At 33.3% G+C, this 68,869-nt stretch overlaps 12 protein-coding genes across 31 annotated transcripts in view; 8 read left to right on the top strand and 4 right to left on the bottom strand.

Moving 5' to 3' along the window:
- Positions 1 to 1,048, bottom strand: part of LOC140961316 (pathogenesis-related protein 5-like) — a 1,234-nt gene extending 186 nt beyond the window's left edge. Inside the window, exons 1-2 of the mRNA XM_073419761.1 lie at positions 800 to 1,048; positions 1 to 695 (exon numbers count right to left, since the gene is read on the bottom strand). The exon at positions 1 to 695 is cut by the window's left edge and continues 186 nt beyond it. Coding sequence (XP_073275862.1) covers positions 1 to 695; positions 800 to 863 — 759 coding nt within the window. The 5' untranslated portion in view covers positions 864 to 1,048. The remainder of the gene's footprint in view (positions 696 to 799) is intronic.
- Positions 1,049 to 2,082: 1,034 nt separating this feature from the next.
- Positions 2,083 to 3,751, top strand: LOC140961956 (uncharacterized). Its single transcript, XM_073420758.1, has 2 exons — positions 2,083 to 2,258; positions 2,787 to 3,751. Exon 2 carries the CDS (start codon positions 2,805 to 2,807, stop codon positions 3,510 to 3,512), a length of 708 nt encoding a protein of 235 aa, XP_073276859.1. The 5' UTR covers positions 2,083 to 2,258; positions 2,787 to 2,804; the 3' UTR covers positions 3,513 to 3,751.
- Positions 3,752 to 8,545: 4,794 nt separating this feature from the next.
- On the top strand, positions 8,546 to 10,036 carry LOC140961233 (probable galacturonosyltransferase-like 1). The gene has a single exon (XM_073419617.1). The coding sequence runs from the start codon at positions 8,740 to 8,742 to the stop codon at positions 9,811 to 9,813; it is 1,074 nt and encodes a 357-aa protein (XP_073275718.1). The 5' UTR covers positions 8,546 to 8,739; the 3' UTR covers positions 9,814 to 10,036.
- A 6,064-nt stretch (positions 10,037 to 16,100) lies between these two features.
- Positions 16,101 to 19,883, bottom strand: LOC140961232 (uncharacterized). Of its 6 annotated transcripts, none has more exons than XR_012172315.1 (4): positions 16,878 to 19,883; positions 16,531 to 16,741; positions 16,342 to 16,412; positions 16,101 to 16,269 (listed from the first exon to the last, which is right to left on the bottom strand). XR_012172315.1 is itself a non-coding variant. In XM_073419616.1 (2 exons), exons 1-2 carry the CDS (start codon positions 19,468 to 19,470, stop codon positions 16,722 to 16,724), a joined length of 2,613 nt encoding a protein of 870 aa, XP_073275717.1. In that variant the 5' UTR covers positions 19,471 to 19,883; the 3' UTR covers positions 16,101 to 16,721. The 6 variants fall into 6 exon arrangements, 1 of the variants encoding a protein (XP_073275717.1); XR_012172318.1 differs by having other exon boundaries at positions 16,101 to 16,150; XR_012172314.1 differs by having other exon boundaries at positions 16,342 to 16,741.
- Positions 19,884 to 26,184: 6,301 nt separating this feature from the next.
- On the top strand, positions 26,185 to 32,402 carry LOC140961176 (BEL1-like homeodomain protein 4). Of its 8 annotated transcripts, none has more exons than XM_073419510.1 (7): positions 26,185 to 26,411; positions 26,661 to 26,808; positions 26,874 to 27,095; positions 27,194 to 27,829; positions 28,894 to 29,279; positions 30,098 to 30,158; positions 31,831 to 32,402. In XM_073419510.1, the coding sequence occupies exons 3-7, from the start codon at positions 26,934 to 26,936 to the stop codon at positions 32,215 to 32,217; spliced, it is 1,632 nt and encodes a 543-aa protein (XP_073275611.1). In that variant the 5' UTR covers positions 26,185 to 26,411; positions 26,661 to 26,808; positions 26,874 to 26,933; the 3' UTR covers positions 32,218 to 32,402. The 8 variants fall into 8 exon arrangements, with proteins under 8 accessions (XP_073275611.1, XP_073275605.1, XP_073275609.1 ...); XM_073419504.1 differs by having other exon boundaries at positions 26,185 to 26,498; positions 26,654 to 26,808; XM_073419508.1 differs by having other exon boundaries at positions 26,185 to 26,498; positions 26,654 to 26,808; positions 26,871 to 27,095.
- Positions 32,403 to 34,064: 1,662 nt separating this feature from the next.
- On the top strand, positions 34,065 to 37,783 carry LOC140961177 (F-box/FBD/LRR-repeat protein At1g13570-like). 6 transcript variants are annotated; one of them, XM_073419513.1, is made up of 5 exons: positions 34,065 to 34,208; positions 35,035 to 35,189; positions 35,899 to 36,744; positions 37,011 to 37,166; positions 37,312 to 37,783. In XM_073419513.1, exons 2-5 carry the CDS (start codon positions 35,178 to 35,180, stop codon positions 37,591 to 37,593), a joined length of 1,296 nt encoding a protein of 431 aa, XP_073275614.1. In that variant the 5' UTR covers positions 34,065 to 34,208; positions 35,035 to 35,177; the 3' UTR covers positions 37,594 to 37,783. The 6 variants fall into 6 exon arrangements, with proteins under 6 accessions (XP_073275614.1, XP_073275613.1, XP_073275617.1 ...); XM_073419512.1 differs by having other exon boundaries at positions 34,117 to 34,261; XM_073419516.1 differs by having other exon boundaries at positions 34,122 to 34,249.
- A 3,099-nt stretch (positions 37,784 to 40,882) lies between these two features.
- LOC140961934 (protein DETOXIFICATION 33-like) lies at positions 40,883 to 44,825 on the top strand. Its single transcript, XM_073420727.1, has 9 exons — positions 40,883 to 41,317; positions 41,844 to 42,039; positions 42,128 to 42,473; positions 42,577 to 42,663; positions 42,787 to 42,843; positions 42,946 to 43,184; positions 44,035 to 44,153; positions 44,367 to 44,453; positions 44,589 to 44,825. Exons 1-9 carry the CDS (start codon positions 41,063 to 41,065, stop codon positions 44,643 to 44,645), a joined length of 1,443 nt encoding a protein of 480 aa, XP_073276828.1. The 5' UTR covers positions 40,883 to 41,062; the 3' UTR covers positions 44,646 to 44,825.
- A 1,832-nt stretch (positions 44,826 to 46,657) lies between these two features.
- On the bottom strand, positions 46,658 to 48,968 carry LOC140961899 (chaperone protein dnaJ C76, chloroplastic-like). Its single transcript, XM_073420678.1, has 4 exons — positions 48,501 to 48,968; positions 47,749 to 48,005; positions 47,437 to 47,605; positions 46,658 to 47,348 (listed from the first exon to the last, which is right to left on the bottom strand). The coding sequence occupies exons 1-4, from the start codon at positions 48,870 to 48,872 to the stop codon at positions 46,749 to 46,751; spliced, it is 1,398 nt and encodes a 465-aa protein (XP_073276779.1). The 5' UTR covers positions 48,873 to 48,968; the 3' UTR covers positions 46,658 to 46,748.
- Positions 48,969 to 50,460: 1,492 nt separating this feature from the next.
- On the top strand, positions 50,461 to 53,616 carry LOC140962093 (probable hexosyltransferase MUCI70). 2 transcript variants are annotated; one of them, XM_073420958.1, is made up of 6 exons: positions 50,461 to 50,910; positions 51,315 to 51,532; positions 51,681 to 51,857; positions 51,939 to 52,094; positions 52,605 to 52,881; positions 53,041 to 53,616. In XM_073420958.1, the coding sequence occupies exons 1-6, from the start codon at positions 50,562 to 50,564 to the stop codon at positions 53,274 to 53,276; spliced, it is 1,413 nt and encodes a 470-aa protein (XP_073277059.1). In that variant the 5' UTR covers positions 50,461 to 50,561; the 3' UTR covers positions 53,277 to 53,616. The 2 variants fall into 2 exon arrangements, with proteins under 2 accessions (XP_073277059.1, XP_073277060.1); XM_073420959.1 differs by having other exon boundaries at positions 50,464 to 50,910; positions 53,044 to 53,612.
- Positions 53,617 to 53,955: 339 nt separating this feature from the next.
- LOC140960773 (pterocarpan synthase 1) lies at positions 53,956 to 54,819 on the top strand. The gene has a single exon (XM_073419043.1). The coding sequence runs from the start codon at positions 54,064 to 54,066 to the stop codon at positions 54,571 to 54,573; it is 510 nt and encodes a 169-aa protein (XP_073275144.1). The 5' UTR covers positions 53,956 to 54,063; the 3' UTR covers positions 54,574 to 54,819.
- Positions 54,820 to 55,607: 788 nt separating this feature from the next.
- Positions 55,608 to 58,251, bottom strand: LOC140960771 (uncharacterized). 2 transcript variants are annotated; one of them, XM_073419042.1, is made up of 6 exons: positions 58,120 to 58,242; positions 58,027 to 58,074; positions 57,879 to 57,948; positions 57,479 to 57,790; positions 55,963 to 56,303; positions 55,608 to 55,882 (listed from the first exon to the last, which is right to left on the bottom strand). In XM_073419042.1, exons 1-6 carry the CDS (start codon positions 58,147 to 58,149, stop codon positions 55,664 to 55,666), a joined length of 1,020 nt encoding a protein of 339 aa, XP_073275143.1. In that variant the 5' UTR covers positions 58,150 to 58,242; the 3' UTR covers positions 55,608 to 55,663. The 2 variants fall into 2 exon arrangements, with proteins under 2 accessions (XP_073275143.1, XP_073275142.1); XM_073419041.1 differs by having other exon boundaries at positions 58,027 to 58,251.
- A 3,902-nt stretch (positions 58,252 to 62,153) lies between these two features.
- Positions 62,154 to 63,950, top strand: LOC140961781 (allene oxide synthase 1, chloroplastic). The gene has a single exon (XM_073420475.1). It carries the CDS (start codon positions 62,217 to 62,219, stop codon positions 63,825 to 63,827), a length of 1,611 nt encoding a protein of 536 aa, XP_073276576.1. The 5' UTR covers positions 62,154 to 62,216; the 3' UTR covers positions 63,828 to 63,950.
- The last annotated feature ends 4,919 nt before the right edge of the window (positions 63,951 to 68,869 follow it).

Genomic DNA, 68,869 nt, shown 5'->3' with positions numbered 1-68,869 from the left:
TGAAGTGGGACAAAATGTGATGAAGTAATCTGAACCAGTGCAAGTAAACGTACTCGTAGCATCATCATACGCATAACTGTATGCCGCTGGACATGCATTCTTGAATATCTGCGAGTATTGCGTCGGCGAGCATGTACTCGCCGTCGAGTACTGGCCGGTGCAGCAAAATTCCGGCCTATTGAACGCCGCACACGCACTCTTGCATGCCACCACAGCGCCTCCGCCTTCTCCGACAACCTGCAGCTCCTTCGGGCAGTTCTCATTTACGTCCGAAACGCACCCGGCGTACTTGCAGTCTCCCGAACCACCTGAGGGCCGCACCCCAAGGCCGACATTGTAGCCATCCACAAGGCTCACGTCGTAGAAATCTTCGGCCATGTTGCCGCTGCTTCCTAAAGTGAATTCCGCGAGGGTGACGGGCGGAACTCCTCCGCCGGTGCATTTTAACATGCCACCACAGTCTCCGGTCGCACACTTCCCATTTCCAGAGTCATCAAAGTTGCATCCCGTACGAGCCCAGAAACGCCCGGACCAACCTGCAGGCGCGGGAAGCTGGATGGTAGCTCCCGGAGCCAACGCGAAGCCCCCATCTCCAAGAATGGCGACGCCGTTTCCAGAGAGTGTGCCTGGCCAAATCATGTAACTGCAGCTGTTTTGGAGCGTGAATATAGCCCCGGAAGCAATATTTATACCTCCTGCAAATTCAAATGAACCCACCCAAGACGCAAATTTAATCAGCAAAAAAATCAGTTCCATAACAATACATACACTTAAAACAATTCATCTGAATTTTAATCACCCGTGAAGAACATGATCAGGATCAGAACATGGACAACATTTTGCTTACTCGCCATGGGATTCATAGTGTAAAATCCAGACAAGATCTACCTGCAGAGTGTATGTTTTCGTAGAAGTTGCTTATATTTATAGACGGATTGGTGGAAAAAATTGCAGTAGTTGGGTTGTATTGCAAATAATTCCTCACGTCAAAAAAGAAGTTGAATAAAATTGGTTGGGATAACCCACAACTAATGCACGTCAAAGGGTAGTTCCAAGACGTGTGAGACTGCAGATAAATTTGCTTGTCAGTAGGTTGGATTTAATTGTTAACCAAAAGCAGTTGAAAGACTCATTCTTTCGGATCTTTATTTTGTAATTTTTTCCCTTCTAACACGATATGTATGAACAAATCTAACTTTCCATTTGTCTTGGGCAGAAAATTTACAAATCTAATTAAATCTTTCCCACTTATCTAATTTTTCCATCTAAATTAAACTTTCAAACCTCTTTTCAATTTCACACACGAACAAAAATATATTTCATGCGATTTTTGGATCATTTTCAATTTCAACTTCTCGATCATATTAGACTCAGATTTTATGACCAAGATCGTGCAGGGATTTTTATTATTATTTTTTTTAAAATTAAGTGTCACGCAAAGATTTTTTCCCGAGTAACTGAGAAATTTACTTTGTTCTTTGAACCTTAGATTTAAACTAACGGCTTGGACCCGTTGAGAATGTTCCGTGAACTCATCTTGTCATAATAATTTTCATGGGTTTGACCCTTTTGATATGTTCTTGAGCTCGGCTTTTTTGGAAGAGATTATGAGTTCAGAATTTTCAGACCTGGTTAATAATGAGACCCGACCCTTAACAAACTAGGCCAATCTCGGAGATGGATTTGTACATGCCCAGATGTGGTAATTTTAGGGCATCAATATCTATACTAAATATATAAAGGTTGAGATTTTTAGTAGATCGATTTTGTGACATCAATTAATTTTTACGAAAATATCCAATACATTTAGATAAATAATATTTTTATATACATTATTAATAACTATAATATTTAATCCATTTTAGAAATTAAGAAACTTATATATTATTTTTGTATATTACATATTTAATATATTTATATAATCGTTATCGAAATAGTAATTTAAAACTATAACAAAATTTTATGACTAGATTTTATCTATTTAATAATCATAATTCATATACATAATTCTATTTTTTTTACGACCACATATGCATCATTAGGTAGTATATATACTTTGTCATCTGCCTATAGCGTAATGTTCATTAAGAAGCTGCCACGTGGAACACTACAGCGTATCGAATCGTTCGAGCCGCGAAGCCTCTAGGAAAGTCAGATAAACAAACGACGTCGTCTTCTGTCCATCAATCTTTGTTCTCCAAGCGTAATTCCATCATTTCTTGTTTGGTTCTACTGCGCGATTCTTCTCTGATCTGAAGGTAAAATTTCTGATTCTCTTTTCTGTTCGTTGTATTTTTTTTCCATTTCTTGTCATATTGCCATTTAATTTTGCCATAGATCCGCATATATTCGATTTATTCGGGCCATATGTGACTCGATTTTTTGGCGCGCTTGATGGTTTCCTATTTGAAAATACTTTCATGAGTATTTGTCTTAAATTAATGAAATTCGATTTAGGGACGGTCAGAAATTTTGGGTGGTTTAGAATCAGATTGTTTAAGGTTGAGCAAGTATTCGTTTAACCTAATTAATTTGTTTTGTATGGCTTAAAAATTCCATTTTCAGAAAAGTTTGGTATTTTTGTTCATTATTTTGGGTTTTTAAGGGAATTAAATCCTACTGTGATCTTGTTTTTGCATGTTATGGATCGAGACTTTAAACCTTTGGATTTATAAAGGAATCTGGTTGGGAAAAACCTGAATTTTATCTCCTTTGAGCGCTGATATTTGACAAATTTCACGTTTGATCGAGGTTTATTGATAGGTTTGGTTTTTTGGGAAAATTAGGGCATTTACAGTTGAAAGATGGCAACTGGGTTTGGGGAATCCATGAGCAGGCATCCCCCAAGCCCTTCTTGCTCCGGTAGTAATAACAACAGTGATGCTGGAAATTTTGAGTGTAATATCTGCTTTGATTTGGCGCAAGATCCAATTGTTACACTTTGTGGTCATCTCTTCTGCTGGCCATGTCTTTATAAGTGGCTTCATATTCATTCTCGTTCTCAAGAATGCCCTGTCTGCAAGGCCCTTATCCAGGAGGAAAAGTTAGTCCCTCTATATGGCCGTGGAAACAACTCGACTGATCCTCGATCTAGATCGATTCCAGGATTGGAGATTCCGCATCGTCCCACTGGGCAAAGACCTGAGACAGCTCCTACTCCAGATCCTAATGCTAATACTTTTGCACAACATGGATTTGGATTTATGGGAGGATTTGGTCCATTTGGAGGTTTTGCACCAATGGCTACTGCCAATTTTGGAAACTTTACATTCTCGGCTGCTCTAGGTGGCTTGCTTCCATCTTTCTTTAACATGCAAGTGCACGGATTTCCTAATGCCAACATGTATGGAGCGGGACATGGTTTCCACCATGGGTATTCAAATGCATTCCATGGTGGACATGCTCAGGGTCTCCCCCAACGTGGAAATCAGGAACAGCAGGCAGATTCTATATTGAAGGTTCTCTTGTTAATAATTGGTTTGAGTGTGTTCCTGACATTGATTTGGAGTTGAGGAGAATCTGCCCTTGGAGCTCAATTGGTTGACAATGCTCAATATTTTATTGGTTCCTCCATCTGTTAGTTCTCGAGCTGTGTGCCAGTTATCTTTTCTTGTGTTTGTTGCTGTTTTGGTGGTGAAATTATTATTTGATGTGGACCGAAGTTTATTACATCACTAACATGATCTGCTAATGTCTTCGCAGTTTGTATTTTTATTCCTCTTTGAATTCAGTGCTGAAGATAAAACATCAATAGTATTGCGGTGGTGAAGTTCAGTTTTTGGTTTGCGTATGTCCTCCTGTTATTTACCGGTTTCAGAGCGGGAGTTTGGCTGGGACTATGATGTCGTCATTTCTTCAAAATAATTCAAACAACGTTGATTTGTGTTTAAGCAAATGCGCCCTCTTTGTCATTTATGTTTAGATTTTTTTGATTTGATGTGCCATATAAATTCTACATGACATTGTCTAAAGTATCGTGCGGGTTGTGATTAGATGGTTTCAGCCTCCATGTTGATCAGGGGTGTCAAAATCAGACACGATTCACCAACCCGACACGATTCAACCCGAAAAAATCAGGCTTGTGTTTGGTGTTTTCGGGTTCGGGTCAGAACAGGTCGGAGCCGATAGCTTACCCGAAAAAAATGATCTGGTTGGGTTGGGTTCGGTTGACCCAAAAATTTTAATTTTTTTAAAAAATATATAATTAATAAATATTATTTACATTTTTATATATTGTATGTCTGAATAAATATTTATTATATATTTATATCATAAATTTTCATAATTTAATATTTATTTTGAATATTTTTTATTTTCTAAACAAATGTTTATTTGATTTAGTAAATATATTTTATTTTTCTGCAATTAGACTTTCAAATTTAAATCATATATATGATGGATATTTTGTTATTATGTGTTTAAATTAAAATATTAATTTTTTTTAATTTTATTTAATTTTCTTTAAAAAAAATTTTTAAAAAAATCGAAATCGGGTTGATTCGGGTTTGAAATTGGGTTGAGTGTTTTATGGTTGGCTTGGGTTGGGTTCAAGTTGAGCAATTTTTGAATACTCAACTCGATCTAACCCATCCAATCCACCCGAATTGACACCCTTATTGTTGATTGATGACGAACATTTGCATGGTCATGTTTAATTATGGTTGCTTTCCTTTTCGTTTATTTTTTTTCCTGTTGTTCCATATCCAGGTCCGGGGTTCTATAAGCACTAGCGATTGATGGCTTACCCCCTGAGGTCTTTTTTTTTTTTTTTTACTTTCTACTTGTTTTTTTGACTACGACAATGCATTCAGCTTTAAGATTCTAGTTCAGAAACTCTAAGGTTTATCTTGTTCGATACCTTGTCGACTCTTCGTAGCTTATCCATCTGTGAAATTTGAGTAGTTTCATGGATCGTCATTCAAATTTCTTCTGGTCTTGTGTTTCAATGATTTTGGTTGATAAATGGAGTCTGCATATGTGTTGTACGCCTGTTGATGATTCTTCTGTGTCCGTATTACCCTGTCACCTCTCATGCAGTACGGACACAGAATCACAGATTGAATAGTTCATGAGAGGTTATTAGTTATCTTTCTGAGAAGTGGTTGTACGCCTCTAGTGCTTCCGAATTCCCTCAATATGCGTTGGCTGTGTGGTAGGATTTAACATAATTTTATATCAATTAGGATTGGGTCTTTACAATGACTTGTGGGCTTAGCTGTATTTGATTTTGAGCCACATGCATCAAGTTGGCCTCACAAATTAAGTTGGAATCTTTTTGAATAAAACACAGATTGGATTTGATTTGTGTGAAATCGGTAACAAGGTATAATTATTTATAATAGAAACCAAATATAATAATGGATTGAATAACATTAAAGAATAATGTACGAATGCATGCATTGTGATACCCTGTCTCACATCAAAAAAATCATAGATTTAAAATGAGTTTATAATGGTTTACAATAGACTTCTATAGCAACTTGGGTTAATTATTTTCGTAAAACGAGGACGAATACGAAGTAGTTGCTATAGGGGCCCATTGTGCAGTCACGCAGGCGCGGGCCCGGGCTCGGGTTCGGGACGTGACAGAATGATATCAGAGCCGGTCACCGGCATATAACACCGGAAAATAAGTGCTATGCAGGGGAAAGTGTTACGTGAAAGGAAGCCACCTCTTGAACCTGCGAGGCAAAGTGCTACATAACGAGAGCCACCTCTTGAACCTGTAGGAGCCACCTCTAGATTCTCGGTGCTGGTGGATCGAAGGGTCAGGCCGCGACGAGGATGTCGCGTTCTGAAGGAGGGGTGATTGTGATACCCTGTCCCACATCAAAAAAATCATAGATTTAAAATGAGTTTATAATGACTTACAATAGACTTCTATAGCAACTTGGGTTAATCATTTTCGTAAAGCGAGGACGAATACGAAGTAGTTGTTATAGGGGTCCATTGTGCAGTCACGCAGGCGCGGGCCTGGACTCGGGTTCGGGACGTGACATGCATGACTCGATATAGAATAGGTTGGCTGATAAAAGATTTTGAAATAACTAAAAAACGATTGTGGTGTTTTGAGTTCGAAGTTAAAGTTTTAGTAGATCCCTATAGGGGGCTTGTTGGTGATTAAAAAATCTCGAGGACTTATTGATACGTGGTAATTGTAGAGGCTCCCTGTATTAAAAATAAATAAATAAAATATTACATATGTACTATCTATCTATAGAATATGAGGGGACATATGAATAAGCCTTGGGTTCTCGTTTCCACGGCATGGCTGCCAAGTCTTAAAGTCCATGCCCGACAGATGTAGTAAAAAGTCAAGTCTGGATCCTCAGTCCTTAGCATGCAATACATTGGATTCCATCCCTCAAGTTTCTAATTTGTACAAAGGCACTGAAAATCTTATAAATGTGTGTGTACTTGTATCTCATGGTTGGTTGGCCACTAGAATCGGTACGAATTTTAAATAAAATCCCATATGATGTCTACGGCATAATTGACTCGATAGTTTTACAAGAATTCGACTTCCCAACTCCAAGTGTTAATTAAATGGCGTAAACAGGACAACTTCATTTTCAAGTTGTCTATTTTTACGGTCTCACGTGAAAAATCATATGTAGATCCTTCTCACCATCTTGATAGATTAAATGTCTCGTACCATTCTTTAACTAATCATGATAATTTACTTATCCTTTTAATTTAAAAAGTAACCATTTCTTTTCTTTGTTTTTACTTTTTTTTATATATAAAAAAAATCACATTATTTATTCCAACAAAATGACAGAAAGAGTTGGAGCATTTTTGGGCTTATTGTTGTATTTGGGAAAATAAAATGGATATTCATCTTTATTATGAGGAAATATACTTGTCATTTTAGAAGTGTCTATAATTAATGAATTAATTAATTTTTTAATATAGGTTTTTCTTAGAAATGATCAAAAGGCTAAAAAATAATAATCATGATGAAAATATGAAACTGTATTTAGAGAAAAAGAACAAAAATGAACAATAAATCTTGTTTTTATTACATGGGGATGGAACCAAAATTGAGAAGAAATTTTCTATACTCCAGACGAACCCTTGGTCCAATTATTCTGCCGTGTATGTCGTACGTACAGGTCAACTTCGGGCTACAAAATTTGAAAACTTACCTATATAATTTACATTCAAAACTAAATACACGTGATAATTAATGTTTCATTCCATCTATTTATTATGATGAAAAGTACACACGACCCACATTCTGTCACATTCAGCTTCATAATTTTAAGTATATGTCCTAGACTTCGATTACAAGTTAATTGTATTGAATACTTCAATCGTCTTCAATCGTCATAAATAAATAAATAAATAAATAAATAAATATATATATATGTATATATATATAGATTATATTTCTTTTTTCGATGGTCACAGATATTACCATATTACATTTTTATTTATGATATTCTTGCTTAATGTATTAGTAATTAAATGATTAAAAACAATTACTAACAATTTTTATTTTTATTTTTATTTTTGGAAATGGGAACACAATGTGAATGTATTATGAATTATAGTAGCAAGAAGTTGGTGTTATTTTCGAAAAATACCAACTTTACACCCTTGCATTTGCTTAAAAAAGAAGGATGACTTGTGAGCTAATATATATTATTGGTGTGATGTGAATATTTTTCACTAATTTTATTGGTTATTCACTTATTTTTCAGATGAAAGGTATTATCAGTGTTGGGAGAAAAATGAAAGATCAACTCACTCTTTAATAACTAGGAATAAATATCTATTTCTAAGTACCTACATTCGTATACAAGATAATATTATCATGATATATACGTAAGTTTTATTCTAAATATTTTAAAATCGTGAGACAAAGTAAATTGTCGAGAACTATAGAATAAGTCTGTTGTTAGGTGGTTTCACATATCTGATCGATATCTAGTGTAAAAATAATAATTGTTTTTGAATCAAATAGAAAATAAGGATTAAAAAAATTAACTTATAATTTTATAAGAGTTTTTATATTTTAGAAAATATGTGGATACTTGTAACGCGTACAATTGTTCACTCGTTTTGTTCAGATTTCATTATTGTTGTGTTTGACTGATGAGTAGATTCAAAGTTTACAAGATTAAATCCTTTTCACAGTTTTATGATGTACTGAGATATATCTGTGATGAATATATATAGTTGTCGTATATATATACATTAAGAGTATTACTTTCTTGGGTTGACTCATCTCACAGATAAATATATATAGTTATCTTATTTGGGTCATACATGAAAAATTATTACTTTTTATACTAAGAGTATTACTTTTTATTGTGAATATCGTTAAGATTGACCAGCCTCACAGATAAAGATTCGTAAGACCGTTTCACAATAGACCTATTCTTTTTTAAAAAATGAAACACATTTTGCACAACACATGCAAAAAGTGAAAACCTTTAACCTTAAATTTCATAATTTGTACCGTTTAGCCATACAGTTTTGTTCTCTACTCCCATCACTTATCCTAAATGCAACCGACTCATAACATGCATAATGTCTTCAAATTTCACAAATCCTCCATTTGTAAGATTTTGTAAAGAAAATACAAAACCCAATGTTGAAAAATCTAAGTCATGGCATGACACCAAGAAAATCAATATAAAAATCTTTGACCGAGCTGCCCATCCAGCTATGCACTTGCAGCCCTCCAATCATATAAAAGACCTCTCGTCCCCCAACATCCACAAGATCTAGATGAAGAACCCTGCACACCTAATCTTCTTTCAATTTTTTACAATCACCGCTTGCTTCTTTCTTGCCACTTCTCTTGCAAAACAAAATGAAATAACCAAAATCCCACAAATATTTAGAGAAGCCCCCAAATTCTACAATGCCCCCTATTGCCCTTCTATTGTTGATTCCGACGATAACAACAACATGGAGCTGGTGTGCTCGATGGGAGCTACCCATGTGGCGATGACATTGGATTCGGCCTACATTCGAGGCTCCATGGCTGCCATCCTCTCCATCCTCCAACACACTTCTTGCCCTCAGAACATCTTCTTGCACTTCGTCGTCTCGGCCTCGACTTCATCCTCGTATTTACTTACGACGATTAGAGCGTCTTTCCCATACCTAAACTTCAGAGTCTACCGGTTCCACGATACGGCAGTGGCGGGTCTGATCTCCACATCTATCCGTTCGGCCCTCGACTGTCCTCTTAACTACGCCCGCAGCTACTTGGCTGACCTCCTGCCGCCCTGCGTCCGCCGTGTCGTGTATTTAGACTCTGACTTAGTCCTTGTCGATGATATTGCGAAGCTCGCCGCCACCTCCCTCGGGGGAGACAAGGTCCTGGCGGCTCCGGAGTACTGCAATGCCAATTTCACATCCTATTTCACCCCAACATTCTGGTCAAGCCCTTCGCTTTCCCTAACATTCGCCGATCGAAAAGCGTGCTATTTCAACACCGGAGTGATGGTGATCGACCTGCACCGGTGGCGGGACGGGGATTACACGAGAAAGATTGAAGAATGGATGGAGTTACAGAAGAGAATGAGGATATATGAACTGGGTTCTTTGCCGCCATTCTTGCTTGTTTTCGCCGGAAAAATAGCGCCGGTTGATCACAGCTGGAATCAACACGGCCTCGGCGGAGATAATTTCCGTGGGCTCTGCCGGGATTTGCATCCGGGCCCAGTTAGTTTGCTGCATTGGAGTGGGAAAGGGAAGCCATGGGTGAGGCTTGATGCTAACAGGCCCTGCCCATTGGATGCACTTTGGGCACCTTACGATCTGTTGAAACCTCCGTTTTCATTTGATTCTTGAAATTCTTGACAGATCACAAAATATCAAAAAAAAAAAATTTATTAATATAATTTCTTTTTGTAGAATTTGAGAAAGACATGTATATACATTCGGGGACACTGTGTAGAAATGGTGGATTTGAATTTTGCGCTGTAAATTTGATGTACGTAGGAAGCTATAAGATCCATGAATCTAGACTGTACGAAGAAAGTACAGAGTCCAAGATTAATATTTTCTTGAATGATGTATGTTTACGAACTTCACTGGTTGCTGCACAGAAGAAACTAATCTTAGTGGGTTCAAAAATCCTCTCTTCTTTTTCACTAATATTATCGAACAATTTTTAGTATCTTATTATTGTTTAATATTGAATATTTTGTAAATTTAGTTTCATAAGCACAATTTTATTATTCTTCAATACACATCGAATAACTTTTTAGATTAACGTAACAATATGCAAATCATGCTAATAAAATATATTACAATTTCATTGATGATTAACAACACGATTACGATGGATATCAACAACTTCAAGCAGGATACAACTGCTAGAATTTCTTGAAATTTTATATGAAATATGTATATTTAGGAATTATATGTTACTTGACAAAAATTTGTGTAAGACGGTCTCACGGGTCGTATTTTGTGAGACAGATCTCTTATTTGTGTCATCCATGAAAAAATATTACTTTTTATGCTAAGAGTATTGATTTTTATTATGAATATCGGTAGGATTGACCCGTCTCACAGATGAAGATTCGTAAGACCGTCTCACAAAGACTTAATCATGTTACTTGTAGCATATCAAACGAGCATAAAATTGATTACTTGTAATATATCAAAATATACCCTTTTGAAAATTGTTATAAATAACCTTGTCGCGGAACCCAATTTTCGCGAGATTAAATATATTTTTATGGAGCTACCAAACTAAAATAAATGATCTCACTTTCTTGATATATTTCCTTTTCATAAAGTATTATATTCGCTTTCAAAGTACATGAAAATGACTTCGGGCCGAAGGATGCTACGATTATAACCTATGTTTTGATTAAAGTTGATTTTTTAAAAGAAACATCGATTCCGATTAATGATATTTATTTTTATAGAAATTGCTTGATTTATCCTTACACATGACTTCTTTTTGTTAAACAAGTCGTTAGAGCCAGTTGATTATAACAATCTTAGACTCATTAAAATTAAAAAAAATAAACATTAAAAATTATAAAGGAGAATCGAAAATTCTGAAAATCGAACAAATTAAGAAGTTTTTCGACGAGGAAAAAAACTTAAATATAAAGGTTATTCACGATATAAAGATTTTTAATTTAAGACATGATTTTTCATTTAAATGTATTAATTATTAAATAATCACCACCATTTTTGCATAATGAGATCATGCAATGCCGACAACTCAGTTTGGTTGTTTTTCCTCTCGTGAAAATTAATTAAATTATAATGCCTTTTTAAGGAAATATAATTCTTTTTTATTATAAATATTTTATTCATTCCAATATTATTATTTTAGAAAATGCCAACGATTTCTAAGCGTCATTTGACTTTTATTCATATTTTATATTACATAATGTTGGCTCTAACCTTTGACGTGGCTGAGCTCCATTTCTTTCCAAATTATGAACAAGAAAGTGAGAGGATCTGATGCAATTAATTAATTATTATTTAAAAAAATTATATTAAATTTAAAATTCCGATTATGCATTTTGATATCGATTTAGGAAACCAAAGACAATACTACGAATAACGTCTTCCCATAAATGATAAGAGCAAATATATTTGATTAAAAAAAAAACTCAACCTGGTGTAAACGAGAAAATATTATTTTTATATTGATTTTTTTAAAATATGAAGCGAGTCATGCTCATATCATATATATAAATCCGTGACAGAGTCCGTATGAGATTTAATCTATAAATTTTACCTTCCCCTTCGATTTAGGAAACCAAAGGCCATTGCAAACTTGACCGAGTCTAGCTAGTATCATCGACCCAATTTTGTAACTTGAAAGTATATTTTCGAATAACCGAGCAAGAAAACAATTCGATTCAGACCCAGAAAATCTAACAAAATGCAATAATGGTATTAATTAAAAGAAAATTCGTGTTTATTTAGTTAATTTTGAATATCAATTAAAATATTTTATTGAGATGCATATGTCGTCGGTGGGAAATATACAAAGATGCGACGCAACCCCATTAAGTCTACATCTTCATAAATAGTGATGGTATATTTCAAAGTTTCACATGGGAAGTGAAGACTTTTTAGGCATCCTCTTTAAATATGTATCATCGTTTTTTGTAGTGGCCCAGTTCTATTCAGTAGGGCCAGTTAGCTCTACCGCATGTTATATCTCTTATATTTTCGGGGATTTTATTCAATGGATGTAGGATAGCTAAAACATTTTATTTGGTTTAAGAATGAAAATTTGGACCGTGAAGTTTACAAATGAATCAACTATGAGCAATACAATACATAACCATATGCCTGAACTTTGATACCACGTTGAAATTGAGATTCGGATATAACTCAATCTTTTGAATTTTCAAATTTGTCTAATCTCTAACCGACACAAGTTATAACCACGTTCTCTCTTTCTTAATTATATGTTTACTTCATTTTTTTTTGCATGTCCCGAATGTATAGTTCAAATTTTGCATTCAATAACATTTTTTCTTGTTTTTTTTATTAATATGTGTATCGACTAATACTGGAAAATAAAACCATTTTTTGAATGAATTGAATAAGGATAAAATAAGAAGTTTTCTGTAAACTTTTTTTTCAACGATTTTTTTTAATCTGTGTGAAAAATAAACAAACAAATATATTTGAGAAGGAATGAGTATATAGACAAATATTAAGAATTTGTTTTGCATTTCTTAGTCTGAAAATTATCCCACATAATATTCTATATATATATATATATATAGAATGGGGCACTTGTCGTTGCTATTTATGTATTCTTACGTATGAGGGAATTAACAAATCATATCATTTAACGCGTTTTTACTTTATATAATTGAACTTTATATTTATTAATTCATTTAATATTGAAGAAATATAAATGTAAGCACCGTTCCATGTAAATATATTAAAATAATTTAGTATCAAATATTTTTTGTTTAAAAAATTCTAGAGATTATATTGAAGTTATTTGAATATTATTTTTTTATTATAAAATTTACTAATAATTAAGTTGAATAATTTAAACGATAATTCACCTTCCCACAGACTTTGAATGGGAAAAATTTCAAAGAATGTTCTAATATTCTTGAAAATGATCGTAAAAATAGCACATCGATGTAGATGGAGGAAACTTTTCTTACGTGCAATGAAACAAAATCGTGTAATAAAAAAATATTGATCAGAAAATATTTAAAATAATATATTTGATGCACCAGAAATAAGGTGCAACGACATGCACGTGACTCACGTAGAAGATGCCATGCATGCAACACATTCTTAGACATGAATAAAAAAGATATAGGGCACTTGGATTTTTAACTTTGACAATTTTCCCAAGTCGTCCGGTCGGCACGTACTCGTTCCGCCACCTAAAATAGTCGAGTTAGATTTATAATTTCTCAATCCAATAAAAAGACAGGTGACCGATCATGCTTAGCTCGTTTTGACATCTCAACCTGTTTACCTCGACGCTCATTTACTGAACTATGGGAACTATATAAGATGTGTAAGGATGCACCAAGTTATACCATGAACTTGATTGATTTTGAATCCGGTGAGTTGATGTCATTATATTCCATGTATGTTTCAATACAAGGCTCAAGAAATCAGAAGCTCAGGTTGTTTCAAGTCCACTAGTAAAGTAACACGTTCGAGTTATTGAAAATATTTAGTTTTTTCATTGTTAAGGATGTGAATATTTATTGAACGGCAGAATGACTAATACATGATTGAGTAAATTATTATTTTGAATAACTCATGTAAAATGTGAATCAATATGATTGAGAAATTCCAGAAAAATGAGAGCTTTGACAATATGAGTTGTCTCAAAACACTTCTTGGTCTTTAGATTGAAACAAATTAATGTGTAATAAAAGTGGAATAATCCCTTTAAATAAGAATTTTTTTAACAAAATCCTGAAACCTTAAATGGTAAATTGGTAATGCAGTGATGAAATCTAAATTAAATATTATTAAGTTATCAGTAATGATGAGAAATTTAAAGTTCTATTTTAATATAAATTTGTACCAACTATGAATTTTTTTTAAAAAAAAAAACATAGCACACACCAACTATGTGTGTATTCCGTAGAAAAATTAGAAAATGAAATTAGTCTTTTTATTTTAAAATGAAAGTTGTTAATTTTAAAATTGAAATAGATGGAGAGAAAATAAAATGTAAAAAAATGAGGTATATATAATTAGATGGTTAGATAATGTTTTGAAAATTATAAAAAAAATTAATCGCGACATATCAATAAATAAGGTTTAACTTTAATAAATAATGTAGATATTTGTGTAAAGATTTCCAAAACATTATCCTCCACTAATTTTTATACTGCTCCACATGGCGAACTGAATTATTGGGACCATCAATGATTACATTTCCTCTTTTTTTTATTTATTTATTACATTTCCTAATTTTAAGATAGAACAACACTTGAACGTACATTATTACCAATGCATTTGATGGGTCGATTTTTAACAATTAAAGCATTAAATGTATAATTTAAGAATGTGACATCAATACTTGCAATCGACTTAGTCCCTACGCTCGTAGTCCGAACTCCACTTTCCATTTTTATTTTAAGGGAATACATATATGAATCTCCAAAACATATCAATATTCTTTCTAAAATATCAGACAAATTTAGGCAAAAAAATCAGGGAAACAATAATTGTGGTTCGGTATATTTATTTTTTGCGATTTCGATAAGTCTTAGTTTGTTATTCGTTTGCTTTTTTTTTTCTTCCATTTTTAGTCTTTTCTCAAACGAAACATTGAAATGATTTAAGCATATATGTGGTACGAAAAGAACATCAACATGTCGTGCCACATCAATAATATAACAGAAAAAGAATAAAACTATCAAAAATTGAAAGACAACTATGAAAATGAAATTTACTAACATAAAAAACCAAAATTACGACAACATATTCAAACACTAATATAACCTAGAATTAAACTATTTCCTATTCAGAACAAGAAAATAAAATTGAAATATTTCAAAATATAAGATTATCAGCATACTAAGAAAGAACCATTATAAAAATTNTATATACACACACACACACATACACATTTAAAGTACCTAGTGCAAAAACATAGAAATAATAATTCAAAACGTGCAGAATAGCATGTGAACAAATTTGGGAAAAGTTAGATTTATTTAAGAAAAAATCGTAACTCATTATTATCAGAATAGACGATGATTATCATATATTAATTTGTTTTATATCGAAGACAAATAATGTACCCAATGTAAATTTACTAGTTAGTTCCCCAATAATTTAAGAAAATTAGGCATCAACGTATTGGCAATAAAATTATGAGTGGATCTCTTGTGAGACGGTCTCACGAATCTTTATCTGTGGGTCAACCCTACCGATATTCACAATAAAAAGTAATACTCTTAGCATAAAAAGTAATATTTTTTTATAAATGACCAAAATAAGATATCCATCTCACAAAATACGACACGTAAGACCGTCTCACACAAATTTTTGACTAAAATTATATAAATAATTGATCAGCACATGAACATGTTACAAAGACCAAAATTTGTACGATGTTATTGTTTTTAGTGGGTTATAAATTTTGTCAGTACAATGATATATTTCTAATCAGTTGTGTCAATTTATTTAATAATGTAATATCATTTCTTTCTCACCACACACAAAGAACCAAAGTCCATCATCTAAATCTTTAGTAATAGAAGTATGTTGAAGTAAAAATGGCAAGTCAAGTTTTTGAAAGTAAATGTGAATCCACCATACCTTTCAACATTTATGAACAAAATTGTCCCATCATCTCTAATATTTTTACGCAATGTATCTATCAGAAACATTTTTGTACAATGAATCTGAAAAAAAAAAACGAGTCGGGACATTTTTTTGGTGGTGTGCATCCTTCTCTTGGAACACCTGCAAAATGAAGCCAAAAGTGAAAATCCATTGGGCATTTCGCATATTGATTGAAACATACGGACAATGTGGTGATACACTTACGCTTGTATGAAACTTAATCCAGCGGTATCAACCCTTTGCAAAGGGTAGTCTGGAGCATGAGGATGAACGGGTTGGATGGATTCGGTTCGATCATATGCTACGAGGGAAATTTTGAATGACGAAAGCCAAATCATGATCCTAGATAGCATTTCTATAAATGCTTACAATCAATCAGTATCGACCATATCAAGCACCACGAGCTCGAATCAGCCTTTCTTCGCATTATAGCAATTTCTGATGTCCAATTTCTTGCATGACCGTCAGAGACATCTATAAAATAAATGGAAGAAATTTAATTGGGAGTAGTTGAAGATTAAAATTGAAAGGTGTTTTGAAATAGACCTGCTGATGTCTTGCTTTTTCTCACATTTTGGGTTTACAAGAATCAGCAATGATATGATAAGTAGCTCCTCCTAAAATTATATGTTCCAAATATTCATGGTTTTCAGCAAAAAAAAAATTCTCAACATGAGAAGAAAGAAAAAACGGATTTTTTTGCATTATCTGCTACGGGTAAGAAAGACGTCGTACCTTTTGAAATCTGCCGTTTAACTCTTTGGGACGACAACGTCTACCATCAAGATTAATAGTGCAAAATACCATGCTCGGATTTTATATCCAAAATCTATCGAGCAATCCAGATATTCTATTTTCCAACCCAAAATCTCTCTTTCGTGAACCAGCCACTTGCCATTAATGAACATGTGCAATTTGAGTGTATTTCATGCACCTACTGCTTCAGCTGCACATGTAATATAATATATAACAATTAAATATCTCATTATGCATGCTAGTTAAAAGGAATGCGAAGGATTCAACAACCATTATTATTTGTAATATTAAAGCAGAGGTTTGCTAGGATATTATAAAGATTTTACCTTCGCATGGTGTCCCATATCCTGTAGACTTGTTTTCAATTCCCATCTTGTCCATTTGATCAAAAAGTGCAACAACTTCTTCCATGTTACTAATATTTGAAATATTTCTGTTCAACATTGAATATTTGGTGTTTGAGGGAGAAACTCCTTCCTCAGTCATTCTCTTCAACAGGTTATTAGCATCATCGGTTCTACCGTTCTTGAAGCATCCGTCGATCAAAGTATTATAAGTGATTGAGTTAGGAACTAAACCTTTCGAGTATAGTTTATGGAATAGCCTCAATGCACGATCAATTTTTCCCAATTTACACAGGCCACTTAGAAGAGAATTGTATGTAACAATATTTGGTGAAAGACCCTTTCTCAGCATCTCGTCACGTAAAAGAAAAGCGTCATCAACATTTCCGGAGATTGAAGCACTGTGTATAAGGGCTGAGTATGTGAATTCGTCAGGTACGAAGCCCCTTCGGGAAATATCTCCAATAATTTTTCTTGCATCATCAGTCTTCCCACATTTGCATAGCCCGGCTATAGCTACATTATACAGCACATGCTTGGAAAATTTTTGTCCTTGAGCAATTTCATCAAGAGAATTTGAGATTTTTTGTGTTTCAATCCCGGCCATGTTGGATTTAAAGCATTTGTAAAACTGTTTGAGGTCAGGGACGACATCCAGATCAATCATTTTCTTCAATAACACATTTGCATCATCAGTCCTACCAACTTTGCTAAGTCCACTGATAAGGGTGCTACATATGATAGCATTTGGAGCAATTCCTTGTCTTCTCATCTCAAGGTATACGTCCAAAGCTTTCTTTATTTCTCCTTCTTTGAACCAACCGGTGATAAGGCATCCATAGGTGATAATATTAGGGCTCAGTCCTTTCACACGTATCTCAGAAAGTACATCTGCTATATCTTTTGATTTCTTTACCCTAAACAGTCCACCTATCAGCGAGTTATACATTTCAAGGCAAGCTGAAACTCCTTTCTTGTCCAAAATTCCTTTAATTTCAAATGCTTTTTCAATATTTCCGGCTCGACAATACCCATCAATCATTGTTCTGTTAGTCATCTCATCCGGTGTAAAACCTAGCTCATTCATCTTCTCAAGAATCTGCTCCGCTTCAATCATATTTCCCATCTTACACAATCCATTGAGCATGGTGTTCAACACAACTGTAGATGCTGCATATCCTTTAGCTAGAACATGTCTCCACAGCATCAAAGCCTTCTCAGAGTTCCTCTCTTTGAAAAGGACATGGATAAGAGTGCTAAAGCCAATCTCATCAGGAACAAAACCTCTTTGGAGCATCAAATACCAAAGTTGCAAAGCATCATCAATATTACCATTTCGACATAATCCTTTTATTAGGGTATTATAGGTTACTTTCGTTGGATATACACCATTACCAGACATTTGATGACAAAGCTTGAAAGCATCATCTACCAAGCCTTCTCTGCAGTACCCATCCAGCAATGTGTTATAGCTATAATCATCTGGTTTAAAATTCCCTTCAACTATACTTGTAAAAACTAGCTTCGCTTCACTAATTCGGCCAGTTTTACAATAGCCGTTTATCAAAGAATTGAAAATGAACAAATTCATATCCAATCCTGAAGACAACATCTCATCCTTAATCCTAATTGCATCATCCATTCTCCCAACTCGACAATACCCATCGAGTAATACGCCATACAACTTTGCATCCAAAGAAAATATGTCCCTTTTTTCTTCCTTCAGCCTTCTAAAGACCTTCTCTGCTTCCTCCATTTTCCCAAGCTTACAGTATCCCTTAATCAACAATGTGTACGTAACAACATTTTTACTAACTCCACGTTCAGTCATCAAGCCCACCATCTTTTTCACCCCTTCCAACTCCCCACTCTTTACATACCCATTGATCAAACTGTTATAACCCACTACATGCAATTCAAAACCCAATTTCTCTAGACCTTCCAAAAATTCCAGCGCTTTAGCAATCTTACCATCCTTACAATATGAATCCAACACTATCACGTAAGTATACTTATCAGGTACAACCCCGACTCTGAGCATTTGATCATATACACAAACAACCTCGCAAAACTCATTCCTTCTGACCAAAGAACTCAACAGACTATTACATGATCGCAAACTTGGCAAGCGACCACATTTAGGCATATTGTCAAACACGTACAACGCATTCTTCAACAACCCACTTTCCACATAAACCTTAAAGATCATATCAAAAACAGTCGCAGAAAACTTAAATAACCTATAAACACTAACCAACTCATCGTAAACCAAATGAACTGGATGACGGTTGCTCTCCGATAGATCCACAAGAGCATGCAAATACGACCGTGTCTGTGGAAACATTCGGGCATTGGATAAAATGTGGATGATCTTGATATGGGATCTGAAGTTGGGTCTGAAATATTGTTGTTTAGAGGCTAGTTCGAAAAATTGCAATGCCGCAGTTGGGTGGAGCTTGAGGTTTATGAGGACGCCGTCTAATAGGTCGTCGGAGAAAGAAAAGCGAAGCTTTTCGAGGGCGTCGAAGCGGCTGAGGATCAATACGCGGCTGATTTGGACAGGGAGATTTACCATATCTTTGTGGTAACTCCGAAACGATAAAACGAGGATCACGGGTCAAATCCTTTCTCAAAGACAACAACTTTGACTTCTTCACCAGTTGCATAATTCGGAGTCAGATTCTGATAGACGAACTCATCAATTACAATGACATATAATACGTCCCATCAACAAAGAAGGAGCTACGAGAGAGATAAATTTAAGGAGCCGGCTGGGATGAACATCGCAGATGCAAAAGTACACGGGCCACAGGAGCTTGAAGAACACGCGAAATCGAATACTATACTACTGACCAGAATGTGCAGCGTTCATGTTTTGTGAAGCAATAATTAATACGCTATCAAGAATGTGAAATGCCATTGAGGCAAACAGAAGCAAAATTGAAGCAAACAGAGAGCAAAGCTCTCAGTATGGACATATGATCCCTATTCCATAGGGTGGGGGAGGCAAAATTTTAAAAAAATAAAAAATTGAAAACAATATTCCAATTTGTATTATCAAAATTTCGTGAGTTAAATTTCTTATTTAATTTATAATAAATATTAATTTTTATGTTAAAAATATTATTTTTCATTGAATCAAGTCGACCTATTGTATAAAAGACATACTCTTTTACATTTGGTTTATTATTATCAGACTTACTAATAATATTTATATCGTTTTCGAGGAAGCTTATTCCACGTTTAAGATAGGAACCGGAAAAATGCAAGTAAAAAAATGGTTGGAGGACGATCAAATCACAGCTTAGATTATTATTTTATTCTAAATATTTAATTTTTTTTAATTTTCGTATTTTTTCAATAATTCATTTGTATCATATTCAAACACAAAATCTATAAAATAATCATAATCATCCGATACAAATTGATAGGCAAATATACCAGATAATCTTCAAAAAAATAATTTAAAATTTAAATAAAAAATTATATATTAATCTAGGCAACCGATTAATAAAACAATGCCGGAGACATCGTCTTTCTAAAAATTGAGACGCCCGATCCATCCACCGCTTAGACGGTCCTAAACACCAAACAAGGAAAAATAAACAAATAGTCATAAGCAAACATATACTACATGAGGAATGGAAAAACAAGGATATGAAAAATTTTAAGCTACTAGGGAGGGATATCATACATCTTGTTCTATTACTGATTTAATGTGTTAAATCTAATTTCCTACACTTACATACTCACATGTTTATACAAAATCATCTACGTGCACTCAATTACCGGTACAAACTCTTTAACTTGTGATGGCCTTAGGATTCAAAAGAACATATATAGTTGATTAAAACTATAATTATCATTAGATTTTCAGATCATTAGCAACTAATCTCAGTTTCGTATACAATAATGACATAAACATATACCAAATTTATTTAACGTATTTGGCTTGAGTGGGAAAAAAATCATATGCACCAATTGATGTAGCATTCACTGTTACATTTTTTTTTTTACGATAAAACTTGCAGTCTTTATTCAGTAATCAAAATTCATCGATTAAAAGTTTGTCAAGCCAGAACGGAAAATCACCCGACACCCAAAAGAGAGGTGTAGGAGATGAAATAGAAAATTTTTTCAGAGCATGTGCCATCGCGTTAGCCGATCGTTTGATATGGTATAAATGCGATACCATAAGGCAATTCATCAACTCTCCAATCTCTGCCGGAATGGTTCTCATATATCCAAAATCTTCATGTGGCTTGGTGACTGCTTGCACCGTCAGTAGATAATCTGAACATAGACTCTTTAGCCTTTTTTCCATGTACCCGATAAGGGTTGCTTGATTTTCTGTCCAAAAGCGCATATCATCTTTCCCTGGTGGTCTCTCATAGCTCCTCCAATTGCATATACATTCATATTTGTGTTGTAAGAAGCTTCCATATCTAGACGAAGATAAACCAAAGGAGGAGGTAGTCGTGTCGTCGGTGATTCTGCAATGGTTGAGTCTTGGAGTCGACCTTTCCATGCATTTGGTACTTTGATATTCGCCTAGAAAATCCATGCACCACCCAATTGATTTACTATGTGTGCTCCCTCTCGGTGTGCAACAAATTAGTTCTTTCTTTCCATATCGTCCACGTATACATAGCCATTTCTTCAAACTTCTGCCTCCCTAATTTGTTCATCAACCGAAAACATATATCGTGTGAATAATGACACTTGATACTATCAATGAAGTTGTATTACATGAATTGTTATAAAAGAATTTTTCTCGACTTGAGACGGGCAATTATTTTGGCATTAATGGTAGCCAAGCATTTGAAATGAACACAAACTACCTCTAGTATAAGATTTTTTTTTTATTTTTTTATTTAAAATTCTTGATGGTAGACACACTCTGATGTGAAGTCAATTTCAAAAGGGCCCAACCGAATTAATGCTATTAAAAAAATTGAAATGCTTTAGTCCATATAAGAGTAATCTTGGTTTGAATTTATATTCTCGTCGTTTCAAAAAGATTTAGTTCTAGTTCTATTTTACCAATTCTTCTAGTTCTTTATGGCTTTTTAAAGGAAAACTTCAACACTAAGCCGCTAAATAATCATATCGTCATATAAAATCGAACTCGAAGAATAAATTAACTGCGTTCGCAATTTTTTTTTGGTCCAATAAATCTTGAAATTAATTCCTTTTTCAAGTGTATAACTAGTTGATTTGGTGATTAGCAAACAAAAGAAAATGCGCCTCCCTTTGAACAAGAGCGACATCACATTATCGATCGAGAATGTGAGAGGTCGTCTTCTAATCTAATCCCAACACTCGTTTGATAAAATACACTTCGAATACGTGCATCCAAATAATTGCAATGAAATTTCATTAAAAATTAGTTGTTGTTATTATTATTATTATTTCAAATTATATTTTTATTTATTTTAAATACATATAAACTACATAAATGCTTGTTGTCATTGAGTCACCAAACTTAAATTCTTATTTTCTAAATAAAATGAGTGTAATTGAGAGTAGAATCGAATTCATAGGGAACGAGTGGTGATTTGAATAACAGGAGGTTGTGTTGGATATGAACAAAATAAAATATTAAAACTAAAATTAAAAAACAATAAAAATAATAAATTTAAACGAGAATTAAATAACATCCAGAAATGATTAACGAATGAGAAAATTCAATTTTAGGAATTCTGATTTAAGGGAGTTCTAATATTCAATTGTAGCATTGATTATTGCTTGATAAATTATTTATTATATAGTTTAAAAAAATTAACCTTAGAATTATAAGGATAACAACTAAAATCATTGTATTTTTCTAATTTAATTGACCAAACAGAACATTCAGTCAAAACTTATCAGTAATCAAATGTGCACGATTGAATTCCATATTAATTAAATATATCATTTTCACTTTGAGAAAATAATTAATCCTGAAATCTAACAACCGAGGTAGCCACAATTGATAAATCTAGTTTCGTCGATTTATTTATATTAAATATGTTATGATAGAACAACACACTTAATCTAGCGCAACTCATACACCAATCGTTCATTAAAATTAAGGATCACTGAGTACATGAATATGAGTAGAAAATTATAAATCAAATTAAATTGTCATATTAATTGATATATAACTTTCATATAATTAAATACAAATCAAAAATATTTGAATTAAACAAATAAATTAAAGAACAAAAAGTTTCACAATGATAAAATTGAAATAGTAGAAATATATATTGAATCAGAAATAAAACTTAACTTAGAATTGTTTGTAAAAAGAATGAAAAACTTTATGCAACCTCCTTGTATTTCACATTGAAGAGATAAGACGAAAAAGATCGAAGTCATAAAAACAAAAAAAATAGAATAAAAACTAATAATACTAAGAAGAGATAAAGTCTATCAATATAGTTTTTATTTAATAAAATTATATCAAATCTTTACTTATTTTAATAATAATTCTCTATTGTCAAAAGCTTTCAATGAATTATATATCATAATTAGGAGTAATAAAATATGATATTATCAGTGACAAGACATCAGCAAAGTTGTCACCTTGTGGCAGGACTTTTTATGTTTTGGTTATTTTTTCAAAACTCCATTTTAACAAATTCAAATATGCTAAAAATCATTTTTTTAGTTCAAATGTATTTGAAAACCATAAAACTTCATCTTTCAACAAAATAACATAAAAATATATCAACATGTTAAAAGTGAAAATAATAAAAAATTAAATAACAAAAATACAAATTATGACAATCTTATCAATCAACTTTGTTGGTCATGGTCGACATTCTATTTTCATAAGCTTGAATATATAATATATCATTGATTGATTTGTAATTTTCGATTTTAAAATAAATATTTAGTTCGTATATATCAATACAGTGGTTGTCACAATCAATCTACCTCATCACAGCTACTGTTTTCTTTTTGGTAGTCCCCTACCGGTAAACCATTTTGCGCGAGTCTTTTAAATACGAAAATTAAATTAAAATTTATCAAAGAACATAAATTATAGTTTTCCTAATCATTATGGGAAAATAAAATATGGAAATTATTCCATACATTATTCGATAAGTTCAAGTAGTCAAAACTTAGGTTTTATTAATGCAATTAAATTTTTTTATGCATTTACCACTGAATATGCTGACGTAAAAAACCAAATTTATTCATTAATATCAAATTTTAACTAATTAGGAAACCAAAATTTTATGCAAATCAATTTCAAGATTTGTCCTCCTATGTTAGGAACACATATATACCTCGATAAATTTCAATGGCCGACAACAAAAACTTGGTCCCTTAAATTCACTTCATTGGGGAAAAAAATTAAATATATATGGAGCACTTAAATGCACATTGCCCTTACTTTAATCGAATGGATTTGATTTGGAAACAGAGACTCAAATTATGTGTTTCATTTCCAAAACTATGAATTCGAAATCTGTCTATACTATTTTTTATATAGATTTCAAATTCTTACTCAATATTGGGTAAATTTCTTATGAAAATTTATAAGATCCTCTGGGCTCGATCGGATTTTACTTTCACCGCAGCATTAAGATTTCTCAGGGAAAAAAACAGACAGGAAGAAAGCATTATGATCTGTATTAATTCCTTGAGACAAAGTCGTTGTCATCATGAAACTGTGTCAGTGTGTACTGTGTAGTGAATCTATGTATTCTGTCTTAAAAGGACAAAAAGATAATCTGTGAGCAATTCTACACTTGGGTATTATATTATAGGGGCTGATCATATTTCGTTTGGTAATTAAGCATCGAATTCTCAGACCCAATATGCATTTGTTTCATTTTATTAAAAAAAATTATATAATTTAATGAGCTAGTAAAAGTGAAAAGAATTTTTTTAAAAAAAAAATTGAAAAGAATTGCTTATTTATTACAAACCCTATATTTTTAAGAGAAATTGGCCTTCAGTCCCCAGCCGTCGATTTTTTTTGTGTTCAGTCCCTGGGTGTTTTTTTAATACCAAATTTCCACATGAAGTGTACCACATTTTGTATGACATAGTACCACAATTTTGTGGGTAGGGAGTGAACCCAAAGAAATATTTTGATTGGAGATTTTTCACCAACTTCTCCATATTTTTACGTCTCATAAAATAAATGTATATATGTTCGTATGCGTTGCATATTAAATATATGAGTACATTCGATAATTTATAGTATTTATACCCTTAAATTCTTCATAAGCTTGAGTACTGACGGTATTGTATTCTTTTGTTTTGTCTTCAGAATTCTCGAGATAGAAATGAGTGAATCAAAAGGTCAGGAGAAAATAGTCAAAGGAAGAGTTTGACTCTTTTTACTTAAAACGATATTCACATGCTTCGATACTCACGGTTGTTGGCAATTCGTTTCCCAAGATACAACGGCTACGGCTACGACTACGACTTTAAAATAGTAGCACTACAAATTTTAAAGTTACACGAACTTGAAATGTTCAGAACGCTTTCAAGATGATATGCAAACTTTCTAATTTCGAATTCTAAGCGTTAAAATTAAAAATTCAATTCCAAGAGTTTAAATTTTGCAAAACTTGGATTTAAGCGCAAATGCTAAAAAACTCAAAACTAGAAGACAACTCTCGAATTTAATTCCAAAGTTAGAATTTAAGCGTATAAGCTTAGAAAATTCAAATTCAAGATTTTATATCTTGGAACGCTAATATTTAAAAATTCGCATATAGCTAAATTAGAAAGAGAGGAGAAGAAGATAATTTAGTGCAATGAATGAAATGTAGGAGGTACTACTTGTAGAAGGTGAAAAGACTTGAATGAAATGATGCACCTTCTCATTAAAAAAAAAAAAAAAAAGAAAGAAAAAGAAAAAAGAGAGAGACCCTTTAAGTTAAAAAGACACGGCCATGGAGGCGCCACAAAATGAGAAATCACATGGCCGTGTGATTTCTAATTTTTTTTATATTATATATATTATAATATATATATACATATTTTTTTTAATTTAATCTTTTCACTCCATAAAATTCGAACTCTATTAATTTCTTATTCACCATAATTAATAATCGAGAAATAATTCTTTTAGCTATGTAGCTAGTTCGAATTATTTTATCGGTTCTAAACGAGTCCAAAACTCATTTTTTTTCTAACAAATACTTGATTGGCAAAAGAATAAAAAATGTGTACATCATGTAGTAAAAATATTTGAATCCGTCAAAATTCATGAATCCGAGTGGGATAAAAAGCTATCTATCTATATATACATACATCATACATCATCATCTTTTCAGCTCAACTTGAATAAAAATTTATTAAAAGCTGTCACAGAAATGGTAAACTTTGTGTTTGTAATACATGGAAAGTTTGGTGAAAGTGAAGTGAGGGAGTGAGACCTTCTTTTCCTCTTCCCTTTCGTTATCCCTTCTCTCTGGCTTTTCTACTGTCCGATTCGATGTTTCCTCAAGATTCCATGAAGTAGATTTGTAAACCAAGATGCATTAAGGATCATGAACAAGGAGATCAGTTAAGTTCTCTATCACATTTATCAAAGAAAATGATGCTTCCTCGATTCGATTCGTTCATAACCATAAGTTCCTCGACTATCGTTTTGTAATTAAGTAGTTTTCGATTAATTAAGCAGAAATGTTTGATAGAGGGAGCGAAAAGGATCGACCCACTTGATGTAGTTTTCAAGAAAATTAGTTTCTTTTACCTTGTGAAAATATTGATCTTTGATTATTTTTCTTTTTGGTGTAACTGATCAGGTTGAAGACTAGGTTTAGCGGCCTCGGTCAAATAAGCAGGTCATGCTATCGAATCTCCATTCAAGAAGCTTACGTACAAATTACGGCCTACAACAACACTTGCCTTCAATTCTGAAAAAAGAAAAGAAACCTCCCAAAAGTTGCAAGAAAATTAGGTTTTTTTTTTTTCAAGTAGTACTTCATGAGTGAATTTCCCAATGTATTGAAAGATCTTTAGCAGCTAAGCAGCAAGGAGATCAGTTGGATTATACAAGCGCAGCGATTCGAGCCTTCGTCCCAAATGGATAATTTAAGCGAGCAGCAGCCATCGTTCATTTACGGCGCCGGAGGTTTGATGCAGTGGCAAAGAACTGCCTCCGACTTGTTGGATGATCAGATCCAGGCAAGTTTCTATTGGCCTCAAAAACATGAACTTGCGGCAGTAAATGTGGCTACAGATGAGGTAAGTTTTATAAAAGAAAGATTGCAATTGTTGTAACTTTATCAATGCAATATTCATCAAAATTCAAACCACTAGAGTCAAATCATTTTTGTATGCAGCTCTCTCTTCAAAAGTTCATTCCCAGTTCATCAGAAAACTCACATCTTCATGGGTTTCACTTCACTAGTTCTGGTACAGCATCTGAAACCCCTCCTTCACAATTTACTTGGATCCCGAGCAGCAATAGTGCAGAAAACGGAACTGCTAGCTCGGGTAGAATCTTAGAAGGGCAAGGCCTTTCTTTGTCTTTATCTTCATCATTAACAAACATGGACGCCACCAAATTCAAGAAATTAAGAATAGCACATGGGGAGCTCTACTGCCACAGCCATGGAATTTTAGGACCTTCAAGACATACATATGGATTCCACAATCTTGGGGCTAACCAAAATATCTTCCATTCTCCGATAACGTTATTATCAGATCATCATGATGATCAGAATCAAATTTACTTCGGATTCGCAGAATCTGTTAGGATTATGACCGGCCTAAGGAATTCGAGATACTTGTGGGCTGCACAAGAGTTGCTGGAAGAAATATGCTCTGTTGGAAGAAGGCACTTCAAGAAAGTAGGGAGAAACCCTAATTCAATCTCGGATCAACCATCCTCGTCCAAGGATCGTCATCAATTAACTCACTCTGAGAGGACGGGACACCATAGAAGGAAAATTTTGCTACTTTCAATGCTTGATGAGGTATCTATCTATCTATCTATCTATCTATCTATCTATACATACATACATACATAACTATACACACGCACACACTCATAGTACACGCGAATTTTCTCACCAAAAGTCACAATTACCATAAAACTTAAATAAAATATTTAGGGATACTCGATCAGTATAAATCATTTTAATTTATGCTGAGAAATTATTTTGATGAAGTATCAGTTCTATCATTTTTGGCATGCCAGACTACAGTTTGGGGTACATGTTCAGCAAATGGTCGGCATGCCTCCATCATATAGTAGCTGGGAATCCAATCAAGATTATAGAATATTTTACATAATTTATATAATTTGTCTGTCCATTGGGGACCATATTTTCACTTAATTCTTTATGTATAATGATTGAATTAGAGGTTTTAAATAATGCATGGTGGTGAATTAATATTGTCAGGCTTTGATTGAAAAGAGAAAAGGTCCTCATTAACAATTAGAACATCATTTAACTTCATCAGTTTTCTTTAAGATCATAAACAAATTGAACAATACTCAAGAATTGCGGGATAAAAACCAACTCTTCTACTTCGTTTCTTTCTAGATTCAGTCCGCTGGAAAAGATCCACGCACGATTCCTTGTGATATATTCATCTTACACAAATGATTTAAAAGCTTAAACACAACAATCACACACCCCACTAGGTTGCGCAGGATTGTCTATACGATGCGAATATTGAAAAATTATAACTTTTAATGCAATTGCAATAGCTTCATCAAATGATTATTAATGTTAGAGCAAGAGTTATATATTTGATGGCCATAAATAAATTGCGAGTTGGAATAATTGGTGACAAGGGGAAAGTTTAAAAGTAACAACTGCTTTTGGTTTGTTTGTTTTTTTATTTTTTTGTGGCAGCTGCTAATATGATTCATGGACTGAACTATGACGTTGAGCTTCACAGTTATGAAAGAATAAATATAATTTGCATTATTTTTACCAACTAAAGTTTTTGGTGCAAGAGCAAGGGCTTGATGAAATAGTACTCCGTGATTTTGTAACTCGATATCGCTTTATAATCTATATAATATCAGGTGGATGCAAGATACACCGAATACTTTGAACAAATGCAAGCAATAGTCAACTCTTTGGACACTATAATCGGGCAAGGGACGGCTGATGCATACACGGGGCTCGCTCATAAGGCGATGTCGCGACATTTCCGATGCATAAAGGATGCCATAATAGGGGAACTGAAGCTGAGTTGTGAAGCTTTAGGGGAGAAAGATGTCACCGGAGGGAGTGGGTTAACTAAAGGGGAAACACCAAGACTGAAAATTCTTGAACAAAAACATAGGCAACAAAAGCCAATTGAGCATATGGGAGTGCGGGATCCTGAATCTTGGAGACCCCAAAGAGGATTGCCTGAGAGATCTGTCAACATTATGAGATCATGGCTTTTTGAGCATTTCCTGCATCCGTACACACTCTCTCTCTCTCTCTCTCTCTCTCTCTCTCCCCCCCCTTTCCATTTGATTTTGATCGCACATACAAACAAATGCCACCCGACATTTTATATAAGTTGGGAACTGTGTCTGATAGGATGTTTTTCACAAAGATCCGTGTGTTAGGAACCTTGATTTGTTAGCTATGATGCACGGACGCACTTCGAAAAATCGATCCATATACACGACTGGAGCGGCGCCTACTTAGGACATATCCAAGCACAGAATTTAGGTGAAAAGTGTACAAATTCATTTCTAAATACATACTTTTCAATTTTTATCATGTTTTTTGAATATGGTTTTGGTTTTATAATAAGATGAAATTAGTGTACCACTTGGCTAGGTGCCAATAGTTCTGAAAGCTACATATAGACTGATTCCAACATTAGTTTTCCGGGTTGAGTTCAAGTAATCATAAATATACAGTACTACCTCCACAATTTATCTAATGACTCATATTTTCTCATATTATCACTATCGACATTAATATTTCGGAATTAATTAAACACCCAGATCATATATTTATATGTTGTTCGGACAATATTGGACCTTGGTCGAAATTTTAGTAGGAAAGCTAAGGGTGCTTAATTTTGTGGTCAGAGGACTTGATTCTAGGATCTTTAATGATATGTCAGTTTGGTGTGTGTGTGTGTGTCTATATATATATATATATATAATTTTGAAATGCTGCACACCTACTGTGCATACTTATGTGATCACCAATGAGGTGTCACTCGNAACATGCTTGCATGGTATCCATAATAATAAAACATTAAATTTTTTTGTTGGCCAGGTACCCAAGCGAAGCAGACAAACATCTGTTGTCCCGAAAGACTGGTTTATCCAAAAATCAGGTACTCATTACGTCTTTTGGTATCAAAATCAATGCGCCATATATTTGCGAAAATTATATTTCATTTTCACATTGGTTTTTATATCCATATTGTGCCTACATAAAATGATAATAATTTTATATGTTTGTGTTACACGAATATATCCTTTATTTGTATACACACTTTCTCGATCTTCTATATCTATACTATCTTTACCTTGAAAGAATCATTCGGTTTTGCTTCAGAATTATTTTCTATAATAAAGGTAGAGAATAGATAATGTCGTAATGCCCGATCTGAAGACTATAACTCATATATAGATAATATATATCGTTATTATCTTATGATATTTTTGTTTAACCTATCATAAAAACAAAAATTACAATTATTTCTCTACATATTAAAAACCTACAACCTATTAGATATATTAAAATCAATAGCTAAAACTTTAATGGATCGCTTCAATTTTGGACTTGACTTAATAGACAACCCTCAACACATAATTATTAATGTATTATAAATCCATATAAATAAAATTGATTCAATCCTTTAAAACTTAATCTTGTGGCGCTTAATTTATTGTTGAACTTTTATATCCACAGAGTTGTAGGCTAGCGCTAATTAACTGAGAAAAAATTTGTGAAAATATGTAATTATTGACAAAACAAAATATTGAACACATATATGTATTAGCGAGGGTTTCGACCGTTGCTGATGTCAGAATTTCTTGTGAGAAGAGAACAAAGACTGTGTCTGAGGATCTGAGAAATCATTTGAAGCTGTCTGATTATAGTAATTAATATTTGAATGATAGCATATTAGACAAGGGATTAATAAATTATTATTTAAAAGTTTATGTGAAAATAGTTACTTTATTTAATTTTTGGTTGGCTATTAACTTAATTATACACACATTATCTAGTAGTAATCTCTTTAGTCTTTATTTCAAATAAGTATGCTTTCAAGTTGGGAAAATCACATTTTTAATTCCGTAATTTGTACGTTTTTCATTTTTGGTCATATAATCGGTCAATTCACGGTTTTAGTACATTATATTTCACTTTATTTTTTCAAAATTTTATTCATTTTCACTAAAGTGTTGACGTGACATAAAACATGTCAGCGATGTTCATGAAGACATCAATTTTGGTGACATGTCATCATTTTTCGGCACGACGTCAGATATCTTATAGAAAAAACTAAAATCGAAAATAGTACAAACTAGTGGACTAAAACTATAAAATGACCGAACAAAAATTTATTACATGCAAATTATATGGCAAAAATGTAATATTTCCTTTTCAAATTCCACAGTTATGAACATGGACTGCATTATTTTAAATTTTCTATGCATATATATGGTTTCATAAAGTTTAATTTTGTCATAATTTATTTTCTATATTCATTTTTCAAGTAGTCAACTTATTTAATCACAATATGGAAGCAATTTTAATTTTAGAGTATTAAATTTGGACGAATTAAATGTCGGGAGGCAGACAAATTACTTGACTGTATATATATATATAATTAAGATTCATAATGATTTAGGACTGCCTGCCTAACCTAGAAAAGAACATTCTTACATAGAGAGACAAAGGGCCTGTAATTATTATCAATATGGTGCACTAACCACTGAATCCAATACAGAAACAAAGGAATTTATTGCAAATCACAGACCTCATGCATTCTCCAGGTTTCCAACTGGTTCATAAATGCGAGGGTTCGTCTATGGAAGCCCATGATTGAAGAAATGTACAATAAAGAGTTTCAAGAAGAGGTACTACACACAGCACACATTCCGATATCTTCATCACGTGGAAATGGATTGGAAATCAATGCAGCAGAAAAGGACCTTTCAAGAAACACCATTAATCATGGGCATGGCTCAAATTCGTCGGGAAAACACGTGTTGACGCCAGGCGACGACGTGGCGGCAATGGGCGAGTTGGGTGGCCGCGGCGGGGATGTTGTTCGGGTTGGGAATCCGGCGCGGGATGTGTCGCTTACATTGGGGCTTAGGCATGTGGAAAGTGTTCCAAGAATGAACCAACTTTCGATCAGAGACTTCGAAGCCTACTAGAATATTGAGTCATTGATTAGTTTAAGCAAAGTGTGAGATTACTGGTTTTCGTTATACTTTGAGTGCAATTTGTAAATAGATCAAGAAGAATATATTTGAGTTAATTGTGGTGATGAAATATGGATTTTTCAGAGTGTAAATTTGAGGTTTGTGAGGTTGGTGAACATTGGCAATTGTAGAAATCTCGAATCTTTTGTGTGTATATATATATATATAGATGTATATATATGGACCCAGATGATAGAAACAAACTCGGGCCACAGTTGATTAGGCCCAATTGAATGGGTTTCCGTCCAACCTTAACTAATAGAGAGGATATATAAAGAGCGAGAATACAAATTTGACTCTTATTTAACGGGTGTTTAATATATTTAGGTATAGTTTGATACACATGATATGATAAACATGTGATATATAATATAATGATAAGTTAAGGATATATTAGATGTGTGATATTATATTTAATGTTTGATATGATTTTAATAAGAATGATTAAATTTATATATTAGATTGTAATGACAAAATTAACTTTATCATAATAAATTTTATATTTTCAAAGTTGTTGCTTGAGTTCATATTTCTTATCTGTTCATGCGCCGACAATGCTTGCATGATTTATTTATTTTTACCTAATTTTATAAATTATATAAATATGATAATTGAGCTCTTGATTTTATGAGTTAAGTCAAATATCAATTTTTAAGGTTAATCGAGTGATATTAATATTTTTTTTGAGATTTATAAAAATCATTTATATAATTATCTCGAGTTCATTTATATAATTATCATATTATATAATATATAAAAATAAATTAAAATATTTGATAGGGTTTATGATTTTTATTTATTGAGGGCAATTAAGCCATTTGTGGTGGTTTTATCATTAAATTAAAATTATCACATATCATAGAAGAGATATTTTATCATTGTATAAAATTATTTATTACGGGCCCATGATATTAGCATGGGCTTTCTAAAAAGGTACTACTATACCTTAATGAATATAAAGATCTTTAATTGAATAGAAATATCGTTAAAAAATATTTAAAATAATACAAAATACGAAACAATACATTTTTTTTAATTTATTGCTTAAATTTATACGTGCTTAGGCATAAAGAAGGAAAGAGTGACCGAAATTTTATTATATTAAAGAATAAAACAGCTAAGAAATTTCCATGATTTTTTTTAAAGATTTAGACGAACAGATAGAAAAATATGGACGTTATTAATTTTTAATAAAATTAAAAATAAAAAATTGTAAAGAAATCCAAAATAATAATAATAAATCAGAAGACATATAAAAAAGATTCTATTGAACATAATTGGAGTTTAAATTGAGATGTACAGTAGAATTAGTATACTTTTTAGGCAAAAATTTGTGTGAGACGTTCTCACGGATCGTAGTTTGTGAAACAGATCTCTTATTTGGATCATCCATGAAAAAAAATTATTTTTTATGCTAAAAATATTATTTTTTATTGTGAATATCGATAGGGTTGACCCGTATCACATATAAAGATTCGTGAGACCGTCTGACAAAAGACTTACTCTACTTTTTAATAGGCAAAAACTTGTGTGAGATGGTCTCACAGTCGTATTTTGTGAGACAGATCTCTTATTTGGGTCATCCATGAAAAATTATTACTTTTTATGCTTAGAATATTATTTTTTATTGTGAATATCGGTAGGGTTGACCCGATTCTCAGATAAAAATTCATGATATCGTCTCACAAAATACGTACTCTTTTAAATAAGTTGTTTAAAAAAATTTTGAATACTACATATTTAAGTTATTTAAAATAAAACATCCAAACAAACTTGAGATGTTATGATATAAAGGACATTTGATGAATGGCCAAAGATGACGTCAACACGAGTCTCTCTCACTTCATCTGGCTGTCCGACACATTGGTACTCATCACTGCATCCCCATAAACTTTGGTTTTAAAGATTCCGCACTTGACACAACTGACAGGCTTCAAAATATTGTAAGAATTAAAGGGTTTTTTTGTTTCCAATGCAAGTTCTGGTTTCGTTAAGGGTTAGTTTCCAATTTTTATTTTTGTTGGAGTTTCCAATTTTGTCTGGATGCTGTCTCAGCCTTTTAGGTCAAAGTAGATAATGTAGGTTTTAAATTTTTTTACCTTTTAATTTTGTGTTGTATCAGTTGCATTTGCTTTGGTTGTTCTTTTTTATGGATCTGTTTACTGAGGAATAATGGTGCCTAAAACTTGGATGATCTTGGATGTTTATGTTAATGGGAAAATTTGTGTTGCTTAATCTTTGTCAAAGTTATACGAATGTCATGTGACATTCGAAAAGAAAACCAGAGAAATTGGCAGCAAGCAGTATGAGTTGACCCGCACTAAATTTCTTCTAATTAACAGCTCTAGAGTTTAGAAGAAGAATTTGTTGTTGCCTACTAGTCCGCTCGTGACCTGGTTAATATTTTGATTGGTGCTATTCATGTGTAGTCATGGTTTATTATGGTGCCCAAGAAATAATTTGAGGTGCTTTGTCCTCCTCCCTTTTTATCTCAAATTTTACAGATATTTTGTGTTATGTGAGATCACATTAAACTTCAAATTAGAAAATATTTTGTTTATTTCGAGTCTAAAGAAGTACCTTTATGTTAAAGCAAGAAATGAAATTTTGTATGTGTGCCGGTTTATTTAGTAGTAGTTGTGAAGGGTACAGAACCTGTAAAGACACATTATCTTAGTAAACTGAAACTGATTTTACAACCTTTTATGAATACTTAACTTAGAAAAACGTGGAATGATCTTTATATTCACTTTATTTATGTTTGAGCAGGTAGAGATTTGTGTCTTGCTGTAAGGTGGCAGCCTGGCAGTCTGTTGTTTTCTTCATGCTTTTCTATGGGAATAAGTCTCGATGGAACTACAACATACTTTGAACTCTGAAGTCTGCTTTGCTGAACATTTTTGTTTCCCGCCATGAGCAATATGGTAATTTAATTTTCCAGATCTCACTGTTCTATCTTTTTAGATTTGTTTATTGTTTAAAAATAATTGACTTGTGTGTGCTGCGCTTATGCCTAGATGCTTGAATCTCTGTGCAGGTATATATTTGTTTCTTTGTGCTGAAGTGTTGTTTTGTTTCTAAACATTTCAATGCAATGGCAGAGTGACTAAATGGCATGAGCTGCTTAGTTATCTTCAAAAGCATTATCCAAACCAGGCAATATTTGAACTGGCAAATGGTTTCCGTTCTTAGTTTTTATCATCTGTAAAGTGTGAGGATAATTTTATTCCCGTCCATGTTGCAATTAATCTTCTAGTTTTCAAAAGAAGATAAACCGTTAACTAACCAAAAGTTTGTGCAAATGGAACTATTGTGAGAAAATATGTTGTTTTTATAGACTCTCTATATCTGTACTCTGTAGGCTTTAGTCTACAAATTACCCCATCGCAAATTTCTGAAATAGTTAGCTTTAGATATTAAGCTGGATATTTTGAGGATTTATTAGTTGGACATTATATTTTGATTATTGTTTTTCCCCATTTATTACGCTTATAGTTTTATCTTTCTGTAACCCTGCAGACTTGTCTATCTTGATCTTTATTTCTTGCCACTTTTTCAGTAGTCCTTAACATGCATGGCCTAAATTTTCTGTTTTGGCATTCTGATTTGGTTTGCAAATGTTCTGATTTACAGAAGCAAAGAGAACCACCGGATGTACCCAGCAATGTGAAAACAAATGTGGAAAAAATTGGCCACTTACCAGGGCATATTATAGACAAAATTTTGTCATATTTATCCCTAAGGGATGCTGTGCGAACAAGTGTTTTGTCAACGAAATGGAGATACAAATGGGTTACACTTCCATGTCTTGTATTTGATAATCAATCAGTTTTAGTCTCTACCCAAGATCAAACCCTCATTAAAAACAAGCTTGTGAGTATTGTAGACCACGTCCTATTGCTTCACAATGGCCCTATTCATAAATTTAAACTTTCTCATCGAGATCTTCAAGGTGTAAGTGATATTGATAAGTGGATTCTTTTCCTGTCTCGAGGCTCTGTCAAGGAATTTATACTTGAGATATGGAAAGGCAATCGTTACAAGCTCCCTTCTTCCGTATACTCTTGCCAAAAGTTGGTCCATTTGGAACTTTTTAACTGCCTTTTAATGCCTCCATCTTCATTTGTTGGTTTTAAAAGCTTGAAAAGCCTCGATCTTCAGCACATTACCATGGAGCAAAGTGCATTTGAGTACATGATATCCAGCTGCCCTTTACTTGAGCGGCTGACTTTGATGAACTTTGATGGTTTTGCCCTTCTTAATATACATGCTCCAAATCTTCTTTTCTTTGACATCGGAGGCATTTTTGAAGATGTTAGTTTCCAAGACACATTCCGTTTGGCTATTGTCTCTATTGGACTGTATGTTAACGCTGAGAGTGACCGAAACCTAGCTTTTGGCAGCACCGGCAATTTGATCAAGTTTTTTGCTTGTCTACCACATATTCAAAGGCTTGAAGTTCAGAGCTATTTCTTGAAGGTGCCATCAGTTATCGTCATAACTTAAATTCCAAGACTTGAAAATTCCATGAGTGCTTTAATTGAAAAATTATATTGATTAGATAGCAGCGTTATTTGGTCTTATATTGGAATTGTCATGTAACTTGCTATCCAGCTTAATTTATAACGTTTTATTACATTCCTCCTTGTTATAGTTAGCCAGGCGTTCAGTTGTCAATCAATTACTTTTGTTTTTCTCTCAACTTTCTAGTCAACTATCTCCTTCTTTCTGACTTTTCTCACCAGTATTTGGCTGCCGGAACCATACCAGCAAAGCTTCCGAAACCTTGTGCTGATCTTAGTTTTCTTTCAATACGAATCAATTTCAACGACATGGAAGAGAATCTGGCAGCACTTTGCCTTCTAAGAAGTTCTCCTCATCTTCTGGAGCTTGAGATGTTGGTTAGTTTTTTTTAATCTTGTTAATTTTACTGTATCTCATTCAACCATGTATTAAACATATCTTGTTTTTCTTGAAATTCGTATTTTACGATCTCCCTTTCCTTATTATACTTTCTGTTGAACCTCAATTATCTCCCTTATACAGGCTCGTGCAGAGGAGCTACAGGCGAATGTAAGAACCATTTCTAATATGCCGGAGAACTTTGAAAGCTTTACAGTTAATCAACTGAAGTTTATTAAGATTGTTGGGATATCTGGGATCAAACAAGAACTGAGTTTCATCAACTTTTTACTGGCAAATTCGCCTGTTCTTGAAAGGATGACTGTCAAGCCTGCCTCAATCGATGTCGGGTGGAATTTACTAAAGGAGTTACTCCGGTTACGACGAGCTTCTGCCCATGCAGAAATCATCTATCTTGATCCATAAATCGGTTTATGTAAATCATATCTACTTGTGTTTTTGGGGATTTTAGTTGTGAATTATGTTTGTATTTCTGTGTTTTGGTTTGTATTATCCTACCTTAAAAGGAAATACATTGTATTAGCATGTTTCATACCCGAAAATTAAGCAAGAACAACAGTTAATGTTACTGAATTGCCTTTTACGAGTGTATTATTACGCCTCTCTCAAAGGAGAGAGGTCCATGCCACTTCGTTCGGTGGTTGTGATATTGGCATTTTGTATTTTTACAACTAATAGCAATTGTTTCTGTCCAAACATCATTAATGCAATTAATGCGGCATCACTTTTTGTCTGATAGGGAGATGGTACTCTATTCAAGTTGGCATTAAAGTTCGATTTTTGAGGAATATCTTCAACATGACTATTGTCCAAGTCCTCGTCTTCTACAATCTTCAGACTTTGTTGCTTTCAAATGAAAGTCGTGGAGACGTACTAACATGGAATCCGGTTAGGTAGCAGTAAACTATGGAGTTTGGATATTCAACTTCATAGAACAAAAACAGTACGAAAGTTGATTGATATTTTGTATTTAGTTATGTATATTTTTTATGGAACAATATATGATTTAGTGATATTTGAATAATTAATAATTAATTTACTGGGAAAATAGCCAAATTACTTCTACAAATTTGCTCATTTTCTGTTTTGGTCGTATAAGGATTCAATTTTGAGTTTTGATATTGTAAGATATGTTATGTTTTGGTTTTTAGTCGTTTTTTCATGGAGTGCTGACATGACGTCGAAATATAATGATGTTAACGTGTTTGACGTCACGTCGATACTCAATAAAAAAAAATAAGAATAAAAACCAAAACATAACTTAATTTACAAGACCAAAACCAAAAATTTAATACTTACAAGATGAAAAAATAAATAAAAATGAGCAAATTTACCGGATCATTTTGACCATTATGGTAATTTACAATAATTTGAACTTTGTCTTGTTTAAATGCTATTAATTAATGTAGATTGGTACTTTTGGGATAAAAAAAATTAAATGTGGCCGCTCTCTTGTCTCTTGTAATCACTCACTTTAATAGACGTGATGGGGGCCGAGCGTCTAATTAATAAATTGGGAATGCTCGAAGGGTAGGTGCTGGATGTTCCCCAACCATTATCATTTCTTCTATATATATATATATATATATATAACATTAAATTTTGATACATTATTTCAATTGAATAATAAGTATTAGGTTAATAACATAAGCAATACAAGGTTTATAAAAGTCATTTTGTATATTATTCATCAAAAAAGTATAACATGGAAGATATTATATTGTTAAATTTTTTTTTAAAAAAAAAAGAATTAAATAAGAGCATCCTCCTCTATTCACAAATACAAAAATGCAATAATACCATCTACAAATGTATATATGCACTTTTTGGGTTAACATCCAAAATTTATAAATGAGATTATATTTTTGTTTTTGTAATGTATACATTATATATTTTTTAATTTGTTACGAGTCAATTCATAATTTTAATATACTAACTTAATTATTTTTTCCAATTTCCTTCTTTTTTTCTCTTAGCCCTAGCTAGCCACCACAGTTTGCTTAGTTGGCATCCCTAAATGCTGACATGGACTTGTAATGGGTGGATTTTGATTTTCGTAATTTTTTTTAGTTTTTGCTAGGTGGAATTTAAAAAGAAGCCACGTAAAATATTTTCTCATCAAAACCAAAATCCCCAAATTACAAGTCCACGTCAGCATTTAGGAATACCAACTAAGTGAACTGTGGTGGTTAGCAAAAAAAAAATGCAAATTAGTACATAAAAATCGTGAATTGATCGATAATATGATTAAAAATTAAAAATATATAATACGTAAAAATCAAATAAAATCAACTTGTATAAAAAAACTTGATAGAGTCATCCACACAAAATCAAACATCTATTTAGATTCGAGGCCGAATTATTATAAACTCTTCTTGCAGTTTTAAAAAAAAAATTATACATTTTTTGGGACGACAAAAATGATCATTCTCTCAATTCACCCCAATCCACAATCGAGAGAGTGGTAGAATTTCACATAATTGGATGTGTATTTTGGTTATCTGTCCATCATTCCGTCCAAACACGTACACACATATTTTATTATTAATTATGGTCATTAATTGGAATTAAATAGTGTCCACCTGTCTTTTGGTCAACATCAAAACGAGAGACGAAATTTCCCGTAAATTAAAATAAAATATATTTATTTGACCGATTGGGGGAAGAATTTATCGTATCCACCCGTCTCACATGAGACGGCACTTTTGTAAGACACGTAAATATATTTCGTTAGATATCTAATTACACGTCATAAAATTAATTGGTAAGTGAGTTTTTGTTTAAAATAAAAGTACAAGAAATTCACATTGTTTGAAAAATAATTTTCTAGAATGTGATTTTGTTTCGATTGTGATATTGCTCTCTTTAAAGAAATATTGGTAATGAAAATTTCTTTCCAAGAACTTTCAAACAAAAAACAAAATTTATAGACAACAACATATATAAAATTTCTCATATTATATCAGATAAATAATTCGAACGACATAGTTCATAAATAAAATTATATTTATAGCGCTTCTCCCAAAAGACGTGACTGTCACCAAAAAATATGACATACAACTTTGTGAATACGCACTTCTTTATTCGAATTTTTTTTATAAATAAACACTACTTCCTGTCAGTTTATTATGACATATTTTATTATTTAAACACTAAAATAGTACTAGTAATCAAAATAATAAATCTCAAATGCTTATGTTTGAATATTAAATATAATAATGAAGATTTATCTCCACAATAATCAACACCAAAATACAACTTTTTTTGATGTATTTTCACTTATAAGCGTTTTTTTTCTTTTTTACGTGATATTTGTTTTATATAGTTAATATTAACTATTTCAACATACTATGAATATATAGAAATACAACTTTCAAAATCAAATGTTGGTATATTATTATCACAAAAACTCTTGTGAGACGGTCTCACGGATCAATTTCGTGGGTCGAATATTTTATTTGGGTCATCCATGAAATATTATTACTTTTTATGCTAAGAGTATTACTTTTTATTGTGAATATCGGTAGGATTGATCCGTCTAACAGATAAAAATTCGTGAGACCGTCTCACAAGATACGTATTCATTAGTATTACGTGGCTTGTAATTAAATTCTTACAACTACTTTTATTTTTTATTTTTTGGCCATTTTGTTTACTTTTTTCCGCGGACGGCTTTTCCGTATTCAATTTTGTTTATCACAATAGTTGATTCAGATCTATTTGAATTCTGGTTTCGTTCTTTATTGGCCGTAAACAAGAAGAGTCGATAAATAAATGTTCCTTTTTTCGAACTTTTAGGTGAAGTTTATTTGTTTTTTATTGGCCCTTTTTTATTCACGTTACATACAGAGGTGGTTTTTTTGCGTCAATATCCATGAACAGCGGCGGCGTGGAGGAATCGCTTCTTGAAAAGCGGCCGGGCGGAGGAAAAGTTGTGAGCTTGGTGAAGGAGTTCGGTGGGGAATCGAAGAGACTATGGAGACTCGCGGGGCCTGCGATTATCACTTATATATTTCAGTATTCATTGGGTGCATTGACTCAAACCTTTTCTGGTCAGTTGAACGAGCTGGATTTGGCTGCGGTTTCTGTGGAGAATTCCGTGATTGCTGGTCTTGCTTATGGGTTCATGGTATGATCTTTTTCTAGCTTCATTTCCAAGTCTTTTTGTGGGATTTGCTTCAAATAAGTTTTATGTTAATCGAGGGGTGATTTGATGCATCATAGCTGCGATATCCTTATTTGTTTGAAATTTAGAAAAATCTGCTCGTAATTGGTATGATTCACAGAGACTCAATTGTTTTCAATAAATAAAGTTACAAGAATATTTATTTTTGATATAGCTAACACAAACAAGTTAGTTCGCTGGAGTTTACTATATGAATCTTAGTTAAAGGAAGTGGCAGATTTATACACTTAGATTAAGTGTGGCTTAGTATATTTTGGGAGGTTAACATATAATCTTTTTTTTTTAAAAAAAAAAACCAATGAAAATTGAAGATCTTTCATTTAAGGGGTTGCCCTATTTACCCACTTTAGTCCGAGCTTGAAGTGTTGGGCATGTATCATTTCTCTTGTTTTTATATCTTGCACCAAGATTCTAGTTTAACGGAAACACTCTTGACAAATTGTATTCGATTATTGATCAAAATTTGCAGCTGGGAATGGGAAGTGCATTGGAGACATTATGTGGGCAAGCATATGGTGCGGGGCAGATCAGAATGTTGGGTGTATACATGCAAAGATCATGGGTGATTTTATTAACTACAGCTGTTTTATTACTTCCCATTTACCTCTTTGCTCCCCCAATCCTCACTCTTTTCGGGGAATCTCCTGAAATTTCTCGAGCTGCAGGTCCCATTCTTCTCCTTTCATGTCCAAATCAAAACGATTCTTCTCACATATTAATTTTGTGTACTTAAACCTGATATTTGTATTGCAGGTAAATTTGCCATCTGGATGATACCACAAATATTTGCGTATGCCGTGAATTTCCCTATACAGAAATTCTTGCAATCGCAAGGGAAGCTAATGGCAATGGCTTGGATTTCCGCTCTCGTTTTGGTTCTGCATATTTTCTTCAGCTGGCTTCTGATCTTGAAACTCGGATGGGGTTTAATTGGAGCAGCAATCACTCTAAATGCATCATGGTGGCTTATTTGTATTTTGCAGTTGATTTACATTTTCGTAACCAAATCCGATGGTGCATGGACAGGATTTTCATGGTTGGCATTCCATGATTTGTTTGGATTTGTTAAGCTTTCCTTGGCCTCTGCTGTAATGTTATGGTGAGAGATTATTAATGATTAGCTGATTTTTTTCCCTGGAAAGTTGGGAAAACTGTTTGTTGAATTCTTGATTCTCATTCCTTAATTTGATTCGATATCACAGCTTAGAGTTTTGGTATCTGATGATATTAGTGGTCATAGTAGGCCGGCTGGATAACCCTGTGATACCCGTTGATGCGGTTTCTATCTGGTATTCTCCTAATTTATTTTCATTTTATTATTTTCTTTTCGTGTTTGATCGAAGGATAAAAAATCCTTGTGATATGATCACCTATATTGCTTAGGATCACTCAAATTAAAACATTTTTTGTAGTATGAACATTCAAGGATGGAATGCAATGATAGCAATCGGATTTAACGCTGCAATAAGGTAATATTTAGCCGTCATCTATGTGTACATCATGTATGATTTTGGCATATAAATGCATATCTATTTGTATTTGCTAAAGAACCGCAACCATTTTTTATCCAGTGTAAGAGTATCAAATGAGCTTGGAGCAGGGAATGCTAGAGCTGCAAAATTTTCGGTGGTTGTGGTTTCAGCCATGACTATGTTGATTGCAATAGTTTGTACTGCAATCGTATTAGGAACTCGAGATATTTACCCATACCTTTTCACCAGTAGTGATCCTGTAGCTAAGGAGACTACTAGATTGTCGAGTTTGCTTGCGGTTACAGTTCTACTAAGCGGCCTTCAACCTGTTTTATCCGGTAATGATGCAACATCACATTTGCGATGTTAAATCCGTGTGTTAATGTTCAAGTGCACTAACTTGCTTACTATACAGATGCATTTGGCTCATTGCAGAACATAATTGAGTTGGATTTATTTTAATATGTTTCTTAAAGCAGAAGTTTCATGTTTGCATAACCCAAACGTACTCATTGTCCAAAAATTCAGATTTTTGTCAAAGTTGGCTTACACTCTTCATCACTCGAGGATCCCACACTATATCATATTCATTTCCATTTTATGAAAATGAAAATGATTGATCAGAGTTCCCTTAATATCCATTGTGAAATCCGATTAACCTTTTAATTTCTCCTACAAACCGATTTAGGATAGAGTATCAGTGCACCTCTCACAAAGTCATTGAATGACATTCTTGATGGGTTTCTTTTTATATTTTTGAAATGATTCTTAATTAGTTTCTGATGCAAAACAACAGTTTAAAATATGATGTCCAAATGCGTTCTCCTATACGTGTCATTTATATTTTTGAGATTTAAAGCTCGATAGGTTTGTGAACCGTATTTGAATCTATCGAAAGCAGTCTGAAATTCAACTATAACTGACATGTAAGTGTCCCATGGTGACCATGAGCTCTTTAGCCATAGGTCATATCAGACTCACGTCGAATTAGGCTCATGGGGCGACATGCGGACGGAGGCCAGAGGGGGTGGTCGCCCCACCACACCCCTCGTAAATTCTTTAATCCATCACACTAATTGAAGATTGTGTCGCCACCTAAATATAAATTCTGGCTCCGCTATTGGGGTGACTATTGCAGTATTACTTGAGTTGCTCACAGATTCCCATGTTCAAATGTATTTTGTCTAGGGGTTGCGGTTGGAGCTGGATGGCAGGCTATTGTTGCATACATCAACATTGGTTGCTATTACCTCGTAGGACTTCCCATTGGCATAGGCTTGGGTTTCCCACTTCACTTAGGCGCAATGGTAAAACTCGACAGACTTTCCTTAGTAATTTTTAATGATTTATGTTCTGAATACTAACGTTATCCATTCTGACCAAGAAAATGAAATAAAGTTATTTATTTACATAGGTTGTGAACTTAGATTCTGGTTTTGAGTCGCGCATAAGACATGCAACTATATGAAAAAATGTAACTCGTAAGCTTCATGGCCATTATTTTCTTATATATTTTGCAGGGAATTTGGGGTGGATTGATTGGAGGAGTTTGTTTGCAGACGGCTATCTTAATATGGATCGTTGCAAGAAGAAACTGGGAGAAAGAAGTATATTAATTTTAGCTTACTTCTTGCCTTTCCATATACTACACACGCACACACTATATTACATACGGAACCATTAAAAGCGTATTTTTGTGAGTAAAACCTCGATCAATTCAGTTCAAATATTGCTTCTTGCAGGCGAATGAAGCAGAAAGCCGTGTTAAGAGATGGGGTGGATCAACTGCAAATCATTGATCGCGATTAGAATCAAGAAAGAGATGAGGCTAAAAATACTCCTGAATCCAATGTTATTAATCTTCTGATTTGGTTCATCTGAGATTCAGCTTGACGAAAAAGTATAAAGCTGAAATTTTTTGTCACCTTTGGCAAATGTGAAGTACACATAAATTATTGAGATTTTATTTTTTTAAAAAAAAGTAAAGCTAAATCTCAGTACTTTCACTTTAACTTATTAAATCATCAATATATATGTCTAAATATGGCATTCGTCAATGTTCATCCAACTTATCATGGTGTTAATTTAACTCAACTTGAACACAAGATTAATCAAGAAATTCGAACCAGTACTTCTTTGGATGTATACCTATCGATTGAAAACAAGAGCCGCAATTGTGCAAATCAAAGTAAAGAATGGTGACATCAATTTTTTTATGTGGTTCGGTCTACTCAATTCGAGATTGATTTGATTGAATTTGAGTTGAATTCTTGTTTTAGTTGTATATACACGAGCTACTTGAGTAAATCTATATTCTTTTTAGAAGAAATAATATAAAGGTATTTTTGTCCATACAAATATGAAGCTTAAACCCTAAAATTTAGAACATTTCGAGCACGAGCTCGAGTAACATATTATTTCCATGAGTCGAACTCGAGCTTGAAACTGAATATACGATTGAGTTCGTAGCACACATTAGCCGAATCGAGCTCGAATATCATACCATTCGAGCTCGAAAGTATATGCTCAGTGGCTAGTTTATAACAAAGTAAGATACCTAAAAGTTTATAACAAAGTAAGATACCTAAATTAATATAAAATGTAACATTCTGACGTATCGAGAAGATTAAACTATGTTATGTAGGTAAATTTGAAGAAGTTGGACTGTGTGATAAAATATAAAATGTAAAAAAATATTTTAAAGTAAAATAAATATTTATGGATACTAATTTAACTAAAACATCTAATATTTTAATAGTCATACGTATTGCCAATTAATTAAATGAAATGTATAAATTTACAATAAATATGTAAAAATATATTCTGATACATATGTAAAAAAAATATTTTTTGGATTAACTAATTTTTATTCAAAAGAAACTGTTCTCACGTGCAAATTGTAAACATGACAGATGAATTACTATAATTCATTTGATATCAAGATAAAAAGTTTGAAATGAGGTTTCAGGTTCAAGAGCAAATTGTAAAAAAAAATATTCCTCAATATATATATGTGTATGAAATGAAACGTTCTTGTCATTTGAATTTAGACAAAAATCTTACGAGATTGTCTCATGAGATAATTTTGAAATATAGATCTTCGAACATATCCAACTCATGGAAAAATATTACTTTTTATAACAAAAATATTATTTCTCACGTAGATACATGATAGGGAGAAAAAAGACTTCCGATGTTTATCGGGATGCGAATTGCGTTGAAGTGATACAAGAAGGATCTCTACCCGATTCCACCCTAGTGACAATGATGTGTACAATAAAAACTCTTTGAATGAGTTCCTACTACCGTTGATGTCCTGATATATATATATATATATATTTTTATAATGTTATTAAAAAAACATTATTCTTTAATCAAATATTGAATATAAATACGTTAAATTAATCAAATGTACGAAAAAAAACCTATTATCTTGACGATATTTGATTTATTTTTAACTTTTCAAAAAATCATTGTAAAGATTTACTTACATGATAAGTAACGTTAATTTAAGACAAACATTCAATCATCCCCAAATAAATTTTTATAATTGAGTATAAAATAAATTCAATCATATTCAGATAATAGTCGAGGTAAGAACTTAAGAATGTTTATTTGGTATTTTTTTAAAAAATTAATCCAATGTTTTTTTTAATAAAAGAAAAAACGTGCCAATCTTAAGAAAAAAGGGATAACATTTTGATTCGAGCATGAAAAATTGATGACTCGCATCTGTTGCGATCTTATGATGCATTTTTACTGTTCAACGTTAGAAATAAAATAAAGAAAAACAGTGAAATTTATTCAATCCTATGTTTTATAAATGAACAATGCGCAATAGAGTAAATTATACACATGCCATCCAGGTTCTAAAAATATAGAGATGACTGATTATGATTTCCTTATTTTCTTCGAATGGCTTCAACCAATTCGACCAAGTAGACAGCAATGATATACCAAGTAACACCTGCTAAAGAAACTTGGAACCAAGAACTGTTGATAATTGCTAGAGCTAAAGGACCACCGATGTGATCTTTTAAGCCTCCCACCGGTTCTCCAATCTGTAACCCAGCCACGATTGCAGCAACTGTGGCGGTTGCTATCGGTACGCCCAGACGTAAAGTGTAGCTCAATTTGTCTTTGAGGATCAAGGATTCACTGGGTCGTGGTCGACTTGTTTTTTGGGTTGGAGAAGGATTGAAGGCAGGTTTTGAGACACAATATGGGGTGGTTGCATCGGGGAGCCCAAGCGTAGATGGCACCCAATACTCAGACGACGACCCTTCAGGTCGAGTGGTGGTAGTCCCTGCTTCTTTTCTAGCTGCAACAGCGGCTTTCAGCTTCTTAATGCTAGGTCTAGCACGTTTTGTTGTCCCGGTTGCTAAGTCCAGTGTCGCTGGTGGCATAGCGTCTGTAAGGGGAGATTGCCAGTACAACCAATTTGATATCATTTGAATAGCCTGAATAGCTGAGGCCATTGATGCTCTGGGGCTCTCTGATTCCTTCAATCAAAAGTTTTGCTCATTGGACATGTTTATTTACTGCAGCATTGAAATGCAGTGACTCGTTACTAGGACACAGAAAGTTCACCTTGGAGTAAGCTTTATGCTGGGTATATCTGGCCTGGAATTTCTCCACCTCGTTAAAAATATCGGAAGTACGAACTCCCACTGTATTGCCTACACCTATTCTGACCCTGCCCCGCGGCTGCTTGGACATGATAAATTCGAAGGCTGGCAGGTCGGACCTCTCCACAAACCTTTTGTTTAGATGCAAAAATGAGTATTTACAAGGAATAAAAAGGTGATATTAGTTCTTATTGATCACAAAATGTATCAAAGCAAGAAAATTTGTTATTAAACGAGAGTAAATATGATCAATTGGTGTGGATTGGATCCTCACGAGATGCAGTCGACTGGGCATGCACCAATAGCTTCTTGAATCTTGTCTTCTTGATCAGCCCATTGAGCCACAACTCGAGCTCTCCCATATACCGATTCAACAGCAAATGTTTTCGAAGCAAATAAGGCACATTTCAAGCAACCCACGCACTTGACTTCATCAACAAAAACAGCCCTTTGTTCACTCTCTGATCCAAGCCACACTGAATATATAGGCTTGCCTGTGTACCCTCGCAAATCTGCAACTTTTGATAGCTCCTGAAAAAATCATGTATTAAAAGCACAGAATGAGAAGAATACACATATGATAGACCTCTTTGAACTAATCGATGCCTGAAATTCAGTTGTGTTAGTTCATCACGATGCTCAAATTCGTTGTTTTATGGGAATACTACTACTGCACGACAGTTTGACAAGCGCATTAATTTCATAATATCAACGTTAAAATTAGATAATAATAAACTTTGATGACTTTTTCTTCCAAAGTAATTACCTCAAGAACCAGAAAATGGATAATCCGTTCTGAATATTTACCGAGGGAAAATATCCTAATTATCATAACCAACTAAGCATCAACAACTCAATGAACGTAAAACTTTCAGCGCATATATAATCATCTCAATCCCAAATCACAAATTATTTATCAAACAGATAAATGCACCCGTCGATTCTGCGGGTAAAAAGCCCCAATACGACAATATTAAAGCAAGAAACTACAAAGGATTAAACGAACACGAGGAACTCATCATCAACCTTATCATAAGCCATGCGTGAAAGAGGGTCAGAAAGAAGAGCATAAGCTTCATTAAGAACAATAGCCATGTCATGCCCCGCCGGCCCCGCTATATCCGGGTGACACCGCTTCTGCAGCGCCCGGTACGCTTCCTTGATCTGAGACCGATCGGAAAAATCGTCGACCCCAAGAAGCTCGTAAAGATTGAAATCCGTAATCGCGGAACCACGCTGTGAAGACCCAGAAGCTCTGCAAGCCGGAACATTGTTTCTACTTGCTTTCTTGTGAGATGATAGCTTGGAGTTCGCCGGGTAGTTAGTGATTAACGCAGTTGATTTTGTGATGATTAATGAAGGTGTGTGCAAAGAGAAGAGTGCCGCAGCTGCCTGCATACTTTGGCCGAGGTGGAAGAAGATTAGAAGCGGGAGGAGGAGAAGAATCAAGAAATGGTCAATGGTCGACGGTACAAGTATTTCATTTTTCTTCCCTCCTTTGGGGAAGATATTTTGAAAATTTGGAGGATATTTTAAATTTGTTTTTTTTTTTTTGAGTTTTAATAATAAACTCCATGTAGAAAATAGATAATATATTCTACTTTTGACTTAATTTTCCATTTAGTTTGAATTCCAAGACAAACTTTGTCCAATCCATCACATTGTTGTTCGATTTGGATCCTCTACTGTGACTGAAAATACATCACTTGGTAATGTGCATTTTTATACAACATGATCAGTTGATCATCTGATGGACCTCACACAATGTCATATAAAATTGAAAAATTGTCAGAAAAAACGAAATGATAAACTGATAATCTCGTGTAAAAAGTACACAACACCAGTTACTGTGTTTTTAACCACAGCAGAGGATCCAAATCCATTGTTGCTCGGGATTAATGGTCTGCATTATCACAAATTAGCTTATTGTCATTTTAAATTTGATAGTTAAATAAATAGATGAATCTATAAACATAAAACTCGATATGTGAAATAAAATATCTTTTATAATCTCGTGTTTTAAGAGTCAAATACATTTTTAATCATTCACACAAATTTTTATGTCTGATTTTAAAAACCACGACTATAAAGATGATCGATCATGTGCATTTTTTTTTATTGGGATGGTAAATGGTAATTTGGCGCCTAAATTAGGCTAACATGAAATACTTTTATTTTACAAATGTACAAAAAACAAACAAGTCTTCACCTATTTGGCCTTGGCCTTTAGAATGTGTTCGGAATCATAAAATTCAAGGAGATTTGGTAGGATTTGGAAATACCATTTTAATTTTTGAAAAGATGAAATTTCAAAATGAGATTGATATTTGGTGGAATTTGATGAGATTTGATTTAACTAGATAGGTAAGATTTCATGGAATTTGAGTCATGAAAAGAAATAAAAGTATTTTTACTAACAAATTTTTATAATTTGCTTATAAATTTTAAATGTTTTTATTAAATTTTATAAATTATCTTTTATCCAAAAATTCATATTATCAATTCATAAACATTTATATTATATATATTTTTGAGAAAATTATTTCAAAATCAAATTTAAATATTTTTATGTTAAAAATTCAATAAATAAGACACTACTATTAAAAAATTTGTTGTTTTAATAGTAAAAACTTAATTTATCAAAATTTGATAATGTATTTTTAGTGATAAAATTTATAATTTTTGTATTTTTTTAAAAAATTAATCAATTTAAAATATTTTTATATGTTCCAAAATAAATTTTTTCTTTGATAGAAAAATAGAAACATTTATATAAATATTGCTAACAAACAAATCATATTACAAAATAGTAATACAAGATTTTTTAATATAAAATAAATTAGTTTTAATGGTTAAAACAAATTTCATTTAAAAATTTTGCCAAACCCCCAAATTGAATTCCAAATCTATAGATTTAAAATCCAAATCTCTTTCTTTACTTGTCCAAACACACTGGTAAGCTTTATTAGTAGGAATTGAGTGGAGTGCGCCTTTAGAAAAGTCGCATGAGTTGCGCACGATATCTCTTTACCGCTTTATGCAAGGAGAATCGAACGACTTCGTGAGGATTTCGATGCAATCTCTGGTATGCTGAACAGCAGTATCTCAATTTCCGTCTCCGATGAGGAACACGAGGAGCCCTCGGGTCGTTCGCGGTTCCGGGTCCACCGTAAGCGCAAGAAACCGGGCCCGAGGGCGAGACCCGATTTCACTCGAAAATTCATCTCTAAACTCCTCAAGTGGTGGCCCGCCGTTGTCCTCCTATTCGCCGTCGTGCTCCTCATATACGAGGCTGTTAAAATCGGCAGAGGCCCGAATTCGGGTCCTAATCGGCTCAAGAATCTGGTAAATGTAGCTTCTCGGAGTAGTAATAACTCTCGGGGGAACTTGAACAGGCTCGTTCCCACAACCCGGATTGTTGGGGGCGCTCGACAGCGTGAGTCGCTTCTTCTTTTCCTTTTGAAGGATTTTTCTTTTGGAGAATTTGAATCTAGATTGGTTGGTTGCTGTATGCATTCGTTTTGGTGTGGGCACGGGTGTAGAACTGTTACTGAATCCTGATTGTTGGTTGGTTGCTTAGTGGGAACTGTCCATTTTTCTTCCACCAGTTTTTCCTTAGTTATTTACTCATGCTTTTGTCTGCAAAATCTCATGTTTCCATATTTCTTGTGTTAGTTTTTAGTGGGAAAGAATTGATATTGTACCATTTTGGTTACTTTGTATCAAAACATGATTGGACTTGTTGGGTAAGTTATTGTGACTGATATTTTTTCGATCGTGGGGCAAGCTTATAATTTATCATGTTTCGAGTTTGTGATTCTCTCTTTTGAATTATTTTAGGGTGTTTGAGTCTCCTACCTCCTGAAGAACTCGAGCTTTTAGATCTTCCGAATGATTCAGATTATAGTAATCGAATAAAAAAGTTGATATACATTACAGAGATTGATAGAACCAATAAAGAAGAGAAATCAAACTTATCTGTAGGATATTTGGAGGGTACAAGATTTAATTTATTCACTGGGAACCAGACTCTTGAGCAAAGAGAGCAAAGTTTTAAGGTAATTACGTCCTTATTCTTGTCCTTAAATTTCAATTTTTTGCTAACATCGAACTATTGCATGTCGTTAGTTGGCATGCTGATGCTTTATTATTGTTTACGTCTCATTTTAATGGAAATAATGAGGCACAAGTTTTATAATGTTATAGGTGACTGAAACGCCTGAGGTCCACTGTGGTTTCTACACTGAAAATGGAGGGTTTAGAATTTCTGATGAAGATAAAAGTTATATGGATACTTGCAAAGCTGTGGTTTCCACCTGTGCATTTGGTGGTGGAGATGATCTTTATCAACCTATAGGAATGTCAGAGACATCACTTCAGAAGGTCGTCCATTGTTATCTACGTGTAAATCTTGTGGAGATTGTAATTTTTTGCCTTGTGTTAATGTTATTAAAGTTCCTGTAGGTTTGCTATGTGGCATTCTGGGATGAAATTACACTTGCAACACAGGAAGAAGAGGGGAAAAAAGTAAACGAAAACCATTTTATTGGAAAATGGCGTGTTATAGTAGTCAGGGATTTACCTTTCCGAGATCAGAGATTAAATGGTAAAATTCCTAAGGTATATAACTCTCAGATTTCACTCATTCATTTTCTGTGCAAATTATTTTGGAACAAGAATAACTCACGCAGCTAGTGCATTGTACAAAGTAGAATGCAGATGCAAGTATTGCCGTCTTTAATAAATATACTTAAGAATTGAGCATTCAGCATTACTGACCAAGTTATATACCTATTTCCCATGCTCTTAGATACATTGCAATTCTTTTTTCCAATTGCGTAAGTTGGTTTATAGCAGTATTTCTGGTTAGCTTGATTTTGTCATAGAAGCACCCGCCCCCATTTTTTGGCATGCATGGTTATTTTTTCAACTTGGACGTGTGATTTTCTTTCCCCCCGGTTATAGAATTGGAAAAATGACAAAGCCAGGCCAATATCTTAATCCAGAAATGTCGATTATTTAATTTAACTATAATGGGAATTGGGAAGGTTGCTTATCAGGCACATACGTGTTCTATTTTCTTCTACATATGCCACATTTCGTACTTACATTTTTTTACCGCTCTGCCAGATGCTTCCCCATCGTCTTTTTCCAAATGCTAGATATTCTATTTGGGTGGATTCCAAGTCTCAATTAAGGAGGGATCCTCTTGGTGTGTTGGAAACCTTGCTTTGGCGTTCAAATTACGAGCTTGCGATATCTGAACATGGGGCACGCAGTAGTGTGTATGATGAGGCAAAGGCTGTCGTCAAGAAAAATAAAGCTACTCCAGAGGAAGTAGAGGTACAATTGGCACAGTATCGCCAGGATAGGCTTCCGGAGGATAAGAGGTTTGACGGAAAGAAAGGTATGCTTGCATTTCCCGTGCTACCTGTTCTGAAATCATACTGTTGAACAATGTGATGGATACTATCTCCTCGTCGCATTAATGAATTATTAAATTTGCACAGATATGGGATATAATGAGAATGAGATATTAACGTTTACGATGCTTGTAATTTTCAAGCAGCTCTAGCTGAGGCATCCATAATCGTGAGGAAGCACACTCCAGCTACTAATTTGTTCATGTGCCTTTGGTTTGATGAGGTCGTCCGCTTCACTTCACGTGATCAACTAAGTTTTCCATATGTTCTTTGGCGGCTCAAAGGGTTATTGAAGGTCAATTTGTTCCCCGTCTGCACTAGAAAGGATCTCGTGAATAGCATGGGTCATATACGCAAGGCAAAGGCTCTGACAAATTGATTTCTATGCATTTGTTTCGCTGCAAATGCTCACCAACCTAATCTGGCTTCCACATATGTTCATGATTGACGGCTACTGAGTTCAATTTTTTATGCCTGATTTTGGCGGGACAAATACTTCTTCGTTCTTCCTCGTGTTACTCATAGAGGCAAGTTTTTTATTCCATGTGGGGTGGTTTAGGATAGGATATTAGAGGTGAAATTTTGTTGTAAATTGTTCATTAGACCCCTTGGGAACCAAACTAAATGTTTAAATGTATTTTTTGATTATAGACTCCAGCAGTTCTTTTCTCCTCGGAGTACCCATTTTGATCTGTTCAAACGAATCAAATTTGCTATCATGATGTTTTTAATGAAGAATTTCACACGATCATCTTCATTTAAGTCGACTTTGGATACCTGAGCCAAAGATTTGAAACTCATGTGTCCTTATATTTAAAGTTATAACTAATAGAGACGGTTTAAATAATTTAATATACAAACAATTCCACAATAATGACACAAAAGATATTATCTATTATAGGAGGGGATGCGTATTGTGGTACCAAAGGTTACAAGTCCGTTGGTTAGCTTAGCACATGCTATCTTTTAATTCTCCAAGTTCCAAACGATGTTAGGGACCATTCTTGAAAAATAAAAGAACTAAAATATGCAATCAATGAGTTGAGGATTAGGTAAAGATCTAAAGGTGGATTAAGTTGCCAGAAAATAGATGCCAACAAACACACTAAAAGATATCGTATTAAAAGAACCCTTAAAAGATTTGAATCCAATTCATAATCACAATAATGCTGTCAAGAATCATATATTGCACCGCTGTCCTTTTAGCCACAATCGCAGTCATACTACTTGCTTTATTCTCACCACAGCCCTATAGAAAGAACCTGACACCCTTCGTAGCCCTGTCATTCTACATTCGACAACCTCAAGTCACTGGCCCCGAAGCCCGTCCGGTGGAACCACCACCACCTGCCGGAGCTATGATATTCCATCACACACTAACTGAAGGACCCGAAAACACGTCTCGAGTAGTTGGGAAAGCACAAGGTTTTATAATCCCTGTGGAAAGCTTTGCGCATTCGGCGTTCAATATCATTTATCTTACCATACATACAAATGAATATTCGGGCAGCATCAGCATCCAGGCTAAAAGCTTAACCTACAAAGAAAGAGAAGTATTGAGCATTGTGGGTGGCACAGGGTCCTTTGCTTTTGTGCGTGGCCTAGCTGTTTTTGCTCAAACGGATGAGGCAATTTATCATATAAAATTGCACTTGAAATTTTCTAATGGCTCCTAAGCAATCTTGGACAAGGCAAAAATTATTGCGAAAAAGTTCCCCGTTTTTTCTCAACTCTTTCCCCCCTACTTCTACATCTTTTGACAAGATTTATAAGAATAATATCTCTTGCATAATAATTTCAGTCAAAGATATCAATCTTCTGACTTTTGATTTTCACTAATCGTAAGTCATAAACTCCAATTGGTGTTCATTAATGTTGTAACAATATATATCACAGTAGTCGTTGAGATACATATTTTGGTACATGCAAGTATGTAATGGTCAATACAATACTTTTTCAACTTGGATTAACAATTTGGTCAAGTACGACGATGCAAAATAGTCATGCCCACACTGCACCAAAAATTTGACGATTTTATCAGACTGGGTAATGTTCTTCTCTACTAATCTATGTTCAGGATAGTTATTATAATGCAATAGATAGTACCAAGTAGTTTTTTGGTAAAAAATTATCATGATTGTATTTTCTAGATCTAAAGCATTCAGAGTATGAGTGAACCATGCAACCAGATCGAGATAACACCAAACAAACCAAGCAATCTCCGAAACTACACGAATCAAAATATTCTCACTTTTTGTCAAAAGGTTGGTTGGAATCAGGAAGCAAGAGAGAAGGCCTCATCACAGTGAAAGACCACCCCCATGGCATATAGGCTTATTAGCACATCTCCAGGCACCAAGATTTGAGAATCATCAAGAACCTGAGAATCGGTAGAGACTGCCACAATTTTATCCGAATTTTGTCCACTTTCAGAGAAACAAGATTTTATAGTAAGAGATAGTAACAGATTTTCATCATCTCAGAGATGGAGAATGCTCCTGTAGAGATTTCTGGTAGAATAATGTTCCGGACTGAGTATATGATAGTATAGCTTCTGTGAAGCCAAAGTATGATGGTTATATGTGATAAATTAAGAGTGAACATCACTATTCTTTCTTTTCCCACTAATTCAAAATGCACCAGTTGAGTCAGAAAATGGATCAGTATGTGAAGGAATGGATTAAAAAAACATTTTAAGACGAGCAAAAGAAAAGCAAGAATGCATTAATATAAGGTAAGCAATTCTACTGGAATACTCTATTTACATTAATAGTTCTCCGCTACTGGTCTGGATGGAAAGAGCCTCAGCAGAAACGTTAGTAACGACCATAGACAAGTAACACCTAGGATACGAAATGTCAGTACCAAGGAAACAAATGCCCCCACCCGATCTGCTGTTGCAGGGGTTATGGATACAGCACTCATTGCAAACATTAACTTCTCAATATATCCCACAGCCCTGGTCAACTGATATATCCTATATATCTGCGGAAAAAGTACCAATCTTGTAAAAAATACGTTCCCCTTTTAATTTGGAGGGAACAGTTAATTTCACGATTTCTAACCTCAAAGATAATTGGCAAAAGAGGCCAGCAAGAAGATCCATCCCGGTCAAGACGTCTCTCAAATGCAAATTGAGCCAAACAGCCATATAAGAAAGGAGCAACAGAAATCAATGCAGGTAAACCAAGAATCGGCCAGGTGACATAAACGGCAAAGAGCGGAGCGAAAACTTTAAATCCCATGGTGAAAAAGGCAGAGGACAAATATCCTTGTAGGCCAGTGATGAGGCTCCATCTCTTTGAGGTAAACTGCAGATATGGCCTTTGAACGTGCTCAGTAACAAGTAGAAATATGGCAAGTCCGGCATAAAATATGACCTCCGCAGAAAATGAGGAAACAATTTCTGCATCAAGATCAAGAAAAACTAAACGCTTGTCCAGTACACAATGAAGAAAATTATCGGAAAAAAATGTGTATAAGAACAAACACAAGATCACAAGAAAGGTTGAAATTCCAAATATAAAACTAATGGAAGTAGGCAACCCTTTTGCAAATCATGGAAGCATCACCATGCTAAAGCCCTACTGTATGCCATGTAATTCAACCAACAACTCTACATTTTAGCATCATCACCCCATTCTTCCGTTCTTCCCTTATGTTATATTAATTAGTTTATAAATGCACGAGCACAAAGGAAGTACAGACCTTAACCTCAAAGAATCAACTTCAACCCTAGCAATGTTAATTTTTTCTCCACTCTTAAAACTTCCTAATTCTATTCATCATTCTTCAGTAGTTTCACATCATATGAAGTATAAGATGTCAGGGAGCAATAATAGTCTCTCCTATCTCCTATGAGAGCAATCAAAACGTCGGATTATAGATGTCATAAGATTCAAAATATTCGAGCTGCAACTTAGCCAATTCTAGCTTTTGTTAAGATACCAAGCCCTTGATCCTACAATTATTATCAAAAACCAATGTTACATGCTAGATTATCATAAGTTACAAGTTGATGAAATTATTGAGAGATTACTGTTTCTAGTAGAAGTGCAATCACAACATGATATTTGGGTTGTCGTATGGCTTAAAGTAGTTAAGTTGTACTGCTAACGCTAACGCTAGCTTTTGGTAAAATGCCAAATACTCGTACCTAGATAAGGTTCAAAATGCTTGTTCAAATGTTACTGTTAAAAAACTAAATCAACAAATTACACATGTGACACCATGTTTACCCTTATGCTGGAAGTCTATGCCAATAGTTGCATAGGTTTATCAAATTCAAGAAGGCATCAGAAATTAGAGAGATTCCAATCAACCAAAAATAAAAAAATTAAAGTAATAAAGAGTTTTTAAAGCTGATAAGATCAAGGCCGGAGGTTAAGATCTATATGTTAACAACAAATAGATTATAGACATCAATATGCACAAAGAAATCATAGCATATAACTTTCAAATCCAGCCAGTTCATCGCAAAAACAACCAGTATATAATATATAAGAAAAAATCAGAAACAGATGGCAAAACACCAAATTCAATCAAAAAACGTTATAACTCATGAAGGAAGTTCCAGAATACCTGCAAGAACCTCATTTTTTAAGAGATCCTCGATAACGCCAATGATAAACAACTGCGGAACAATCAAGGACGATATTAATGCTACAGGTGCCAAAATCCACAGAAAGGATCCAGTATTCTCAACAAAAGGCGCTGACACCAATTTTCTTTCCTCAACCGATTGATGGCTCAATCCACTGAAAGAAACAGAGCCTGATTTTCCACGAAATGGTTCCGAACCCTTAATTGCACTCACTCGAAAACCCGAATTACTTGACGAATTATTATCTGCAGCAGACACAACCACTCTGCTCCTTAAAGATACCGAGAGAGCTGCGAAAGATGGGGTAAAAAGGAAAGTAAATAACTGAGAACTCCCAGTGATAAACCAAAATAGGAAGATTAAAGCGAAAAAACGTACATTTGAGCTCAATTTGGCATCTGGGCATCCATTTTTTAAAGTAAGTGTGGCCCTTAAACTGTCCTTTGACCTAACCAACAGATTTTTCATGGAATAATTAAAATTTTCAACAGGGAACAAGATTGAAACTTTTAAAGAGAGAGCTTACAGGGTGAAGCTGAGGAAGCAAAACACGGGTGCGTGGAGGACAATTTTGGTGAAGTTGAGGAAGCAAAACACGGGTGCGTGGAGGACAATTTTGAAGGAAAACAGACGCAGATTGCAACTCCATTTCGCGTTTGAGCAAGATTTCAGTGGGGTTTAGTTTTACACCGTCCTGTGCTATCCTTAAACCCCTAATTCACGTCTCGGTCACTGTTCAGCAAAAATGATATCATTTCTCAATTGAATGGGTCTCATTTGAGATCCGTCTTAATCTGTGAGACGGGTCAATCCTACCCATATTCACAATAAAAATTAATACTCTTAGTATAAAAAGTAATACTTTTTCATGGATGACCCAAATAAGAGATCCGTCTCACAAATACGATCCGTGAGACCGTCTCACACAAGTTTTTACCTTCTCAATTTTCTCACTTTATATTTTAATTTTTTTAATAAATTTATTGTTGGAGTGTAACACGTGTGGTAGTGGTCTAATTATGATATTTGGTTTATTATATGATTTAAAATATTTGAATTATAATATTATTATAAGATATAATTTTTCATAAAAATTCAATCGATTAATCATATAAATGGTATCAAAGTCGATAGTTTAATTCTCATTGATTCCAAAGACTGCAATAATTGTGAAAAAGATTATTGAGGTACAACTAATTGTCTCAATTGGGATAGTAATCGAACCGTGACGCTCTTATTGTTATACGATTTATAATATTTGACTTGCAACATTACTATCAGTTATAGTTTGCTCTTATATTGATAATAATAATAATTAATGACAATTTTTTTGAAAATTTTATGGAAATTTACCGATAAAGTTTGAAGATGCAACAATTGTAATGATACAATAATATTTTAAAAGTATAATAAATTATTTCTAAATCTTTTGTAATCTAGCATACAATAATATTTTTTTGAAAGGACCGTATAATAATATCTTTAATAATAATAAATCATGTAAAATTGTAATTGTTTCTTTATTTGGGAATTTCGAGATATCCTTGAAATTTGGGTATAAATTTTTAAACAAATAAAAGTTAAAATTGAAATTCAGATATTTGTAAAAAATTGAAAACAATAGCCACTACGATTTTTTCCTGAATATAGTTCCAACTATGTTTTGGGGAAATAAAATTTGTAATATCTTTGTGTAATTGATCTGAGCATTTCAATTTATCTGTTTATATTCAAATTATGTTTATACTCATGTGAAAATTCTTGTTGAGCTGATACTCTCTCACCGTAACAGACTTGGACATTTTAGTCTTTTTGTTATATTTTTTGAATATGTAGATCTCTGTCTCTTGAGAAAATTACGTCAAATACATATGGACATTTTTTTTTGTGTTTTTTATTCTTTTTTTGTTCGTGTTCAATATATGATCAATTAACTCATTTAATCGAAATAATTGTAGAAAACTTTAATTGATTTGTAGTAGAAGATGACATTGTTTGGAATTAATTGACTAATATGTTGAATTAATACCACGAATTGTGACGATATTAGCTCAACGAGAATTTTGCAATTGACACAATTTGTGTATTAACAGAAGGACTGAAATGTTCAAATTCGTTATTCAAAAAGGTATTGGCTCAACGAGAAATTCATAGGATATTTAGCACAATAAAATCAAAATGTATGTGTCGTTTTGTATTGGGAAAATAAAATTATTCATATTTATCGAACATGTTAGGAACTGCTGCATAAAATTTTAAAGTTAAAAATAATCTTGAGATTATAAAATATAATACTCTATAAGTCAAATTTTTTTTTTTTTTATCTCGGATATAAAAGTATGTATGCATAGTTAGCAATATTTCTTCTATTCTTTTCTTAATACATTCCTACTTATTTTGGAGTCTTGTAACTAATTAACTATTAGAAATACAACAAAAAAATTATATAAACACTCGTTAAATAATCATAAAATCGTAAAACTGTTTGTATAATTGATATTTTCAATGAATATTTTTATTTATGTGGAAAAAGAAGTATATCTATATAATTTGAGATCGCGGATTTCATGTCATAAAAAAAATATTTTAGACTTTGATAGGTTAGTTGCGGGGCCAAAAATCAACTCAAGTTTCCCAATAAATGCAGCCAATTTCTTCCCAATAAGCTACAAATTTTCCAATAAGGTTATATTATTGTTACAACAATTAATTGTAAGGTCACAAGTAAGTTGGATCAAGTTTTGAAAATAGACAATTCCAAATTGCATAAAAGAATATATGTATATGGGCAATTCCAATTTTAGTACAAGTTGGAATCGTAAGGAAACGTAATAATACATTCGATTTATATTTAATTAATTGGTATATTAAAATTATATATACTTTATATCAAAGTTCAATAAATATAATGAGCCAATGAATCTTAATGTTAGTAAAGTTTTAGTATGTCACATTTGATTTGAAAGATGAAATGATTAAATTTGTCTGATATATAAATTATAAAATATATTGTGTGTAATAATTGTTTATGTTGGGTATAACAATCAAAACGTGGTGTTTGAACTGCTACATGATTTAAAAATTTGAATTGTACCGTTACCACTAGCTATAACTTTTGGTAAAACGGCAATCACTCAGCCCTATAATTAGCATCAGAGGTAAAGTCACGTGTTCGATTCTCATTGATTGCAAGGAATGCAGTTATTGAGAGAGAGATTGTTGGGTGCAATAAGTGTGCATGTTGAGTAGAACATTCGAAACGTGGTGTTTGAGTTTGTACGATTTAAAATATTTGAGTTTAGCCGTTAACACTAGCTATAAATTTTGGTAAAACAACAAGCAATCGATCCTACAAATCATATATACAAATAAAATAATAATTTACAACTTTAATATTTCATATAATGTGAGTCGAAAACATTGTGAAGAAATATGTATAATCAATTTATATGTTATTAGTCGATGTTACTCAATTTGGCCACGTGTATATATATATATATACACACACACGTGTGTGACCATCACATTGTTGTAAGAACCCAATAGTTGGGAGTTGTACGATGGCCGGTGGTGTGAATTTGGTCGGGAATCCAGTATGAATAACATATGAACAATAAATTTGAACGCATTCTTTTGTTTGACCTCTGGATTTTGCTATGATGTTTATGTTTCCGACCATAATTATTTTATCAAAAGAGAGTTTCTACGAAACTATTATAGATTCAAGTTCACATACAAAACCCCGAATGGGTCCAAATTTGTTTGGTCAACGGAAATGCTTTAGATAAAATAAATTCAAATTTATTTTTTAAATATAACAAATAAGTTTTCTATGTAATTTATATCCACAATACAATAATTTTGGTATGAAAATTTACAATATAATATAATATAATATAACAATAAAAATTTTTAACATATGATTTAAGACTAATAAAAAAGGTATCGCACCCTTCCGAATCAATCACGGTAGTTGCGATATCTTTATGCCACAAGTAAAAACATAAATGATGTATTAAATTATATTCACTTATTTTAATATTTTATCTATATCATGTGCCAACTTATATTAAATTTAATTTAAAAATTAAGATGTACGGAAAATTAATAAGATATAATAACGTGTCCTCTGATTTTATGTTTATTATAATCAAACAATTATTATTAATCATCTACTTTTAGTTTAACTTTTTCAAAAACATTTTTTTCCCATAAAATTATTTTTAGATTATTTAATGACTGAATTTAAATTGGACTGGAAGCAACCATCNTTTAGATTATTTAATGACTGAATTTAAATTGGACTGGAAGCAACCACCATAAGACAAAAACTTGCGTGAGACGATCTCACGGGTCGTATTTTGTGAGACGGATTTCTTATTTGGGTCATTTATGAAAAAGTATTACTTTTTATGCTAAGAATATTACTTTTTATTGTGAATATCGGTAGGGTTGATCCGTCTAACAGATAAAGATTCGTGAGAGCGTATCACAAAAGAGCTATTCTCACCATAATTATATATTTATTTTTATAGTATAAAAAATTATTTGTAATGATAAGAAAAGTGGGGCCATTTTTTTCCCACTCAAGGCAAAGTTCATTCCTTTTCTGTAGTTGACAAGGTATCCATTTGCATTCAGTACAAACTCCGTGTGTATTTATACATCGGACTCCACCACAAATAATTCACAGTCAAAAGGTTGATTCACTCGGCAATGGCTTCCACTCATGTATCGTCTTTCTCTTCTTCACAGATTTCATTCTCCTCCCAATATTCGTCAACAAAATTACTTAGGGTCCCTTCACAGCTCTCAATCAAGCGATCGTTTTCTGCTCAGCCGATCAACATAGCATCAGCCTTGTCGGAAAAACCATCCCTTTCTACACCGCCGCGGCACACGGAGGCGGTGGCCCCCTCTAAACTTCCGGTTCGAAAAATCCCCGGCAACTACGGGCTGCCCTTGATCGGCCCGTGGAGAGACAGGCAAGACTATTTCTACAATCAAGGCCGGGATGAGTTCTTCAAATCAAGAATCCGGAAGTATGATTCCACGGTGTTCAGAGCCAACATGCCGCCGGGTCCCTTCATTTCCTTCGCATCAAACGTCGTCGTCTTGCTCGATGGCAAGAGTTTTCCTATCCTTTTTGACACTGACAAAGTTGAGAAGAAGGATCTTTTCACCGGCACATATATGCCTTCCACTGATCTCTCCGGCGGCTACAGGACACTCTCTTACCTCGACCCCTCCGAACCCAACCACGCAAAGCTAAAAACTTTGATGTTTTTCTTACTCTCTCATCGGCGGGAGAAAGTAATCCCTGAATTCCTGAACAGCTACTCAGAAGCGTTTGAGAGATTGGAGAAGGAATTGGCCACCAAAGGGAGAGCAGACTTCGGCGCCGCCAATGAACAGGCGGCGTTCAATTTCTTGGCTAGATCGTTCTTCGGCGTCAACCCGAATGACACCAAGCTCGGATCCGACGGGCCAACCCTTATCGGAAAATGGGTTCTCTTCCAGCTACACCCACTGCTGACCCTAGGCTTGCCCAAAGGTTTAGAAGACGGCATTCTCCACACGTTTCGCTTGCCGCCATTTTTAATCAAGAGAGATTATCAAAGGTTGTACGAATTCTTCTACCAGAACTCAGCCCCACTTCTCGATCAAGCAGAAAAGCTCGGCCTCACCAAAGACGAAGCTTGCCATAATCTCTTATACTCCACGTGTTTCAATTCATTCGGCGGCATGAAAATCCTCTTCCCAAACATTCTCAAACGGGTGGGCCGAGCTGGAGCCAAGCTGCATGCTGAACTAGCTCAAGAAATCCGATCCGCAATCAAATCCAGCGGCGGAAACGTCACGATGGCGGCGATGGAAAAGATGCCGCTGATGAAATCAGTGGTGTACGAGGCTCTGCGTATCGAGCCGCCGGTTTCGCTTCAGTACGGCAAGGCCAAGCGCGACTTGGTGATCGAGTCACACTATGCAGCGTTTCAGGTGAAAGAAGGAGAAATGCTGTTCGGGTACCAGCCATTCGCCACCATGGACCCGATGATATTCGACCGGGCGGAGGAGTTTGTTCCCACACGGTTTCTCGGCGAAGAAGGGGAGAAACTGTTGAAACACGTGCTGTGGTCTAATGGACCGGAGACAGAGAACCCCACAGTTAACAACAAACAGTGCGCTGGGAAGAATTTTGTGGTTCTGGCCTCCAGATTGCTGCTGGTTGAGCTGTTCCGCCGTTACGATTCCTTTGGTATTGAGGCGGCGGTGTCGCCGCTGGGCTCCTCTGTCACGGTAACTTCGTTGAAGCCGGCTAGTTTTTAGACCGGTATTCGGTCTAGCTTTTCCAGTCTTCATTGTATTGCTGTAATTTAACCAGTAGGTACATTTGGTTTGAACAAGGCCAAATTGACCATATTTATGACATTGAATTTTCTTGTTTCTCTATTTTTTCAAATTTATTTGCAGTAAATTTGTTTTTGTTTTTGTTTTTTTTTTTTGAAATTATCAAAATTTGAAAATTTATTAGAATTTTTAAAATTTAAATACTTACCTTCGTTTTCCACTAATTCGATCAAGTTTTTATGAAATGTGCCACTAATTCGACCAGTTTATCATCACTGTCAAATACATCGATATCTTCATGCTTGTAAAGCAATTCCCGTGACTTTTTCCTTGTTCTTGAACTTCAATTCAAAGGTTTGAAGAGAACTCATCAATTCAACAAGTTTAATGGAGTCATCATCATTTGCATCTTCAATTACAGCCACTTTTATGTCAAATATTTTAGGAAGAGATCTTAAAGTTTTTTTTTAAAAAAAAAGTTTCGAATCAGAATATTTTTCTCTCATAAAAAATTTCTCATTTGCTATGTTGCACAATTTGGCATTGGAACCAGCAATTATTTGTCTTCATGCATCCTTAACGCTTCAAACCTAGAAGCAAGAATCTGAAGCTTACAATTTTTTACAGCAGTCGTATCTTCATACGCAGTTAAAAGGATGCTTCATGCTTCCTTGGCATATTCAAAAGTGGATATCAATTTAAACTAATTAGAATTAATGGTATTGAAAATCGCATTCAAGGCTTTCGGATTGTTGTTAACCAATCAATCCTCAATTAGCACTTCAGGGTTCTTCCATCTTCTTTTTTGGGTGCTCATATCCTGAAAAAATTGATTTTAAAGCTTTTCGTCAATGAACTTTATGAACACCCTCATCCTTGATTTTCAATAGGAGTAGTTTGCACCATCTAGTGGTGGTGGTTTGGAAATAAATCATCCTTTACACATAAAATATATTCCTGCAAAATCAAACAAACACCAACCAAGGTCACATGACTATAATAAATAATGAACTTTCTCTGATGCCAATTGAAAATTTTGTTATCTTGCAGTATTATTGGGTTGTTTCTTATCGTCATTTATTACGCGTGTGAATAATAAAATAAAGAACACAAATTCGACATGATTTTAATGTAGTTCAGTTGACAGACCTACGTATACAGAGTCAGACCAAATATCAACTGAATCTACTAAAATTTAAATAATGTTAAAATCACACAAAGAATTAGACAAATCAAAAGACTCCTTCTTTTTATGATGCACTTTCAGCAGACTTCACTTGACGAGTATTAGTTTTTTTGATTTTGCTTCTCTCAAACTCACTTCGATACTGCGAAAAGTTTTCTTTCGAGAATGTCACATTCATCTCCCGATGAATTAATAATCAATCAATGAATGTTTATGGACCACCAACAATAAAAAAAGCTCTCAAAACATAATGATAAAGTGGATTTGATCGAACCTTGTCGTAGTAGTGGTCGCGACACAAAATGAACAAGAGACATTTTTCTTCACAAAAGTTACTCATGACAACTGATACTTTCTCAGAATAATATAGTTACGACAATGTCTATCCCTCAACGAAATCTCCACAACAGATTGAATAGATCTTGGCTAGTTTTATCATTATCCAATCTTGAGTTTTCCTTTGAAACTTGCAATACGAACTTGGACAATTATTCAATACACATTCATAGTGAATATGTAAGCTTAAGAGTTTTGATAAGCTATAAAAATATCCATATAATCTAAATAATATTTCTCAATCGTAGCTTATCACTTTGCAGAAGATAAAAACAAATCAACCGCTCTTATCACTATTCAAAAGATAATATCAAATAAAAACCTACAACTATCTCTGCTAAACAACCTATCAACAATAAAAGAAGGTCAAAACATGCCAATATCAAAAAACGCTACCAAAACATATATGTTTTGATTTGATTGGTTGGTGCTCGCGTGACTTGTCATATTTACAAAGAAAAATAATATTTTTGATATAAAATGTAATATTTTTTTCACGACGTAATTCGTAGTAGAGATCCGTTTTACAAAATTGATATATGAAACAGTTTCATATGAGTTTTGTGTTAATCTATTAGGCTGAAAATATATTGTTTTAAAAAAAGAAACAGACAATATAGACAATTAAGATTTTTTTTTTAAAAAAAAAGATAGGTATCCATTTGCACAAATCCAACATTAATACATATATATACATATACATATATATGTATATATATATACATATACATATATATGTATATATATATATATATATATATATGTATCGTGACGTAAGTGTATTATTCCTTGCTCACATGTCCGCCTCCATTCAAATTATGGTCGGGGGTTCTTTCATGATCCGGCATTGAGTCAATCGTCCGGGCTAAAATAATAAAGGTACGTATGATGAATTTTTTATGTTATACTTTATGATTATGTTAATGAATATAATGATAATGAAAAATATCCCTTGTAATTTTGATTGTTGACAAAAGTACAATTATCACTGAAGAAAAAAGGTTTAAGATGAAGAATATGCTATTTACGATAATTTACTTGGTGATAGAACATACTGACGCAATAATATCAAAAAATAAAAATAAAAAATACATACTTTTTTAATAATGATAGAACACGCAACTGTTAATTTCGATGTGCACTGGATGAATCCAGAGACTAACACAATAGTCTACGGATCACATTCATCAAGTAAATTATATCAAGAAAACTATGTACGACATATTTATTTGAGAAAGTGTTGGTAACCGTAAACTTATCATTTGTTTAGGAAAAAGATATTTCAGTATTCTACTTTTATACATCAATATATTTTTTTTCCCAGTGTCTTCGTATTTAATAAATAGTAAAAAATTGACTATAATGAAATTTTTTGTTCCATATTGCGCTTGGCCAAAAAATCGCACGTACATGTTATCTTTTAAAGACAATTTTATATTAACACACTTTATATGTTCTCCTTCAATCTTTCTAGTTTGATTAACCAATAACCATATAGTTTCCAACCTTATAATTTAGATATTATATATATATTTTATCATTAATCTGGTATTTTCTTCGATAAATAATATTTATGCTTCAAATGGGATTAAAAATAATCTTACAGTCACATATTTCTGACCTACAATTAATATCTATATATAATTAAAGGATGCAATCATTTTCAGGATTTAGGAATTCATAATGTTAGAGAGTAACAATGTTAATATATTAAATAATATAGTTTTAACAAGGGAACCATTGGCTTATTGAAATATATATTTTTTGTTAAAGTATTGACGTTGTGTCACATATTATCAACATGGTACCGGATATTACTCACGTAACATTCGATGTTATTGACGTGATACTGAGTATTTTAACGTGTCTTACCACATGATATCAATATTTTATGAAGAAAAAAATATCGAAAGTTTTAAAAATATAAATAAAAATTCAACTTATTGCAAATATTAAATTTTGACTATTTACAAATCAAAAGCCGAAACATATTAACTTATAAAACAATTTTTATATATATATTTTTATAAGTTTTCACTTTGGCATAGTTAAGTAAAAAAATTTTAATTTGTAAAAATACCAGAAACAAAATTGTGAAAATATGATTAGAGGCCCATTTGGATTGTTCCTGACATTTAAAGTTTGGGCCATCTCAATTTTATTTTTTTTTTAAAAAAAAAACCACATGTATCTATGTGTATGTATATACTAGCTAGTGTTCACCAGTGGAAGATAGAATAGAATCTCAAGAAAAAGCAATGAAAATGATAATCTAAAGAGGATAATCTATGTTAGGAGGTTCATTTCTTGGCATATTACATATTATTATATTCTGATAGGATATTAATAGTCAAAATGATCATATAATTAGTTTACCTATTTTGTATTATGGTCGTGTAAGCATTAAAATTTGGGTTTTGGTCATTTAAGTTAGGTTATGTTTTGGATTTTAGTTGATCCTTTTTTATGGAGTATTGATCTGGCGTCAGATACATCAGTATATTCTCGTGTCACATCAATATTTTATGGTTTTATGTCATCTCTAATTTTCTTATTTTGATATCAAAGTTTACCAATTTTTACTAGATGTACAAGTCCATGCATATAATTTTTGATACATATTTCAATGCATTATAACTATAATGTGATGTATTCAACAATTTAGTTTTCACGAGATGCCATTAAAATCTAAACTACAAGCATCCATTAAAATTTTACCCCTAATTTAAAGTGCTATAAAGTGAAAATATTCCAAGTGTTATAATTTTAAGATTGAATTATCTAATAGAAAATAAAGTAAATTTTGTGCCAGTCTTGAAGGACACGCTCACCAAAAGTTAATATCACTAAATAAGAATCTTTGGACTTTCTATCACACTGCTAATTAATGATAGATTAGGAGTATTATTCACTTACTAAAGATCTGTTTAGTTGGGTTATTAGATTTTATAGATAAATAATGTTGTAATTATTAAAATATTTGATTAAGATATGAAACAGTATCGAATAAATAATAATATATATCTTTGATTTTATAGATTAAAATTTGGGATAAGAGATGATAAATTAATTCCAATGTTGCCTATTATTAATAGTTAATTAATATAAATAAAAGAAAAATATAAACGATAATATTATAATTTTAATTCATTGATTTGATCGATGTATGATAAATTTCGCCTAAATGATTTAATCGTGAGTGTTTATATTATTTTCAAGAAATTATGTATGTAGATGTTCAACGATCTTAACACGTATTGATTTTTTTTTTTGCGACACTAAATAATTTTTTTAATTACCCATAATATGTACAATCATCATATCAAGGAAAAATCGATATTTGCACACAATATTATATATTAACATTTATGAACAACAATCTGGGAACCATCCAACATATAATTTCTTTGCAACGTAAATACACACACATATATAGATATATAGATAGCTAATTGTAAGCATCTGTAAATGATTTCTACGGCGCAGCAAAAGCATCATC

The sequence above is a fragment of the Primulina huaijiensis genome, chromosome 16 (assembly GCF_012295235.1).
Source record: "Primulina huaijiensis isolate GDHJ02 chromosome 16, ASM1229523v2, whole genome shotgun sequence".
Taxonomy (NCBI): Eukaryota; Viridiplantae; Streptophyta; class Magnoliopsida; order Lamiales; family Gesneriaceae; genus Primulina; species Primulina huaijiensis.
This window is presented reverse-complemented; position numbering and strand designations above follow the sequence as displayed.

Excerpts from the sequence above, each read along its gene's own strand:
- LOC140961176 (XM_073419510.1), top strand. The coding sequence starts at position 26,934 with ATGGATAATTTAAGCGAGCAGCAGCCATCGTTCATTTACGGCGCCGGA. Across the intron at positions 29,280-30,097 it reads TTTGAGCATTTCCTGCATCC|GTACCCAAGCGAAGCAGACA; the intron begins GTACACACTCTC and ends TTTGTTGGCCAG. Across the intron at positions 30,159-31,830 it reads CTGGTTTATCCAAAAATCAG|GTTTCCAACTGGTTCATAAA; the intron begins GTACTCATTACG and ends TGCATTCTCCAG.
- LOC140960771 (XM_073419041.1), bottom strand. The coding sequence starts at position 58,149 with ATGGAGTTGCAATCTGCGTCTGTTTTCCTTCAAAATTGTCCTCCACGC. Across the intron at positions 57,791-57,878 it reads ATGCCAAATTGAGCTCAAAT|CTCTCTCGGTATCTTTAAGG; the intron begins GTACGTTTTTTC and ends CATCTTTCGCAG. Across the intron at positions 55,883-55,962 it reads TTTTGCCAATTATCTTTGAG|ATATATAGGATATATCAGTT; the intron begins GTTAGAAATCGT and ends CTTTTTCCGCAG.
- LOC140961177 (XM_073419513.1), top strand. Across the intron at positions 36,745-37,010 it reads TTCAGAGCTATTTCTTGAAG|TATTTGGCTGCCGGAACCAT; the intron begins GTGCCATCAGTT and ends TTTTCTCACCAG. Across the intron at positions 37,167-37,311 it reads TTCTGGAGCTTGAGATGTTG|GCTCGTGCAGAGGAGCTACA; the intron begins GTTAGTTTTTTT and ends TCCCTTATACAG.
- LOC140962093 (XM_073420958.1), top strand. The coding sequence starts at position 50,562 with ATGCTGAACAGCAGTATCTCAATTTCCGTCTCCGATGAGGAACACGAG. Across the intron at positions 51,533-51,680 it reads AAAGAGAGCAAAGTTTTAAG|GTGACTGAAACGCCTGAGGT; the intron begins GTAATTACGTCC and ends ATAATGTTATAG. Across the intron at positions 51,858-51,938 it reads CAGAGACATCACTTCAGAAG|GTTTGCTATGTGGCATTCTG; the intron begins GTCGTCCATTGT and ends AAGTTCCTGTAG.
- LOC140961781 (XM_073420475.1), top strand. The coding sequence starts at position 62,217 with ATGGCTTCCACTCATGTATCGTCTTTCTCTTCTTCACAGATTTCATTC.
- LOC140961934 (XM_073420727.1), top strand. The coding sequence starts at position 41,063 with ATGAACAGCGGCGGCGTGGAGGAATCGCTTCTTGAAAAGCGGCCGGGC. Across the intron at positions 42,844-42,945 it reads GGATTTAACGCTGCAATAAG|TGTAAGAGTATCAAATGAGC; the intron begins GTAATATTTAGC and ends TTTTTTATCCAG. Across the intron at positions 43,185-44,034 it reads CCTTCAACCTGTTTTATCCG|GGGTTGCGGTTGGAGCTGGA; the intron begins GTAATGATGCAA and ends TATTTTGTCTAG.
- LOC140961232 (XM_073419616.1), bottom strand. The coding sequence starts at position 19,470 with ATGGTAAATCTCCCTGTCCAAATCAGCCGCGTATTGATCCTCAGCCGC. Across the intron at positions 16,742-16,877 it reads ATATGGGACACCATGCGAAG|CTGAAGCAGTAGGTGCATGA; the intron begins GTAAAATCTTTA and ends TTACATGTGCAG.
- LOC140961899 (XM_073420678.1), bottom strand. The coding sequence starts at position 48,872 with ATGCAGGCAGCTGCGGCACTCTTCTCTTTGCACACACCTTCATTAATC. Across the intron at positions 48,006-48,500 it reads CACGCATGGCTTATGATAAG|GAGCTATCAAAAGTTGCAGA; the intron begins GTTGATGATGAG and ends TGATTTTTTCAG. Across the intron at positions 47,606-47,748 it reads TGCCCAGTCGACTGCATCTC|GTTTGTGGAGAGGTCCGACC; the intron begins GTGAGGATCCAA and ends TCTAAACAAAAG.
- LOC140961956 (XM_073420758.1), top strand. The coding sequence starts at position 2,805 with ATGGCAACTGGGTTTGGGGAATCCATGAGCAGGCATCCCCCAAGCCCT.
- LOC140961233 (XM_073419617.1), top strand. The coding sequence starts at position 8,740 with ATGAAGAACCCTGCACACCTAATCTTCTTTCAATTTTTTACAATCACC.
- LOC140960773 (XM_073419043.1), top strand. The coding sequence starts at position 54,064 with ATGCTGTCAAGAATCATATATTGCACCGCTGTCCTTTTAGCCACAATC.